Consider the following 72089-nt stretch of genomic DNA (forward strand, 5'->3'; position numbering starts at 1 on the left):
GTTAAGTTAGTAGCCTTATTAGTAAGTTCACAAATTCGCACATGTTCATATAACGTTAATCCTTGAGGACGATGCAGGTGAACAGGTTTGGCGCGAACTGGAGTTTTGGAGGGAGGAACTTTGGAAAAACCGTCATGGTAGCGAGGTAAGCCTCTTTTTACATATTGTTGCGTGATGATTTACAGATTAGATGAACTAACTTGTTCCGAAATTCATGTACGAGATACATGAATTGCATTTAGAAGTTTTGTGGCTTTATTATTTACACGTTTGTTTTGAGTTGAAGGGTTGTCTACAGGTGGTTTTTTTGTGTGGACACATTTACCAAACCTCTGTTTGCGAGCTGCTTTGCTTGCGCACATTCTATTGCCTGCGGTTGTATCTACTGACCTGCTGCCCGATAAATGAGCTTGCTTTGTTCATGAAGACCTCCCTCTGTGGGGTGACACTGGGAATATTAATGGGGATTCTCCGGGCATTTGTTGCTTCCTGCGTTAAGGATTCAGTTGTTTGGGGATTTGACCAAAGATGATGCATTACCGTTGGTGAAAGGCCTGCATGAATAGGTGTTTGCATAAAATAGGCCTACTCTTCTTAACAGACCTGAAAACAAATGGATATATCATAGTTGTTTTTGTTTAGATCTTAGCCCATCCCTGTCAAAAGCTGCGCATTATGTCCAACCTGAAGTTCATGGTTCAGACATAAACAGTGGCTCAAAATCACTGTACAAAATATAGTTTGTACAGTAGCACCATTGTATCTAAGGAGAGTCCCCACTATCTCTGTGGGGACTCTCCTTAGACATTTAGGTTTTTATACTGTACAAACTATATTCTTTCATCTAACACTAATCCTACCTCTAAGCCCTCCCATCACAGAAAATGTTATGCATTTTTACATTTTCAAAACACACACACACCCACACACACATTTTTAAATGATACGTTATTTTATTTTAATAAAATTATTTAATATAAGAAATTTGATTTCTTTATATCATCAGAAAGTAATATTAAAAATTCATTTGAGTTGGTGCAGTGACTCTTTAGGCAAAGTTCATATATTCTAACAATGCAGGAGATCTCTGTGTAATCCCTCTCTTTGCATTTCCTAAGTGGCTAAAGACCAAACTAGTTAAAAGTCACTTCCTCTGACCCAGCCCCCATCAGCTTAAGCATGGCTTCTCCCTTTTCAACAGCACACCACAATGCTGCTGCTGTTTACCAAGAGAGTAAACAAAGTAAGTCAGTGATGTCAGATTATGAAAAAGAATTGGGGTCAGAATAAAAGCGGCAGTCCGTATGCACAGTGTGGCCAGCTTCCAGAGTCCCCCCCCCCCCCCATTTAATCAATGACAGACGTGTTAGTGGTTTTGTGCCACTGTTTATATGTCTAAACCATGAACTTCAGGTTGGACATAATGCTTTAGCAGCTTTTGACAGGGATGGGCTAAGATCTCCTAAATGAAAACAGCTATGATTCTTAAGTTGGAAGGAAATGTCCTTAGCCCTTTTCAGCCATTGGTTTTTAATCAAAATTACCTTGTAATTGGTGTGTTTGATGAGATTAGTTTGAATAAAATCAACCCCCATTCCCGTCCTTAACAGGATTAAGTAGAATGAAAAGCAGCTTGGGAAAAGGGTTCATTCTAAAGTCCTGGGATGAGATATGGATGAAAATGCTATTTTAAATAAAAAAAAAGAAGTAAATGAGCAAAAAAAGTAGACTTGTTGGGAATGCAAATCACCCTCAATCCTATTTTATGCTAATAAAAGAATAGCAAAACATTTCAATGTATTCTTGTCTTGTTATAGGCAGGCTAAGAGCTTCTAAATCCCTACCATTTACCAAATTAAACTAATTTAAAGTGCTTCCAAAAGGCACATCTGTAGGCTGACGTGGGTCCAAGCCTTTGAGAGTGGGCTTTCTCTAGGCATTCTACGTCCCATTGATCCTTGAATAGTCATGCCTGTCAGGCAGCCATATCAACCATTATCATTCTAATTTTACTGCCTTTCTTGGTCCCTAATCTAATTTGCAATGATGCCTGAGCATTTCGCGAGGCCACAGCACTTTCTTCAGAATTTCAACAAGGGCATTAAAGCCCCTCAATTTACATTAATGAAGTGCACATTTAATTAAGGGGGAAAAGAGGGGGAATGGAGGGTTCTTGAAGATCAGCAGTGACTTGAGGGTGATCGGGTGTGCTGGGGTGGAAGATTATCTCAGAACCAGAAGGGTGTCCTGCTATTGGGTGTCTGCTTGCTGAGCCGCCAATGAGCTTGTTGGCAAACAGCCATTGCTGTCAAATCACAAGTGTTGCATTCTGAGGAATTCAGATGATCGGTGTTTAATGCTGTTGGTCAGTGTTGAGTGTTAGTGGGGTTATGTGTTACGTATAACTGTTTTTCTTTTACTTCTAGTAATTCAAATTTCTCTACTAGAAAGTAACCAGTTACTTTTTGAATTTATCAGGGCTCAACAATTTGGCTGTTTCTGCTGTAAAAATATTATACACCATATATGGTTAAAAATGTCAGTATGTTTTTGAAAGAAGTTTTTTATGCTCACAAAGACTGCATTTATTCTGTTTTCCATTTTAATATTCATGTGATGGCAAATCATTATTACACTGTCACATGATCCTTAAGAAATTATTCTAATATGCTTATTGAATGCTCAAGGAACATTTCATTTTAATTCTCAATGTTGAAAACAGTTGTCCTGTTTAATATTGTGGAAACTGTGAAATATAGTTTTTTTCCGTTTTTTTTTTTTTTTTGGATGAATAGAAAAATCAAAAGAACAGCATTTATTTGAAATAATTTGTAATATTATAAAGTCATGTTAGATCAGTTTAATGCACCCTTGCTAAAAAAAAAATGATTTCAAAAATCTGACCGACCACAATTTTTGAAAGGAATTAATATCATATAATCTGCTTAAATGCGTTTAACTTTCGGTTTAGCGCCATTTCAGGGATGCGTTGCTTGAATGTTGGGTTCATTAGCCTGTTATTCTTAAAGGGTTACTTCAGCGATTAGCATATGGCTTTGTATCAGTAGAAACCCTGGAGAATATTCAAATTATTGTGCTTTCCCCCCTCATATCTCCCTGAGACGAGAGATTTACGCATTTTATTTCTGGAAAAATTCCTCCTATGATGCAAAATGACGATTTTTGCATCATAGGAGGAATGTTTGCCCAGAGGCTAAAGACTACAGCCAGCAGAGGGAGCTATTTCCGCATGTTTTGAACCTGCGCATGGGGGATGGGAGATTACACTCAGCTGGCAGGGAAAGCTCAGCTTGCAGACAGGATCATTTAAACGGAGCTATGGTGAGCAATGTAAGTCTTTTAACTTCTCAAATTCATTTCTATGAAAGTTAAGCTTGCAAAGGCATGAACTGAAACGCGTGCCAGACTGAACTCCTGTGTGAATGTATGCCGCGAATGTAGTCGCGATTACCTCAGCTCTCATCACTCGTGCAGTTAGTGCTCGGGGCTGTGACACTCGCGCGGTGACTCACTCATTATATTGAACAGACACGTTCAGAAGTGTCTTCTCTAACTCAGTCACAGTAATGAAGTTGGTGGTGTTGGGAATGGCCTCACAGGGCAGCGAAGCATTCTGGGAATTGTAGTCTTTCATCACCATGGGACAAAAATACATTTTCTGTCTTTTCTCAGTCTAGAAGACACCAAATTCAAAAATAATTTCACATTTCTACTGCATTGATGACCCAGTTTAAATACAGATTCATCTTCCCAGCGCTGAAGTACCCCTTTAATGAAATACACAACAGCAAAACAGTGCAATGACAAACTCCCTTAAATAGGCACTTTTACATTTTGCTTTAAAACCAAATCTTCCGCAATCATCATGCCATTCAGCTCCTCGCTCTCGTGATGAATAAAATCTGACTCTTGCTGCTGGTCTGACTCCTGCTGCGAATCTCGTTCGGCTCACATTAAGCAGACATGTTCAGATTTTTTGTAGTGTCTGTTCTCTAACTGAACTAAATAATTGTATTACTGTAAAAAATATCAAAGTGCCTGAAATCGGCAACACCGGCTATCGCAGCAAGCTTAATTTCCACACAAATTACATTTTGAGAAATTACTGTAATTTTTTTTTTTTTGTGTGTGTGTGCACAGATCCAGAATAGAGACTATATTGGCTGAAATGAATAAATTAATAAAATAAATTACATTACTTTGATGTAATATTCAGCAGAAATTTTTAATAACAGCTTTAAATAAAATCACAAAAAACAGTTACTCAACAAAAGTTTGCAATGCATGCACATTATGAATAAACGTAAGATGTAGTTACATTTTCGTCATCTCTCGAAATGTTCTTATCTTGGCACCAGTTATTTTTTCAAGTGTGTTTTCTATTTATGAAATTTATTTACTGCTATTTTTGATTGACAAACCTCTATCTTCTCTATAACATAGTCACGTAGGCCTCCACTCTGCACATGACACAGAGCGATGCAACAACAAGAATGCTTCCATTGTAGTCTACAAAGCTGTCTACACTACAACCGGTGTGGCATAGGGGTGTAAAATTGTAGCATGCTAACATGTCCGAGGTAAAATATGCCATTTCAAAGCAAATGATTTTAAGAATTACTGTGGTTTTTGTCATTATCGCTGCATAAAGAAGACATTTTACAATTTTATCTTTAATCCAAAGAAAAGTCTTCTCAGTTTCTTCTCAGTTGTTCTCTTTCTTAACCACAGATATGTCTGAACTAGGTCTCTTCTCTTTTCACCGACTCTGTGTTAGGAGGTTTTGCAGGAATAGGGGAGGTTGGCCAACAGTGGTGACCCAGGACTCTCAGAAAGGGGAAGGCCAGACTCAGTTTGGGTGGCACAGACAAAACATGTTTTCAGAGAGTCTCGGTCTCTGTGGAGGGACAGCGAGAGGGGGCGGAGTGGGTCCCAGTGAAACAATCTCGCTACTTTAATGTGAAAAGGCAAAGTTATAAATTCATCTATTTGCTCTCTCCTGACCCTGCCTTTCACTCAATCCCCTGCTGGGATGGCTGAGTCAGACACAATGCATTAGCCTGTCACAATATTGAGAAAAATTGAAACCAGGAAGAAAGACCACCAGATGCTTTATTGTCTTTGCAGTTTCCACATAATTAGCTGGGAAGAAAAGTCACTGGTCTGGTTGCAGTGCTCTGAATGAACTTGAGGATGGCTACACAGCCCCGCTGTATGATCCTTTCTGCCCGGCCTCAGCGACAGAACGGCTTTCCCTTCCTCTCCTCCTCCCTCTCCTCAACACAGCAGCGCAAAGTTTAACTGTGCGTGACAGATGGCCGTGAAATTGGTTAACACACAGCACACCAGGCTGTCTTAAGACAATTCAGCTGCCCCACACTGACAAGCGGTGTAGCTGAACAGATTAGGAGAATCAATCCGTTAACACCTCGTGGCATTAAGTTGGGCTTGCTGCTCTAAAAATGCTCCTCAGGCAGTTTGTAAAAGTGCGTCATTTGTCATTATTTAAGATCCAATGTGGGCTACAATCAAAGAGGCATTAGACTGGCTTGATGATGCATAAGTGGTGCCTTTGATATGCCATAGAAAAGTCACTTAATTTTCGGTGTGTGCAGAAAAGGAGACAACATGGCAAAACTCTCAAATGGAACTGGTTAATAGTTAATTATGCATAGTCCGGTTAAATTAGTTACGCATGTCGTGGCTTAGCGGTTAAAAATCTGTGGTTTTTGGTTTAAGTCTTGCATGAGACCATTGTAAAATAATATTTTTAATATTTTATTTTTTCTGGTTACCATGCTTTTTTTCTTCTTTTTTTTTTTAAAGTTGTGCATAATAATTTCTTCTATATTTTTACATTTAGATGACCATTACCTTTTGCCATAACACTTACTTAAAAGTACACTCCACCGTTTTTACACTGTAAAAAATATTTAGAAAAAAAAGTTACCTGGTTGCCTTAACATTTTGAGTTCATTGAAATTAAAAATTTGAGTTAATACAATGAACATTTTTTGAGATTCGACAACCTTTATTAAAATATTATTAAAAGATTTTGTAAGCATATTGGGTAATTGTGTGTGTTTTATTTCTGATGACGCAGTTATGATGAACTGCATGATGAACAGTAGATTATGAGAAAACTCCGGCTCTGGCTGAGTTGTGATTATAAACGAAACACTATTGGCTATTTTAAAAGAGGGGAGGAGCTGTTCGATATATATATTCCTTTTCAGTGGAAATTTCATCAACACATTGAATAATGCTGCATGTTTCAAGGCACTTCAGTGGGCCTTTAAATGTAATCTTTAGTAAATCTGAAAATCCATTTTTCATTGTACAATTATAATGGTGTGATGCCTAAATTCACTTGAAGCATTCAAAAGGTTTTAATTTTTTATATATGTATCTATAAAATAAGATGCATTTTAATATCAGATATTTATTTGTTATCAGACATAAAGATGAACATATTTTTCTTTTTATTGATATCGATATTGGTGCATCCCTAAATATTTTGCTATACAGCTTGGAATTCAAAAGAGAAATACAAAAAATACAGACTAAAGAAATTTGCTCACTCCATCTTTGATGTACATTTTCACTGTGTCCTTCCTCTGACGGTCGCTTGCAATTCGTTTGAAATTAGACTCTTGTTTCGCTTATAAGCTTCACCACCCCTTGGTCCTACACAAAAGCACAGAGCTGGGAGGCAAAGGAAGTGAAGAGAAAAAGGCCACCTTCAGTCTATGTGTGCATGAATCGTAGAGATCCATTAAATCTATTTCACCAGCTTTCCTTGGTACTCCATACACAAGCACCCAGCCTAAATTCCCCCCATAGTGACTCAGTGAAAGGGAGCAGGGATGAATAGCACACTTTATTGGAGCATGCCATGAGTGGTCAAACAGCAGTGGCGGGCCCATTCTTCGCCCCTTCAGCCCATTATTAAAAAGGGCTTTACGGAGGCTTGTAAAAGTGTTCTCTCCTCAGGGGGCCTGCATAATAAAAATCGAAGTCAAATTAAAGCCCCGCGGAGCAAAGAACTGTGGGTGGGCTTCCTCCAAGAAGCTGCGGTGATGTCCCATTCCCACCACTTGTGGCACGACCCCAGTCAGGCTACTTTTATGTGACTGACAGCTTCATGAAGGACAAGAACACAGACTCGTACATGGCATGAAATCGGCCACAAAAGCAGAGTGAACGGATGAACAATTCCCAAGCAGGATGTGATCACAGAATAACTGGGCGGCAGCGAAAAACATATGTCATCTCTACCTGGAAGGGACCCATTTAGGACTCTCTTACAAGGCTATGCAAGAGAGAGAGGGAGAGAGAGAGGGGCAGAGAGAGAATGCTGAATGAGTTGGTGGCCGGAGGAGGAGCCAATCTGTCTGAGGGATAGGGGGTGAACTTTTTAAACAGGGCGCAAATGCCTGGTTTTGAGGCAAAGTCAATGAATAAATCAGGGCCCGGTAACAGTACTGGCATAATGGGTTGTGGAGGTTTTGAATATGTTAAAAAGCCTTTTCACAGGAGAATGTAGGACTGGTCCTTTGCAGCTGTAACACTTTACGGACAATGACCACTCAACAGATGGGAGTCATGTGGAAAAAAGAGCTCAGTGTTCCTTAGCTAAGGAGAATTCCGCCCCCAAATCCCTTCAACCATCCCACCGATTTGGCTGTCTGCCCCCGCAGGTGTCCTGTGGCACAATAAATATAAAGTAAAATGAGCAAGTTGGTTTAGTCAAGTTCGTTTGATTGCTATAGTGGAGTCATTTTTTCCATTTTTATTTTATTTTAACAATTAAATAAGGCTGCACAATATATCTGTACATTATCTTTTCTTTTTAAATGATTATTTCTAGTTTAATATTGCATATGTAATTGTGTACTGCTACTTTTAATTACCTTTGCGTCATATAATTAAATAACCTGGTAAAAAAATCTTTAGTAGATCTCAAAATGAATATAGGCAGTAAAGTAATATTCTTATTATATTTAACTATACTCACTATTTATTATATTAATATAATTTAAAACATATAATACAATTAAACATCAAATTTTAATATAATTGATCCATTTAACAGCGATAACATGAAAATAATTATGGACAGAATTTCAATATCATGCATCCCTAAAAATTTACGCGGTGCAAAGGAATGTTATTACATTTTATTGGGCAGCTTTGTAAAAAAATTGCTGAATTATTGCTGAAAAAAATTGCTGAAACTGCACTGCTGTTCAGTGTGTGTGATCTATCCCATGATCTGTGTATAATTCACATATGTGTGCAGTACTTTCAGTGATTTTTGAACAGAGAATTGAGCCTGTTCACTTGCTGCCTATTGAGATTCCTCAAATGCTTTTCTGGCTTGAGAGACGGTAGGACTTTGTGCAGACTATTCATTCAGAAATTACTTTTTCATCTGTGTAATCTCTCACCGAGGAATTATCCTTCAGATATGCATAAGTGTGAAATCTGTACTGTCGATGGCACGTAAAGGCTGATCTCAGGTGTTGAGACTTAGAGGGGCTTATATTGCAGTAATTTAGTTATTGCTCCTCCTGAGCTAGATTTAATTTCTCACAAGCGTTCCCTTGCTCTCCTGAATCCATATTTGCTTTTAAATGCTATTTGCTTACAGAATATTAATGTGAACGGGAATATTAATGTGTATTTTCACCTTCCAAATCAAAAAATCCTTATATATTTCCTTATAATTTGCAGTCTTATCATAACTAATGGTTTAAGAACTGGGTCCATCAAGTGCAATTTATGCATCCATCCTGAGCACATTCCTGCTTTCTTTCTAAATTGATTAACCCAATCTATCAGCCCGCCATTCCTCTGTAATTATAGACGCAGATCTAGATCTATAGATCTGTAATTTCTTCATAAAAATGGTAAATAGCGTTTACCGCCAGTTCAACAGTCTGTCTCCCGCCGCTATGAAATGTGAGATCTTAAGAGCTGTCATTAAACAAATCTTTTTCATGCTCATATAGGGTGGGATCATTTTTGTCTCTGTCTCACAGCTATATAAATGGAGAATTGCTATAGCTGTTGGGTAAAGAAGTTAGCGCAAAAAAACCCCACACAAACATACATTCAGTGAAGGGGCTGTATTTTTCGTATGTCAAGGGGCTTGTTTTTTAAATGTTATACATTTTTATATTAAACCATATTTAATTGTTCAAAACTATGGTTTGATATTTTTTACATTACATTTTTTATTCATTTTGTGTTTCTTAGTTGTTTAACTATTTCAAAGCCGAATAACAATGTGGGTTAGCATGCCTCGCCACTGGGTCATTGTGGGTTTTTTTTTATTAAATGAACTGAATCTTAAAGGAATGTTTTGTAGCCATAATGTTGTAACATGTGCCTAAAAATAAACTTACTCTTATATTGATTACTCTCAATATCAACTGAAGTAAAAAATGTTGCTCAGGTAATTTGCAATTTTATCATAAGAGAAACGTAGACCCAGCATGATTCATCTTTACAGTGCATATTTCTAGCAATATAACTTTTTAAGTCTTCTGTCTCTACCGATATCTGCCAAATTTGCATTTATAAGGCTGTGGAGGACGTTCAAGTTAATCACTTTGCATTTGGCCAGGTGGCATTCTGCCTTAATCACACTGAAATAGGTAATGATATTTTCCTCCCCACTCAAATAAGGGTGCCACTGCCCAAGGTTGAAATTAGGGTCCTTGTTCTTAGAGGACGAATCGAGTTCTTTTTAGTGCGTGATTGTCTTTGGTCTGAATTATTTTAAACCAAATTACTGTGCATGTATACTTGGATGATATGGGAGCTTTTTTGGAATCCCATTAAAAGCAGCTTCATTACCGCAAAACTCTCTGTAATGATATGCAAAATGGTTCACAGCGTTACAGGTTTGGTTATTATATGCATTAAATGTGGCTTTTTGATTGCAGTGGTGAATTGGATTAAGGGATCCTGGTTCCTAAACAATGCATGATGAGAGTAAATGGCTTAAGCACATGCAACTCTTCCTCATGGTTTGCATTCTTCTGCGCAAGGAGAATTGAAAGACAATTAAAACCGTATTATGTGAAGAGAACACTTCAAGTGGAACCATGTGAGATCACAGATGCCATGATGTCTTGTCACATTTAAAGCATCCATATTATAACAAAAATAGCTTTTTTCCTATTCACTGTTTGTAATATAACATTTGATTGCTAAGTGTCTAAAATCCTGACCTACATTTTTTTATAAACCATTCAAAATCGCAAATTAAATTGACAAGCTCTAAAGAAAAGCATTTTCATTGAAAAAAAAGAAAAAAAAAAAAAATTCGGAATCTGTCTGTATTTGTATTGTGTTTATTTTTCATACAGTTAAAATTTAAGTCTGTACTTCATAAGTACTTATAATAAAAAAAGTTATTTTTAGATAAACACAATTTTATCATTCCTTTTATCGATTTGTAGAGATTACCTGGACAATATAGCCTACATTAAGTGGGAGTGGGAGTTTATAACATTTAGAATCCACTTGGCTCAAAAATCTTGAAACGGAGTAATTTTTTTCACATGGCCTCATTGATAAAATCAAGATTTTCACAGCATACTGTATCCTTTATTGGGGCAAAGGCATTTGTACAGTATTTAATATACCTAAGCATTACTTTCCAAACCTGAGCTATTAAAAGCAGCTCTTCTTTAAAAACCTTATCCTTTGCCCTCCTCCAATTTGGCTGAGATATAGTTATTATCCAATCTCCACACACTTGATTAAAGAGCAGGCCTGCATGACTGTCACCCTACCCGACGTGACATCTCTCTTCCGGGCCACCGTCTGACTCGCGGCCCCTCTCCCGCCCGTACGCCGCTCAGATCATGTGACGGGGATTATTAATGGCCACCGTCTTTCTGCCACTTGACACAGTGCTCCAGCTGTCAGTGGGCTCGTGGGCCGTATGATTCTGGCGCTGGTGCGGTGCCAGTCCTGGGTCTGACCCATCCGTCACTGTCAGCGGCAGTTGGGTGATGAATGGACCGGGGAGGCACGGCGAGAGGATCCATACTCACCCATGTCTCGCTTGCTCCTCTGTAAGACGTCCTCATGCCAGCTGAGGCCTGCATGGCCTTGCACTTCCTAACCCAACCCTGATTACTTAAACCAGCTGGTTGTCTTTCACAGAGTTTGGTTTATCCTTGCTGCACTTTAATTGTCACATCTCTGCCTTTCATTTTTTATTCACCCTATTGGCATAATATAATTTATTTGATGATATGTCATACCTTTTTTAATTTCCTCAGTTATTATTAATACACCTTTTTTCTGTGAAAAAAAACACACACTCCGAAGGTGCCTTGAATCTAACCACTTACCTTTTTCCTAACTATTTGAGTTCTATATTTACCTTCCTTTTACAAAAGCTCCCTGTGATTGTAATTGTATTAGTAATTATTTATTTAACTCAGTTATAAGGAGCTAACTGCACCCTCAGTGACAGCTTTCGTTGCTAAAAGGCAATTCATTCCCGAGATTAAGAAATCTAATTAGGGGCAAATGCTTAGAGAAATCCTTTCTGGTGATAATCTTATTTGCCAGCATTAACATCCCAGCTGTGGCTGATGTTTGCCCTTTTTGACAAAATGTTTGTACTCGGTTTTGTGGTAATAGGAAGTGCACACAGTTCTCTCAAGCGTTTGAATGCATCACCTGCTAGTCATTCACCCTTAAACATCTGTTCATCCTTTTGCATTTTCAGGCTTTGGACAAGTTTGGATACTAAGGTATCTTATTTTTATTCAGAACCAGTTTCATTTTGGAATGATTTTTGCTTGTTAACAGTTCTTGCTCAATGTGGACAATGTTTTTAAATCTATGTATAGCAGCCAGTGTTGTCAGACTGAACGGATGACTCAGAATTGGTTCTATTTTAGCAAATAAAAAGTATGTTGTACAAAGTTGTTAATGTATAGTTAAGATAAATTATTTGATCACAGCTCTAAAAAGTTATAATGAAAACTCTTTGTGAGATTTAATGTTTAAATCATTGTTTTTTTGGCCCTGATATTTATTCGTTAAAAGATGCAGTTTCTCATGTTTACAAAACCCAGCTTAGTTTGAACTACTTATTCATCGTTGGATTTCTAGCAGAAGGTCCTGTATGACTTTTACACGTGTATTTAAAAGCTTATATCGGGTGAAATGAAGTACTGACATTTGTGTTTTGTACATCTAATGATGAATCGTTTTATGACAATCGCTTGGAAAATCTCATAAACGCACACTGTACACACATTGCACATGAATCCCTGTTTTGGAAACGCATCTGTGGCACATGTGTACAGTATTCACGTGATTAGCTCAGTGACACAGATATGCTCTTCACACACTAACAGCTTTTAAATGGAAGTCATCCATAAGAAACCAGGGGCCATTGGGGAGGGCCAGCAGAGGGCTCTGATTAATTCAAATGTGTCCGGCGTGGAGGGGCAGATTGGAAAGTTCCCCAGTGTGCCAAAGGGGGCCGGGCCAATGTGGTCAGCCGGAACGGCCGGCACAGCTTCCCCGGGACCCCCCGTTTCCTCTCCATCACTGTCAATAAGGCAAACTGCGGCCCCTTACATCATTTAATTTACTATTTCAATGATTACATACCTCATTGCCTTGCCATTGTTTCGCTGATTGATTTAATTAAGTTTGGATTAATCACAGCAGGTGATATTTAATGTTTCGGAAGAGTGTGGAGAGTGAGAGGCCCGAGATGGAGAAAATCACTCTATGACTCTTCACTGAACAGGAGGTCACGAGAAGATTAATATGCCGTATAGACAGGGGTTAAAAAATAAATTTCACTCGTGTTCTGGCTCTTTGGTTTTCTCTGCTCTCTTCATTTTTCCCCATCTTGGGCCATTGGCCTCCCCACCCCATTCTTTACCTTTTGTTGATTAGTTCTCGCAGGATGTGAAGCGACGGTACGCAGAGGTCAGATGAATTATGACGGCAGCCTTTCAAAGGTGACCCCAAGCGCTCTTCTTGTGATCTACATGTGAAGCGCTTTTCTCTCCGATCACCAACCTGATGTCTGTCCGTTCTCTGCTGCTTCTGTCTTGATGCCTGTATGATAATGTCTACATCACACGGGTTGAGTCAGATGTGTTAACGTGAAATTATTTCTGCGTTTGATATGTGACAGTATAGAAATTATGTTGAGCTGACAGTGGAAGAGCTGCTCTGTAGAATGGGAAAAAAATGGCATATAATCATAGAACCGTACTGAACAGCTAGATGTTAATGCACCTTAATATCGCAATTGCTTTACAAATTTGTTCATCTCTGTTTTGTGTTCCCAGCTGTGAGACACCAGATCATCACCTATGGTGGTTTATCACATTAAACCATTGCAGTTTTTGGATTGATTCTTGTATTCTGCACACACACAGAAAGATTGCATAGGGCATTCACTTATTATTTTAAGTGCCCCTATTATGCTATTTTAAAGGATCCTGATGGTTACATGCATTAACGATCATTTTCATTTTCCCATATACATTGCACATCACCATATTTTTCAATGATTCTCAAATGACTCGTCGAATGATTCAGTCTCTAAATCCCTCCTTTCCACGAGCTGCTCAGCTCTGATTGGTCAGGTGGCCCAGTTTGTTGTGATTGGTCTTAGGGCTGGGTGATGAAACGATAACGATAATTATCACGATATAATTTTCCTCGATAATAACAGTTCGATAAATTCTCGATATAATGCTTACGCGCTATATGTCATGCTGCGCATGCGCATTGCAGACCGGGCTTCTGGGTGCTGCACGTGCTGTTGTTTACAGTCTGTGGCTGACAGGCTTGGAGGATCGGAGTGAAGTGGAGCGATAAAAATTAGCAATAGTGAAGAAAATGCAGGGCTCACGACCAGCTCGGAGGACACAGATATCGTTGACAAGTTAGTTCGCTCAACTTCAGTGGTTTGGAGATATTTTGGCGATCCCATCCGACATAAAACAGAGCGTCGTGCGTGGGCTGCTTATCATAGGTTCACGTTCACCACACGGAATTTATTATCGTGCTTCTTCAAAGTTCTTCCATATAACATTAAGCCCAACACAGCGGTAAATCTATAAACTACTTTCACGCACAGCAGGCTTATTACCTTGTTAGTTGTAGTGGGTGACTTGCAAGCTAACGCTACCAAACTATAATCACTAAAACATCGGACATGTACATTGCTATCATAATTGTTTGTCTTTGGTGATGTATTAATGACTCGGCATCGCCTGTATCAAAAGAGAAATAATTTCATCCGATGTTTAAATTGAATAAAATAGACTAGACAGAGATCTGGAGATCTGCAAATACTGAACTTTGCTCTCTCTCCCTCATCTCCCAACCGTCGGTGAGGTGTGTGTGTGTCAGTGAGTGAGTGAGTGAGTGAGTGAGTGAGTGAGTGAGTGAGTGAGTGAGTGAGAGAGTGAGAGAGTGAGAGAGTGAGTGAGTGAGAGAGTGAGTGAGTGAGTGAGTGAGTGAGTGAGTGAGTGAGTGAGTGAGAGAGTGAGTGAGTGAGAGAGTGAGAGAGTGAGAGAGTGAGAGAGTGAGAGAGAAATGCACAGTGGTTACAATTCACTGTGATGCAAGAGAGGGGGTTCTCGGAATGTTTCTTAACTTAAAATGCTTTTCTTTTCTTTTTGCCTGTTTGCATTTTTAGTGTTTTATTACTTACACAATTAAGTGGTGATATTATTGATATACAGTGTAGAGTAAAAAATATGCTTACCACAATTAATATTTTAATAAATAAATCTACCTCAGTTTTAATAAATTGTTCACCTGTTAGGAAGTGTTTGTCATGTTTTGACAATAAAGGATAATTTAAAACCACAGTTAACTGTCTGTTTTCTACATCTTTCACTCAGGAGCAAAAATAGGCCTTTAAATTTTAAAGAAATAAAAATGTTGCATTTATCATGATATTGATATCGACTGATATGGAAAATTATATTTTCCATATCATTTTTTTGGGCCATATCGCCCAGCCCTAATTGGTCTACTGTGTACAGCACGTGTTTCGGAAGCTAAATGGCCATCACCATAACTTAATTTCAGTCCAGGAGAATTCCTCAGTCGTTAGCGATTGTACTTACCCGATCTCATGACAATTCATATGTATTTTATGAGGTGGCTCATTCGTATGGATTTTTATGACCTCACTCATAAGAATTCATACGATTTTAAATCATATACGTATTTGACGAGTTGGTCTGGTCAATTTGTATGATTTCGTATGAATGACCTTCCTCTAACCCTGCCCCTAAAACCTACCCATCACTGCAGAATAAAAAAATTGTTCAAATTCATACGAGTAGGTTGTACGAATTGTTACAAATTAGCCACCTCGAATAATTACGTACGAATTGATTATGAGAGCATTGGTTGTACACACTGTAAAGACTGTAATGATGACATCGATTTATCAATCCAAGCGTGAGTCCGATAATTAAACATTGGAAGAACTATAGATATTCAACCTGAACCTCCATCGCAAGGACAATGTGAGACGGATGTTTCTTATTAATACACTCTAAAAAATGCTGGGTTAAAAACAACCCAAGTTGGGTTGAAAATGCACCGACCCAACAATTGAGTTGTTTTAACCCAATGGTTGAGTTGTTTTAATCCAGTGGTTGAGTTGTTTTAACCCAGTGGTTGGGTTAAATGTTGCTTAAGACAACCCAATAGCTGGGTAAGAACAACTCAACCATTGGGTTAAAACAACCCAATTGTTGGGTCGGTGCATTTTCAACCCAACTTGGGTTGTTTTTAACCCAGCATTTTTTAGAGTGTACACTACTCAGTTTGTGGAACATTATGAGATGTTGCAACTGTAGTTCCTCACCATCAGTACATGTCCATCAACAAATCAATGGGTATATTTCTAATTTGTTGTGGAGCACATGTGGGAACTGTATAATAAATTACAGATGCCTGTGCAATGCCACGGTGATGTTAACACAGCACCTGTTACCACAGAGCGAGGGCAAACCTATCCAGTGTAGAACAATAGGAGGAGTAGCACAATAAGGGCCAGAGGTAAATTAAAATGTTTGCAATGATCCTTTGATGAGACCACATGGCACAGCTAAATGGAGCAGTCTCTCCCTTATCAGGGCCTAAATCAGCCTCTTCATGAGGCCCAGAGGCCCAGAGCGCACGCCGGACGTCAGACAATGGCTCTTGAGGTGTTGCTGAGGGAATCCCTCGACTCGTGCCACATATGTCCCCAGCTGCGTTGCCCTCTCATCAAGAAAGTCATCTTTGGCGTGCCGCTTATTGTGGCTTTACAAGAGAAAGCTTTGAATGTAATTATTTGTCCAGGGTTCTGGTATCATTAACATTGTAATAGGGCATCTGTCAGTGTTATACCCTGCTGCTCTAGTTAAACTTGAGCCTCGTGCTTTTCCATCTACGCGTGATTCAGTCCATTAATTAACCTGCGCCTCCGACTGACCCCGGACTCCCATTACGCGTCGCGACACGCGGCATGTGTGACACTCACGCCACTCATTAACTCCTAATTTAACCGTTATAATTTTCATCTTCCCTTGTTTACCACAAACAGGCATAAACATGATTCAGTGAAAGCGATACTGTGCTATTATTTATCAAAAGAGTCTAATGAGCCATGCAAATGATGTGTGTTATTTACATTACAGCAGCTACCTGTCATTCTTATGAGGACTTTCAATTAAAAACGTTTGTTTATGTGTTCATTAGAGATACTATTTCCTGTAACATATTAGTAGAACAGCTGCATTTGTAAATATGATAATAGGTGTGCGGTATACAAACAAACTGCCTCACTGGGAATATTCGACTGGTTGGGATTGTTGTTGACGGCTTCATGACTGACGAGGTCTGCATTTGACATTCGTTGTTCAGCTGTGAAATATGGTTTTTCAGTTGATTATATGTCCATATAAATAATAGGTGAGGCCAGAATGATCATTAAATCATTACTAGGGTCCAAAATGTTCATTAAATCATTCCTAGGGTCTTTGTTTGTGTCCAGATGAACACACTTCTATGGGCCATCTGTTACTTGCATCCTATCTATTTTCTCCTCAGACTGCTGAAACTGCTGAACCATGCACGGCTTGGCCCCATCTCCTCATCACCATAGAGTCATTACAAATTTAATGTTCTCCAGACCATGCTGTGCTGTTAATAGTTTACTAAACGTACAGTTGTGATTGCTGCAAGATGTGCAGTGTTGTCATCCGAGGAAATGGGTTCAAAGAAACAATTCAGTATTTACTGTAATGGAAAGGATCCCTACTTATTTACCAATGGGTCATTCCATGAAATGGGTGTCTCTTCTGATTAGGTGAACTTTACTGTACATTATTTTTAAATTTTAAATTTAACGACAGATATGTTAATTGCACCGTGCTTTATACATTAATACACTGTAAAAAATTTCTAGTGCTTTCAACAAATTATTATTTAGTAACTAGTTCCACAGATATTTTACGTTCACTCTATTTCGTTCTAGAAATTGTTACCTGAATTAATATTTTTTAATTGGCTCAAACATTAAAATGTACGTTTGCTCAATTCTTTTTAAAGTTAATTGAATTAATAATTTTTAGTTGGCTCAAACTTGACTTCAACTTTAAAATGTACTTTTACTCAACCTGTTTTTATAATTAATTCAACTAAAATGTTTTAATTAGGGGTTTCATTTTTAAATGGTTTTAATTGTTACAAAAATTGCAGTGGTGGAACTAGTTACAACATGTAATAGTGAGGATAAAAACAAATTAAAGCACATTGTATCATCTGCATTTATAACATTTGGCATACAAACAATACATTTTCATAAGAATTAATTTCAAATTTCTTTAAATAATAAAAAAATGACCAAAGCCCGTGTCACTTTTCTATAATGTCTTTAATGCACCTTTAGTTTTGAAAATACACACAGTCAAAGTAGATTCAGTGGAGCATTCTTGCTACTTGTCAGTGTTTCAGCTGGAAAAGGGATAGTTCACCAAAAATGAAAATTCTGTCCTCATTTATTCGCCCTCATGTTGTTCAAATCCTGTATAATTTTCTTTGTTCTGCTGAACATAAAATAAGATATTTGGAAGAATGTTTGTAACAAAGCAGATGGAGCAACCATTTACTACCATAGTATTTTTCCCCCTACTATGGTAGTGATTGGTTGCTCCATCTGCTTGGTTACAAACATTCTTCCAAATATCTTATTTTGTGTTCAGCAGAACAAAGAAACTCATACAGGTTTAGAACAACATGAGGGTAAATGACAGAATTTTCATTTTTGGGTTAACTATCCCTTTAAGAAGAACTGACTGGCTTGGATGAGAAACTTTGCAACGAGTCAGCATCAATGGATATCTTGGTCACACCCTGTTGGAGAAAGAAAGAGAAAAATTAATAATAAATAAAAAATAAAATTATATTCTTTATACATTTTATCAATATTAAGAATTTACTTCCATGTGTGACTAAACTAAAGTTCAGAATTCGTCCCACTTGTGAGGACGATGAAATGAGCGCCATTTTATCATAGTATTCATGGTTATGTTGTTCCCTTAATTTACGGGACAATTTCAAAAGTTGGAACGCGAAAAAAATCACATTCAAACCACGTAACCCTAAATAGCATACATTGTTTGGCCTACATTAAGTTACACGTTTGACATGTTTCAGTAAATTTGCACGTATAAAAATCACCACAGCACCTTGGCCTAACGTTATAGCTAATGAGAGAAAGTTTGTCTGACACAAAATAGCACACAACACGCTGAGATTAAATCTAAAATACATTATATAGTATTATAGTTTAAAACAAAATCATGTATTATTACTTAAACATGGTTAAAGACCACATTAACGTAACGTAAATCATTTATTCGATGAGGAGTGAACTTGACGTAGACAAGGCCTAAATAATCCCTATTTCCCTTGGATATATTTACTTCTTACTTCACTTCTAACGTTAAATATCCACACAAGCCTAATAATTTCGACATATTTGTCTGCAGTTTAATCATTAACACTTACCTGACGCGTGAACTGCATCCTCAAAATTGCTGCTGCTGCCTCTCGGTGAACCTCGCGAAGTCCTCTGATCTGTATCCTTCCGCAGATCAAAGTACTCCAGAGATGCTTCCGCGAAATCAAACGAGCAATACAGATCCTTTCGCGTAGTCAAACAAGCCTTGTACGTAGGCTATTCATTAAAATTAGGCAGATTAAATGTCACAATTAACTACATAAGTTCATGAATTATATATGTATATTAAATATGTAATATGTAAGTGTTGTAGGATCCATCTTCTCATTATAATGCAGATAGGGCCTACCATAATAAACAAAACATCGAAAATACTATATAATATCTAATTTCACAAATATTGTTCTGATATAGGCTATTTTATCAAATGTTTCTAACAGCCCATTTCAACAGCACAAACAAAAATCTATTTACCATAGTAAAATATTGTGTTGGCCATAGCCTATACTTTTATAAAATGTTGACTGGATTCGCGGTTTTTAGTCCAGTCAACATTTGCAATTCTAAATGTTAACTGGATTTGAAAATATCAATTCATTTAATGTTTTTCAAATATATTTCTGCAGACTTAATATAATTAGTCTTCTTAACTAAGCACAAGTAAGAAAATTAGTTCAACACATATTTTTTTGCTCTTCCAACATTTTATTAATTGGAGTTTTTAGAGTGTATACAAGCACCTCTGATAGGGTATTGCATTCACATGCTCAACAGATATGATTGTGATTGCTAAAATGCTGAACGCTTGTAAAAACGTGCTGTAAATATAAACCTTTGAAGCCCTAGAGTTTTAGTGACCATTTACTTCCACTATATGGGTAAACAAAAATGGATGAACTATCCCTTTAAAGGTGCACTGTGGGAATTTTAGATGCTTCTAGTGGTGAGGTTGTGAATTGCACCCACCGATCACCCCTCAATTTCAAAGCACATAGAGAAGCTACGGTGGCCTACAGGACAAAGATGTCATGGTCTGAAACAGCAGAGAGTAGCTATAGCGCTCTGTAGAGCAGCTTGTCCATTTAGGGCTACTGAAGGATGGCGGTGCAAAATGACGATTTCACCATTAAGGGACCCGTGGTGTATGTAGATAGAAATGGCTCATTTTAAGGTAATAAAAAAACATAAACATATTTCAGTTAAATAATTTACACTGAAAATGACAACTGCATTATATAAAGTACTGTTTGTTTTAAATATTTTTCTGAATATACAAATAAGAAATATTGGAAAGAATGTTTAAACATGAATTTAAACTGCCAGTAGGTAGCAGCAGGTAAGTCTTAATGAGTGAGTCATTGAGTTGATTCGTTGAAATGATTCATTCAAGAATGAGGCAGTCGTTTACAAATAAGTCTTTGAACCTTTGATTAAACCGATTCTTTCAAAATGCTGAATCATTCAGGAACACATTGTTGCTGTAATATGCGTTATGGTTCTGCTGTGATCTTTGTTTGGAACTATTTTCGCTGCTGAAATAGAACAAAAACAGTCAATAGTTATTTTTTGTTATTGACGAATTTTCGGTCTGGCAACTAAAATTCTCTTTCAATTGCCCCTTCAAAAAATCCACTTGTCCCAGACAAGCGAACAAGCGTTAATGTTGAGCCCTAAATTATATTTCATTTCTGTCAATAGTATCTCATAAATATTACACATTTAAGATGATCCATACTGACAAACAATGATAAGAAGAAAATTAGGGAAAATTTCAAATCACCAAAACAAACGCCCTTACCCCCAAAAAAGGTCTTGGTCCTATTTTGATAGCTCCGCCCCACACATACGTAACCCAGGCAACGACTATGGCAGAATCTGTGTGTAACTAATCCAGATCGAATATTCAATAAAAAAGTCACCCCTTCCGTCATAAAAACACAAACCGTTCTCATGAACAACTCGATAGAACACGAGCGAACAGTCCAGCTAACGACATATTACAATTATGACAAGATTAGTATTATAACGATCACAAAACACAAACAGTTCTCATGAACAACTCGATAACGTTAGTATACAAGCTCGATAGTCCAGCTAACAACGTGTTACAATTATGACCGGATGGGTTATATAGATGAAAAGTGGAAACAAACATATATTAGGAGTAAAGTATCTTATTAGCTCTTTCTTGGCTAATGTCCTTCCTGTGAGACTCGTCTGTTTTGAATAATGACGTGCACTGAGCCTCTCTTCTCACCATAGACACGCCCCTTACCTGCTGATTGGCTACAAGTTTATTCCACTCCGCCGGAGTCCTTTTTCTAAAACGGTTTTGAAATAACACTTACCTCACCTTTAACTTTTTGACAAATTTATGAAGTTTATTTTTTAGGTTTATGATTTAGTTATAAAATAATGAATTAATGAAAATAAATTAAATACACATAGTGTCTTTTTTTACCACTTTATCTCTTTTTTTCTCTTCAACATCATCATCATCATCATAACTCTTTATTTTATTATTATTATTAGAACAATTTGTATAATAAAATATAATAAAAGTTAGCATCATATATTCATTGTTATAGTTTTAGAGGTGTGAGGGACACAAAATGTCCATTATTTCTTTATTAGGTATTTCTTTTTATTCTTGTGGGTTCTACCACTTTTTTCCCCCAGGAAAACATTTGTGGCTGCATTTAGGAAAAGTCTCTGATGTCAGTGGGATTAAAGAGGAGAGATGTCAATGAGATATGTGAAATGTGCCTACAGGCAAGATAAAGGTCAAGTGAAAAAAAAATGAAAAAAAGTTATATATATGTTTTACATTGCACCCCAAATAGAGAGACTGGAAACAAATTCCTTAGTTTAATCTCAAAATAATGATTATGCACCTCTGTGTGAATAACTTTGAATGTGGAATAGAGGAGGAGGATGCATTTCGGGATTCATTTAGACCATGGGCAGGCGGCAGTGCTCCACAGCTCCAAGACAGCAGAAAACAGAGCATTTACACAACACAGCTTGAGAGATTAGAATATATGTGTGCATTTATATTGCCTCCTTTGGTGTCTCCTAAATTATTCATGTCATCCAGATCAATTCGATAAAAATGTGTTCTGTGACGGAGGTCGCGCATCTAACAGGGGTTTTTCCTCTACCTTCATTTCACTGTAATACAGATCTCTCCGATCAGCGGCAGACGCGCGCCAGAGCTGTTTCTAAATGACCTGTGCTTCTGTTGACATCGATATACGGCTATACTGCACACATCTTTGTTTCGCAAACACACAAGGTGACGGTTGTTGAGTAGAGAAGGACCCTAAACGGTTTTGATAACATTTGATAGACATGAATGAGAGCAGTGCAGAGGACTTGTTTGCAAAGAGATGATGTCTAATGGGGTGAATCGTTTAAACGGGGTGTAATGTGAGTCGACGGCAATTGGAACCTGTGAGTTAGAAAAATGTTACTGATATAATAAAAGTTTAATGCTTCAAGATTGAGCATGAGGCATCCGGTGTCATTTTAATAGACATGGAAGTTTAAAAAGAAAAAAATTATATAGGCCTACTATAAATGTTTGTTTTACTTCAAAATGATTAGATTGTGTTGGCAATTTATTGGGTTTGACTGAATGTATTTATATGTGGTGGAATTGATTAAGACTTTAAAGGCAAAGATCGAGCACATAAATCCCAGGCAGTGTGCCATCGTTTCTTATCTTCAGTACCACATAAATATAGCTGTTGACGTTCCCAGGTAGATCAAGATGTTTCTGTAGGGGAATAAACTCTGCTGCTGACACCTTGATTTTTAACATGTGAGCAAATAACTGGGAACTATGAATTTCTGAAGAGCAAATAGATTAGATCATTACGGCGTTAGCGGGTGGGAGGCAAATATGTTTTCCAACTTGCCGGTTCAGCTTCCCGTGCGCGTCATTCACGTCATCCAGCCCTGTGCCCCAGAGCTTAATAGATCTCTGTGAATCTACTCCTGGTGTCAGAGTGGGCTTCTGTCATCTCTTTTTGTCCTCTTCGTCCCCACTGGATTGATCTCCCTATGGACTGAGCCGGCCCCCTCCCTGTTGGACAAGTGTCCTGCAGATCTCCAGCAACGTCTGTAGTCTTCATTACTCCTGACCCCAGTTTGGTCATCAGTCACTTAGTAAAACAAGCCCAGAATTGGTCCTGACTGTGCTCCTTCGGCTCTGTGTGTGATGCGTTTCAGATCCAATTATCTGGCCCATGAGCATGACAGACACCTGAAGGGAGAAACTCAGCATGTCAGTCTCACCTGTCCACTGACTGAGTTGCCCTGTCTCTATTTCTTTCTTTCTCTCCTGTGGGACCAAAAGCCTTTTCCTACACAATTACAGGTGTCATTTTGTCCTAAAAGTAGCTTGAAATGGATTCAATTGTAGTCAGTAGAAGCACTGACATTTAAAGACTAAAAGTGTGAATTTACTTAAATCTTTTTAGTCTAAAAAGGACCACTTAGGAGTAGGACTGCACTGTACGAAATTATTAATATTAATAATAATCATCATGTTTTTTAGTTATTATTTATTTTAAAGACATAATAGCCTATGTAAGATTTTGGGATAAAAAAATTAAGTTGAGAAACTGTTTGGGTATATTCATAAACAGAAAATGAATCAATGTTATATAGCTCAACACAGTTAGTCTTATTGTTTAAATGTCTTTTTATTTTTTTTTATTTTTACTAAGTACCACATTTTACCATGCCTAATACCGATCTAGCTCATGGGTCTTCAATCGGAGGCCTGCAGCGGTACAGCCGGGGGTTCGCCAATTAATGTTTGATCACAAATCATAAATATGGAGAAAAAATATCACAAAGCCAGATTCAAATATAAGCACCCTGAAACTAAAGCAGAGCACCATCCGTTGATACTGTAACAGTGTGAAATTATTGGTGAAACAGATTTGGCGAACACTTTTGTTGTGAAACACGTTTAAGTTTTGCGCTCCTGAGAACGTGAAATGTTTTGCAGGAGTAAGAAATGTAGCCAATCACAGACATGCTTGATGATCTCTGGAAAGCAATGGCCAATCAGAGGTGTTTAAGTTAGAATCCACTCACAGTTTTTATTCAGTGCTGCGTTCTGCTCGCTATTATTAATTTTCTTTTTAACAGACAGGATTACTGGTTTTGATGGAACGCTGTGAGATGAGTAGCTTAAATGTGATCGCAAAGTGAGCGCTCTTTAGCTATAATCTATTGAATAAAAGTATTGCTTTTTGTCTTATAGACGAAAATGTGTGATTATACGAGATTCACTCACTCTCGAAATTGCAATTGTCAGTGATAACTGGCACGGGACAAAATTATGGCATGTCAAAATAGATACACGATGTAATTAATTAATAATTAATATTAATTATTAAATAATTTAATTAATTACATAATTACATAATTAAAGATATGTCAGTGCAAGTTGGTTACAGTTAAAACAGCTGATATGCATTTTAGTGTGGGACTAGGCTTAAGCTTTGTCTGTGAAACCGAGGGACGGTCCAATATTGTCAATTCAATACACGTAGATCCAAATATCCAAATTTTATTCTATTTTATTTATTATACATATATTTGTATTCTACTTTAGGGCAAATGTTTGTATGAATATTTTGTAGCTTGTAATTTTAATTAACATAATTCAATCATATAAATAATTATATTTTGATGTTTAACTGACTGTACATGCATATTCCTGATGTAAAAAGACTCTCAAGATAGAGTGAAGGAGGACATATCCAAACCAGAATTGTCCATCCTCACATATTCTTACATATCTTTCAAATATTTGATTCTCAGTTCATTAAGGCATTTAGTCAACCTGAGACAATTGACCTTTAAGATTTTTTTTTCTGTCCTGTTCATGAGAAAGGATTTTATCTCTCTCCATCCGAATGATAAGACCTCTCAGTGATGAATCCACAATTATCGATGGTTTCATATAAGCAGTGAACTTCTCCAATCGCCCTACATGGTAATTGTAACAGAAGTCATATGCATAAAATTAATTATACCAAACCATAAGGGCCATAAATCAGTTCACTATCAATTCCAGGGAAAATGTTTCAAGCACACATTCTTTTACATATTTCAAGGTAAAAGAGGGAGGATTTTACCCTCTATTAAATGATCTTTAGCAGTGTCCAATTAATCTGTCTGTCCATCCTTTAAAGCTGAAGTGTTTCATTTTTGTTTCAATGTTAAAGTACTTTCTCCTAACAAATATAAGTTATCCATTTGTAAGTTGTCCAAAAACACTTTTTTTTTTTTTAAATGAATGACACAGTAACTTAGGGTGCGTTCACACTTGTCATGTTTGGTTCGATTAAAACGAACCCTGGTGCGATTGCTCGGTTAGTGCGATTCATTTGAACATATGTGAACGCTGCCATCCGAACCCTGGTGCGCACAAAACAAGCGGACCGAGACCGCTAAAAAGATGGGTCTCGGTCCACTTCCAAACGAACTCTGGTGCGGTTCGATTGATATATGAACGCAACACGGACCAAAGACATGTAAACGGACCAAAAACCGGACGTAATGTCACAAGATGCGACGCATAATGCAGCTGATTTGACGACGCGGAAAGAACGGTGTATCCAAATTGAGTAACTTTAACGTTAGAGGGCAAACGTGGAGCAACGAGGAAGTGTCTAATCAATATTTGGTCAGACGAGCATGTTTTGAAAATGCTAGAAAAAACACACAAAAAGCATACTGGCTCTTCTCATCAAAGTTACCGTGTTGCCCATTATTAGCAGGTACAGACGACAGAACGGCCGTCTCTTTTCTGCACAACGGAGGAAATACTGATGCTGTTTGGAATGTTTTGAACATTTTATGAGCTCTTCATGAGTTCTCAGCGGGTAAAAATAATGCCACATGTACACGCATAAAATGATCGCGTTTAATCCAGCACACAGCGTTGTTTTGAATGTTTTGAGCATTTCATGAGCTCTTCATGAGTTCTCTGGTAAAAAAAATAATGCCACATGTACACGCATAAAATGATCGCGTTTAATCCAGCACACAGCGTTGTTTTGGATGTTTTGAGCATTTCATGAGCTCTTCATGAGTTCTCTGGTAAAAAATAATGCCACATGTACACGCATAAAATGATCGCGTTTAATCCAGCACACAGCGTTGTTTTGGATGTTTTGAGCATTTCATGAGCTCTTCATGAGTTCTCTGGTAAAAAATAATGCCACATGTACACGCATAAAATGATCGCGTTTAATCCAGCACACAGCGTTGTTTTGGATGTTTTGAGCATTTCATGAGCTCTTCATGAGTTCTCTGGTAAAAAAAAATAATGCCACATGTACACGCATAAAATGATCGCGTTTAATCCAGCACACAGCGTTGTTTTGGATGTTTTGAGCATTTCATGAGCTCTTCATGAGTTCTCTGGTAAAAAATAATGCCACATGTACACGCATAAAATGATCGCGTTTAATCCAGCACACAGCGTTGTTTTGAATGTTTTGAACATTTCATGAGCTCTTCATGAGTTATCTGGTAAAAAATAATGCCATATGTACACGCATAAAATGCCTGTGCGTGTAATCCGCACACAGCATTGTTTTGAATGTTCGGTAAACGAGCTCCTACGTCATATAAGCCGACCAATCAGGTTGTGACCGTCTCCCTGTGCCTTTGGTTCGGTAACTTTAGGTTCACTGTTAAAAATGCCTGTGTGAACGCTAAGCGGACCAGGACTATTATGTTTTGTTTTTGTTTTTTGGTCCGGACCAAACGAACCAAACTAACCGAACTAAGTGTGAACGCACCCTTAATCAATGGGAGGGGACTTTTTTAACCAATGGAGGATGGGTGGAGTGTTCAGGTAACCTGTTTAAAAACAATTAGTATTTTTGCAATTCTGTCTGGTGATGCTAATGAAGAGACTAAAACTAAACCATTTTCTGAAATTATACTATCATTATCAAAATTACACTGATTAGCCTATTACTATAAATATTTTGTGCCTAAACATGCGCTTGTAAAAGAAAAAAAATGGTATTATGAGCAGTGAATCTGATGGTGGCAAAGGCGGTCTGGAAAATCATAGGTGTTCAGAGAGGAGTGAAAGATAAAGAAAGAGAGAATTGCAGATAAAAGAGAGACACTCACAATAACTATTGCACACTTACAGCTCATTCGTTCTCCATTAGATTTTTATTTGATGTATTTATTTTAATGAGACTTTGCAATACAGTTCATTTCAGGTGCTAGCTAGCTGTCTGCAAGTCCAATTACTGGAAAGTCATTTATTCTGTCAGACTAAAAGGAATCTAATTGCCTAAACTGAATGCCTAATGAGCACTTAGGCAATTAATTCCCCAGCTGCTGAAATCTGTATATTGTAACCTAATTGAGTCATTTCACTTTAGCACTTCTTTTTACAAATGATATCAAAGAGTGTAATTTTACATTGAGAGGCAGTGGATCATATTTTGTCTGGTTTTATGGGGCTCCCAATGAAAGAGTGCATTTCTCTTATGCTAAAAAAAAATACATAAACAAATGTGCTTTGGATATTAAACCTAAATCTGCCTTTTGTACGGGCATAAACACCATATCTTCGTAATTTACACATTATGATGTTATTTACCACAAATTCCAAATCGCTTTTTTTTGCCTTATAACTAAAACTAACATATTACAATAATATTAGTTCAAGTGGGCTATTCCAAGCTCTTGAGCCTTATCAACTAACACAAACTGAAGAGTTTATAGTTGTGAGTGTTTGGTATTTTAATGAAGTGTCAGGATGTTGAATCATTCCTTGTATTTCATTGGCTCCTCCACTAAACAGCTGCACTCTCTGTTTTGATAAGATGACATAGTAGAGGAAGCCCAAGACTGTGGGAGTTTCCATCGTGACACAGAACTGAGCATTAACTCTCGACTTTTCAATGGACAAAAAAATTATACAATAGGCCTTTTAAAATAATAATGATTCTCTAAAATAACTTATTCTCATCGTTGCATTTATTTAATTAAAATACAGTAAAACCCAATAATATTGTGTAATATGAAATGTAATAATAATTTTCTATTTGAATATTTTTTTTAAATTCAATTTTCAGGATCCTTACTCCATTCTTCGGTGTCACATGATCGTTCGGAAATCATTCTAATATGCTGATTCCGTGCTCAAGAAGCATATCAATGTCGAAAAAAGTTTACAATTTATTTGTAACGCTTTACAATTAGGTCTCATTTGTTAAAGGCCCACTGAAGTGCTTTGAAACGCGCCGCATTATTCAATGTGTTGACGTGCTTTCCCCTGAAACGGCTCCAGCTGTCAGCAGCTCCTCCCCTTTTTTGAAACGGCCAATAGCGTTTCATTGACTAGAGCGCAAGAACAGACCTTCTATGTTTGGTAAAGCCAGCAGTTTCCTCTAACAGTTTATCATCATAATCTCCTCCATATCGCTTTGAAATGCAGCATTCAGTGCAGAATTCAAATGGGTCGATATGTTTGTTGTCTGCGCGGACTCGTGCATATGATCCGAGCTGCACTCTCGTGTCTGAAGTCTAAATTTAGAACAGAGCCGTTGGGGTGTGTGCGCTGCTGCGGTGTGTAAAACTAACCTGAAAACAGACTTCATTCGCCTCAAATGAAAGCATATTTACACTGAATCGTTTCCTATCACATATATAGTGTGCTATGTGCCTTTTACCATGTAGAAATTAGTAAATGTGTGTTAACTTAACGATTTCAGCTTCAGCAGTGTAGGGGGCGGGCTTTAGATTCTAGAGCACATTCTGATTGGACAGAAGATTTGAAGAGAAAGTGAAGTCTGCGATGATGTCACCAAAATCTGAGATTCGTTTTAGCGGAAGTGGGAGACTGTAAATTTTGAATGCTTATATCTCCTAAATGCAAATTTTGTCAAAGTTTTGGAACACACCAGCTTATTCATAACTTTAATGCTAACACAGTCATACTAAAAGCTAAAAAAAAAATGTTTTTAACATTAGTTAGTCAACATTAGCTAACAATAAGCAATATATTATCACAACACTTATCAACCTGTTAATGTTAGTTAATACAAATGTTTATGCTCATAGTTCAGACACAACTTTTGATTTTAATAAAGTATTAGAATTATTGAGTATTAGAATATTGAATTTAACATTAAGATTAATAAATGTTGTAGAAGTATTGTTCATTGTTATTTCATGTTAACAAATGCCTTATTTAAAGAGTTAGTGTTTTATCAATGTCTTTACTGTCACTTTTTGATTATTTTATTACATCCTTGCTCCTGGAATAAAAGTATTAATAAATAAAAATAAAAAGTGTTGAGATGAGATTCAACTAATTCAAAAGTCAGTTTAATATAATTTAAGTTGGAGTGACTTAAACAGTCAATTTAATAGGTAACTTTTTAAATGATTGAATTACCGCTAAATTATAGAAAGATACAGATAACTAACACTAAATAAATAAGAAAGTATGTAAGAAATAAAGAGCTTCTATGCACAACAATAGAAACGTTTTCCTCCTTCCGTTTAAGATTTTGTCTGGGTTCCTTTTTCATGGTAATTTTTATAGGCCCACTTTAGCAAAATGCTCTGCCAACTTCCCTCTGCATGCAAACAGCAAAGCCCTCTCAAGACATTTAAAGCTGGATAAACTCCTGTAAAGGCTTTAATTATCTTAATGCAGCAATTTCACAGATTATTTAAAATGCTGTCATTTACTTTAGCTTTTCACAAGGGGGTGGGCTAAGGGGGTCAATAAAACAACGACCGACAGAGGCTCATATCGGAGATACGTGATGACACAACTGTTGTGTTAAACTCCATGGATCAGCTGTATCGCTCTGTGGGCATCTAAGGGACCTCTTCCCGGTGAGGAAAGTAATTGATTTCAATTCAAATGGCTTTCCTATGAGGATTTATACGCTGGATGGTTTTATGAGGGTTGCAGAGGAAAACTGAATAATGGGCTCTTTTATTGTTGCATTTAACATGTATGTTAAAGCCACGATTAATCAAATGTGGCAGCCATGTAATTTATCATTTAATTTTGTCACATGCTGTGCATGTGTCAGTGCTTAGGCCGGTGCTTAATACTTTTTATTGTGTCCATGCATTGAAAGGACTAAAAATCCACAGAATGAACGATAATGATATTTGGTTTAACTTGGGTGTCCACTCATCCTTAAAAAAATTAATTTGAGCCTAAAATGTTTGATAATCCTTATAATATCATGTTTTACATGACCCTTCGACTAATACATAAACATGGCTTAGGCACAATTTTTAATATGGTCCAGTCCACGCTTTGAATTTTCATGAGGATTTTGATCATTTATGTCCGTAATGCTTGTTCATGCATGGTTGAACTTTACGCACACAGCTTATCCAGTGTAAGTTCAGGGATTCCTGCTTGTAATAATAGCCTGAAAAGCGAATATTTCTGATAAGAAATTATCAGCATTGCAAGTCATTAATCAGACCAAACCAGTAAGTCAAAAGGAACCTCATATGTTTGACCATCATGTCTTAGTTGGCAGTGAGCTCTAAACAGTATGATATCTTGCAATCCTAAAGGCAAGCACAGGGGCAATATACCAGACAATTGAATCCATTATAGCACTCAGAATTACAAATTATCATTGCTCTCTTCTCAGCTGAAATCATTTACAAGCCAATGGCCAGGCACAGAGTCAATCCACACGCAGCATTCCAAACTGTGCAAGCTGAGGGATGTCGCCCGGGAGAATAAAGAGAGCGAGAGAGAACACTGACCACTGAGTGAGCAGAATGACCAAAGCCTTACAGGAAATTATACGACTGCAATGAGAAGGCACAACAATTTGTGCCATTTTGTGTGGCGGACAGAGAAAGAGATGGTGGATCTCTTGAAATGTCTGCACTGTAAGGCTAATTTACTTAATGAATGCTTCCCTCTCTTTTGTCTCTGAGACAACCCCCTCTATGTGCCCTCCCTGCAAACAGAGGACCACCCAAGAGGCCCTCAGAGGCAGGTACAGTGGCATTGTCTGGGGTTCAGAAGTTCACGCTATCTGGGAGCTGCTTGACTGGACTCTAGGACAATCATTGTTGTCTAGCTTAGAATAATAAGAGAGGCACTTGTGACCCACTATCAGAAGTATTAACATATTCCATTAAGTCAGCTCATCCTTCCTCCAGTTGAATAAAAATTGACTTCTGAACCTCCGCCAGAGTTTGGTGAGAGGTGTTTTATTTGGACAACTCTTACGGTTAAAAGCCGTAGCGTGAGGTTCTTAGAACAGGGCTTTCAGAATCTTTTTACAGAACTCAGCCAATTTTCAGTCCGGGAGGAGAGAGAGCTTGAGTATATTGAGGCATCGTTTTTCTTTTCTGTGCAGTGCCAATGTATGTACACTCTTTGAAATGGCAAATAGCTTGATTTAAAATAATATATATTTACATTTTTATCATTTAGTGTCTGTTTTTTTTTTTTTTTTTACTTGACAAAAAAGTAAAATGAACCCGAAACATCAGGCTTTATTTTATTGTCATTATGTAATGTTTTTCCATAATTTTTTTGTTATTGAAAAAATAAATAATAGATGAGAAAAAAAGAACACATAGGTTTATAAAAATATTAAATGAATCATGCAACAAATTTCACATTAATTTTAAAATGTTTTTATCAGTAAATGTTTTCATAAAAAGCATTAAAAAAATTAAGATGATGGGAGAGAAAATTAGATCATATATATATATATATATATATATATATATATATATATATATATATATATATATATATATATATATATATATATATATATAATATACACACATATACACTGATGTTTTAGGTTAATTAATTTAATTGTATTTTTCCAAAAATACATATAGAGGGAAAAAACGGAAACATTCTTTTATTTTGTCTTTTACACTCAACAGCCTGCAGGAAAAGCTGGCACACGTGTATATCTTATTTATAAATCACATCTCTTGAGCTATTACAAATTATTTTGGTCAAAGTATGATTTGCCTGAGTGGACCTCCACATGATCCAGCCCTGACTCTTGTTAAAGCCACCGTTTAGATACTATAATTTCATGACTGGTTAACATTCATTACCACAGGATTTCTTTTTCATTGCTGGGTGAAGGGGAGGGGGAGGGCAGAGGGGCGGAGAGAAAAAAAGGGCAGTTTAATGTGTCCTATTCATTACACTGTCTTAATTCAGCCAAAGAAATAACATACAATATCTGTGGCCACCAGACACCCAGACTTCATTTAAAAGGCTGTATCGATAGACCTGCTGCACTCTGGTTTCTCTGTAAGCCTTAGCAGATTGCTGTTCTGTGTGTGCATGTTGGTTTATGTCTGCATGTATTTGAGCGTCCACACTTTAATTTTATTATAAAATCCGAGATGTGTCTGTGTGAGTGGGCGTGCTGCAGTCAGAGGGGTGTGGAGGGGGCTCGGGGACATCTGCTCTTCCTTTGGCGTGGCAGCGAACACAAAGGCCATCAAAGTGACAGAGGTTAAGTCAACCCATGGCATGGCAGCTGCTCACCCTCCCCATACATATCACCCTCTTGCCCATTCATACAACCCCTCCCTTAGAAACTCCCTCCACGTCCCCCTGATATCATTAGCCTAAACATTCAACTAATTATACAAAGTCTCATTTTGGTCAGACACTTAAAATCTTATAAGTCACCTTGTGCTTTAATGAATTTATTAAATTTTCTGAAACAGGATTTACATACAGTGCCAGGCGGCTGATGAGTGTAAGGCAGAAGAGGAAAATCAATTAAGACTTAAACTGTTTGCCATTTATTCAACCAGGGAGGGGGACAAGCACTGCATGCATGGAAGTTAAATCAATTGCATGAGGTTTTTCAAAGGGGAGGGTAAAAAGAATTTAAATGAAGGTTAATAGCCCCCCACAAAATGTGTGCAACACAACTGTCTTTTAGCAAACGCAGGTTGTTTAACTGAGAGGCTTGTATGCTTTTCAGAGTGAAATATGCAGTGGAAATGTGAATTTCAAAACACATTTGTTACAGATTCAAAATAATAGTCTAGCTGGATTGTCTGCGTTTAAGAAGTTTAAGAAGTCTGAGTTTTTGAAAATGTGTGACCACAAATTACACAAGCGTGGCCAAAATTGATAAATAACTAAAATAAATAACATAAATCTGATAACACATGGCATTTTGTTGCAGCATGATAATGTATTTGTTATTATTAAGTAATTAACAGTAATTAACTGTTCAGTAATTCAGTAATGAACATTACATAATTTGTTATGTAATGTTATTATATTATTATTATTATTCGTAGTAGTAGTAGTAGTAGTAGTAGTAGTAGTAGTATCATAGTTCAAACGCTTTACTTAAGTTGGTGTTTTATGATGTCCTTTTAAAATAATAAAAGTACATTTTTACACAAATGTCTTATTTTATTTTTACAAATGTAAAAAGCAGTGCATACTAGATTAATATTTACATGCTAACAAATATATATTTTTTCATTTCTTTATTTTAATTATAAATATATATATATATATATATATATATATATATATATATATATATATATATATATATATATATATATAAAGAAATATTTTTGCTGTTTTATTTTTTAAAATCTATTCAATATTGGTTTTGAACACATATTTTCACAGAGCTGATGTCCTTATGAGCCAGCATAGGGGCATGTGTTTATTTTTGGTCAGTCAATAAATAACATTTGAGATAATTTGCTATAGTGGTTTTGTAATGGCATTCCGAATTTCACATCTGAAAGCTGTGCATTTGTCTTGATATTGTGCCAAATTACAGAATATAGACCCAGTGCAAGTCTCATCTTGTGGAGATTAAGAGATTCAGTTCCTTATACTGCCATCTATAGTTAACTGAGGGAAGTACAAGCTTTTTTCCCCTGACATTATGCTTTTACACTTCCTGTCTGAGATGGTGGTATGCAGTGTGTAGTGTACTGAATGATCATTTGTTTAGTCACTAATGCACATTTACAATGAAATAACTTGAAATTCTTCAAATAATAAAAACGTGCTTGCAACTACTTTATTTAGAAAAAAAAGTTAAATGAAAAGTGTTTATATATATAATATATTATACAAATATTAGCTATAATACATTGTACATTGTATTATTTAATATTATTATATAGGAACTTAATTATATTGTTTATTTATTTTATATATCTAGCCCAATAAGCATGCTGGAATAATGTCTGTCCAAATATCACTTCAACAGTTGTGGTTTTCTTGTTAAACCTGTGTATGGCAGATGTTGTCATTTAACCTCCTCAGTTGTGTGCTTTTCATTTAAAATGTCATAAGTTTATGCCATGTGACAGCAGACTAAATTGTATGATTTAAGGTTTGATCCGTGTAAATCAATTGAGCCTGTGAGGGCAGGTCAGGCGATTAGCCAGTGTTGTCTTTGAAAGTAAATTCCTTACAGAGCAGTTCAGACTGTTTCTGTGGAGAGCTGAGTCACTCAAGGAATTAACATATTGACTGTTGCATGTCATTGTGCAAGCATCGTGAGAGACAAAGCATAATACAGATCATTATTATTATTATTATTATTATTATTATTATTATTATTATTATTATTATTATGTTTCATGTCTAGATTGTTGGTATCTTCTGGTACTGCTGCAAGATTGATATTCTGGAGTATTTATTTATTTATTTACATTAATTATCTGTGGTCATTTTAACTGTTATTGAGAGCAACTATATATTTATTAGATCTACCATACACTTGCACCAGACATTACATAACAAGTGAGGCAAATCCATCCTCTCCAGGCTGGGCATTTAGAGAGATATTTTCTCCCAGGCACACCTTCGCAACCACGGCTGACAAAAGACATAACACAAAGACAGATAAGCTGTGTAATCTTAGCCAGCAGACCTATCACACACACCACAGAGAAAATCATAAATTTGTTCCGTCTCTCTCTGTCTGGTTTCAGTGACATATGTGGAGCAGAACTTGGTAATAAAAAGTGAGGAAGGTCCAATTAAGGCTTTAGACAACAAACACAGAAGCCCCCCTATGAGGTTCAGTTCTGAAGGAGACGAAATTGTCATACTGAGTATTCAAATAGACTTCCCAAGCCCCTCCGTTTGAAAACTCACTTTGATGTAAATTTGTGGATGGATGTTCATCACTTGAGCATCGTCTAAAGCAAACAACAGAGGACATTTTCGTCTCCGAGCAAACATCACAGAGCCTTTTATGTCCTCAAATAGGGCAGTTAATTTATCTACAGATGTCAAAAGAGGGTCATTTTTGAATCCCAAGACGCACGTGACAACAACAAAAAAAATGATTTGAAAATATATTTGAACACAAGCATAACATTGTAAGCAAGATATTTATACATGCCCCAGAGAGAACTGTGTAGCTGTCCAAAAATAGCACTGGACAATAATCGTCCCCTTGCCAGCAATGTGTTCATTTTGTACATTTGTTTATTATGTATTCGGGACGAAATGTGCCATGTTGATTATTGTGGAAGTACGACGAGCGTCTAAGAGCATGTTTACTCAGCGTGGCCATTGAAGATCATGGACTTTGATGAGGATGATAATTTCTCAGGGGGGGTGTACTTCTCCGGGAATCATAAAAACACTCAATGGGAACACTTTCAAACGGAGGTCAGGCCTGCAATAATATTTTCCCTGCACGATGACGGTTCTTTCCTGCACAGAGCGGCCATCTGCGAGATGTGATTCCAAAGCTGAGTAAACTTTTTCGTAGAGGAGGTTGGAAAAAAACAAAAGACATAACAAAAGGGCACGATCTCCGTCGGAGTGTGTGTTTGAATGTGCGTGTGTGCTTGAGAGAGAGAGCTTTGGCTATGGACAAGACCCCCTTGACGGTGTTGCGGCAGTGACATGGCATTGCTTATCTGTAGAGGCTCATCCAGGGGCTTAGATCACGGTTAGGCCCGGGCATTTGTTCTGCCGCCACCTCTTACTCCACCCCCACCCCCCCATGTCCTTTCTCATTATTTGCGCTCCTTGACTTTCTAGCTTTCGGTGGGATGAATCCCTATGTGGAGCTTAGCACATCCCAGGAGGAGAACTGCTCCACGAGGGGACACGTGAGGCACACATCAGAGTGACAAGACGAACACGCTCTCGCTCTCTCCTAACCGGCCCCTTGAGATAAACCATCTCTGTCATCAGCGGGGACAGCTGTGAGTTAAATCCAATTATGGATGCAATTAGTAGCATGATCATTATGTCATACAACACCTTTGAGGAATGTCACAGATTCATTTTGGTTGCGTGGAATCGCATCAGTTCACACATGGACTAGACTCTGGTGAGCCTGAAGTATGTAATGCCATTTGTATGATGATTTAGCAGAAATGGCTCTGTAGTGCTATCAAAATATTGTTTGTTTTTTATTATTTAGAGTATTCCGACCAGCTTTAGATAGCAACACTGGATCAACCAGTTGCACAAGTTTGGGGCGGGGCTATCTGTTTATGTAACCAATTGCGGATGGGATGTGTGTTTGTGAAACCTGTTGAAAATGGTCATTATTTATGCAATTTCATTTAGTGACACACAATATATCAGAACCATAGGCTTGCTAGGCTATAAATTATACTTGCTACAAGAGAATTTTAGATTATGAATTTTAAATTATGAATAAAATTTCCTTGATAGCAACAGTTAACCTCGGCATAAAGAAGCCAAATGTTTTTTTTTTCCTTTTCTAAAACAATACAGTCTTTATTTGTACTATTTTTTTTGTTTTGTTTCAGTTTTAATTAAAATTAATGAAAAATAAAATTCAAAGTTTGAAATCAACCGGCCCTGTATTACTGTACAGGTGATTTAGCAAAGAAAATTACACCATACCAGTACCGATACCGCACCAATATAAGTCTAATATATTGATTATTGGCCACTTAAATTTTATTAAATATTTAATATTTTCTCTGCAGTGCACAACCATTTCCATTTTTTACCTTTGAAATCATCTGATGCTCATGAAAAGTAAATATTTGAAAATTATAATATTTATATTCTTAACACTGGTAAATGTAATCTTGCAAATCTCAAAATGATTATATCCATTTTTTCTTATTTTACTTATTTGTTTTATTAAAAAATATATTTTCCTGAAATTTTAGTTATTTTGTGTAGGGATGCACCGATCATGATTTTACGCGGCCGATTCCGATACCGATTTTTTTCAAGCAAACTGGCCGATTCCCCGATTTCCGATTTTATTTTAAGCAACAAACAATCAAGAAAGAAAGTCTGCATGAACAAGATGTTTATTTGGTATTTAATAGGACAAATTGGCTTTTGGCCAATGAAAACAAGTTTGCAATCTGAAATTAATGGGAAATTAAATTAGGTTGAACCTATGAAAAAATTGACATTACCTATTAACTTTAACAACTGCATATTTTGCAATCCAAACAACACAATCAACACACATTCAACAATCCAAACAAAGACTTTACTTAAGTCAGCATTTGTTTTTAAATTCAGTGTAAAGAAAAAAAAAGTCTCTACCAGTTAAATTAAAATAAACAATTAAATTAAATAATTAAAAAAGTATATAAATACATTGTTCCAAAAATGTTAAATCAAATAATGTTTAGTGCAATGAAAAAACAAAGAAAACAAAGATGCTATATCAGGTGTTTTTTTTAAACCAAATTAAGTCAATGTAATTAAGGTAAAATAAACAATAAAATACAAATGATCATCCTTAAAGGTAAGACTGATCTAAAACACTTTTGTCCAAATTTGTTTAAAATTTCTTTATATGTCAATACATAATTAAAATGTAAGTACTCTGAAAAGGAGAGTATAAAAATCGAGTTACTCTAGACTTTTTAATCTGCAATAAACATTTTTGTTCGGGGTGAAACAAATGATTGGCTTGGGCGACTGTCACTCTCTCTCGCTACCATGGCGACCACCGCTTTCCCTACAGGATCTTCCCACATTCATTCATTCAACTTTATTCTCCACCTTAGTGGAAATTTGTCTTCGACTTCTCCGAACAGAAATACATCAATGACACCACATTTTAAACTTACATTAAAATACACACAGTTAAGAGTACAATACTACCACCATCAACATACAACAACAGAAAATGGAACAACATGTACAACAACATGCGCACGCTCGTTTGATTTGAGCAGTTCAAGAGGCAAGAAACCTAGGCAAAATAATGGCAGAGAAAGAGCATTCAAAATTCACAGTGCAGGGTTTTGCAGGCAGCGAAGGCAAACAATGCAAAAAAGGAAGACAGTACTAGAAAAGACAATGCACAGAAAGTCTTTGGATAAACAAAGAAATTAAACGAGAGTAAATGTCTGCGTGGCTTTTCAACGATGGTGAGAACTGAGGGACCTGAAAAACGACTCATTGCTGGCTGTATTTCTGCTGGACAGGTAATCTTTCATTTTGATTATACATTTTTTTGGTTTATGTTTTCATGAAGCATGTATCAAGAGCACATGTAGCTGCCTAATATAGCTAAAATAACATTACTTAGCATAAAGTTACAATGTTATACACTTAGCCATTAGTAGAGATGATAAATACTCAATCTGCTTAGCTCAAGTTGATCGCTGTCGTGTTGAATTGCGCAAAATTTAACTTTAGATAACAAAATGCATGTGTAAAAGCTAGTACACCGCATCCAGGAACTTTTTTTAGAACTAAGTTAGCTTTAGCTACTACTAGGGCTGGGCGATATGGAGCAAAAAATATATCTCGATATATTTTGCTATATCTCGATATACGATATATATCTCGATATCTTTACAGGAAAAATAACCCCCTAAAAACTACAGCAAAAACAAATATGCCAAATACCACAAATTCTTTTCTTTTTTTATTGAAGTGCAAAGAGGTAGTCAGTTCATGTAGGAACAAAGTCCTTTTGCGACATTTAAAAAAAAAAAAACTCCCTGATTACATAAATAATAATAATTTAACTGTAAAAGAAAATAAATAATATTGCCTTCTTTTCATTTATTTCATGCTTTCAAAAGATGAATCAAAGACTCCCTTATTTACACTTAACAGTAAAACAGTAAGCATTTTGCAGAAAGATGGGGGCATGACTGAGATATAAATAAACTGATTTTGTCATAACACCATTTCCTGTTAAATTTTGATCAAAATTCAAACTCATCATGCGGATCATGTAGGCTACACATGAGCTGAATTTAACTTCTTTTCCAGTTACAGAACGAAATATGAATGTCAGAAGGTAGGCTATATGATAATATGATACAGTACAACTGACAGAAGAGCACTGTGTCTCAGGACACCCGGGATGTCGCGTTTTTCCCTCTTGGTTAAAACGTGAATAGACCTGTTCATCATAATCCCGTGATAAAGCTGACAAAATAATCATAGTAATGATATTGCAATACTTTTTAAATGTTTTCAAATGATATGCGATCATTTTGACATTTTAACCGAAAACTATGCGATCAGTTAGACACAAATCATAAACTGGCATGATTGTGACTGAGAGTGCGTCTCGCACCAGTGTCAATCACCTGACTGTGGGTGAAACGTGCGATTTGGACTATGATGAACATTAATATTTCTTTATAAATTTAAGCAAGCAGTTGTGTTAGAAGGAAAACGTGATCTCTTAACTGAGTCCTGAACAACGCGCGCGCTTGTCAACATGATAACTAATCCTCACCTGGTTGCGGACTCCGCCGTGTGCACTGAGACGACACGCGAGGGGAGGGGGAACAAAAGCAATGAGGCGGGAGGCGCGCGAGCGGGAGCGAGCAGCCGAGCACAGCACAGGGAAGCAAAGTGGCGGAATCAGAATTTAATATAAACAATATATCGATATATACGATATGTCCAAATCCATATCGAGTTGAAAAAATATCTCGATATATTTTAAATATCGAGATATCGCCCACCCCTAGCTACTACTAATCAACAATGCTTTCATCATGGAAACTCTTACATGCAAAACACAGTATATGTTATGAATCTTACACGAAATTCATCTTCATTACAGAATAACTGATGTTATTGGGAACACATGATGCTACCCGTTTTCTTTGCCTTATAAATATAACTAGCTCTTTACCGAATCAAACAAAAATATATTTTAAACTTTACCAGTACCGGTATTCTAGCTTGATAGTGAGTACTAAAAGACAAAACAATCGTATTTGTTTATATTCATACTGATAAAGTTCGATTTTTTTATTACATGTGATTCTGACATGATGTGACTACATGCACACCGCTCTTCTCAGGTAAATAATGCTTCCAGCTGAGTGGCCGGTGTAGCGCGTTCATGTATTTTGGGGGCGTGGCTTTGGAAAGAGCCCAGAAGGGAGAAGGTGGAGTGAATGGAAATAATGCGCTGTCTTTAAAACAGTCGTGAGAGGTCTACAGACACTGAATTTTTATCCTTTCTTTTTCAGAGTACTTACATTTTAATTATGTATTGATATATAAAGAAAGTTTAAACAAATTTGGAAAAAAACGTTTTTTAACCAATTCCTACCTACCCTACCTTTAACTGATAGTATTTCACTTCAAAAGTGCATGGATGTTCTTCTTTACAAACAGAAGCATTTTGGCTTTCTCACAAGTTCGTCTGTTTCGTTTCTCGTCCAACTTGTGAGAAGCTGAGCTGAACAAGCGCTCACTATAAGCGTGTGCATGGCGCAGAGAGGTAAGCTCACGCAACTTCAGCGAGTGCAGGAAAGCGGCTCTTATTTGTATGCCATTACACCAACGGCTGTTCGCTTCTCGGTATCCGTGCTTTAGACAAGTAGCTCTGCATTTCCAGTCCTGCTCGCATATTGCAAAATACTTCCACACAAGTGAGATTTTTGCTAATGATGCAATATAAGCGTATGTGGATTGGGTGCACTTCCGGAAAAATCGGCGGAAAAAAACCCAAAAACGATTTTTGACCGGTCAACCGGTGCATCCCTAATTTTGTGTATTATTTTTTATTTATTCATACTATACTGCATATCAAATTTTAGTACCGGAAATTATGGAATGTATCTGTAGAAATAAAACACGTTTTTATAACAACTTTATCATGTTGCTAGCCAGTAGGGGTGTAATTCATTGATTCATTGACATGGCATTGATTCAACAAGGTGCTGAAAGCATTCTTTAGAAATGTTGGCCCATATTAATAGGATAGCATCTTGCAGTTGATGGAGATTTGCGGGATGCACATCTAGGGCAGGAAGCTCCCGTTCCACCACATCCCAAAGATGCTCTATTGAGTTGAGATCTGGTGACTGTGGGGGGCCATTTAGTACAGTCAACTCATTGCATGTTCGAGCTTTGTGACATGGTGCATTATCCTTTTATTTAGCACTTTGAGATTTTGTTTAATATAAAGTGCATTATAAATAAAATGTATTATTGCTTATAATAATATAAAATGCTTTGCTGCATACCTCGGTTGTAATCAGTGGTTATTTCAATCAAAGTTGCTCTTCTATCAGCTTGGATCAGTTGTCCCATTCTCCTCTGAACTCTAGAATCAGCAAGGCATTTTCGCCGACAGGACTGCCGCATACTGGATGTTTTTTTTCCTTTTCACACCATTCTATGTAAACTCTAGAAATGAAACTCTAGGCGTGAAAATCCCAGTAACTGAGCAGACTGTGAAATACTCAGACCGGCCCGTCTGGCACCAACAACCATGCCACGTTTAAAATTGCTGAAATCAACTTTCTTTCCCATTCTGACATTTAGTTTAGAGTTTAGGAGATTGTCTTAATCAGGAACACACCCCTAAATACATTGACGCAACTGCCATTTGATTGGTTGATTAGATAATTGCATTAATGAGAAATTGAACAGGTGTTCCTAATAATCCTTAATGTCGAATATCATGTATAATTCAATGGGGGAATATTTGTGGATCCTGATAATGCCAAATGTCTTGTTACTAGTAATATGTGGCCTACATTTATTTTAAATATAACAGTACATTACATTAACAGTACATTATTTTAAATCAACAGTAAATAATATTGTACCGTGAGTTCATTATCGTGATATGTATCGAATCATGACATGGTTTCATTACACCCCTACTGGTCAGTAATATAAACCTTCCTTGTCACTTCAGTGAAATTTTAGAATCAAAATAGCCATGATGCACAACCCAGTAGCATTTCAATTTGACGTCCATTAAAACTCAACTTATCTGGTGTTTTAAATGATAACTGCTAAAGTATGTTGTGTGCAGAACCAGCCGTTGAACCTCCTCTGGTATGAATCCCCCATAACAGAGGCCTAAATGGCTTGAGGAAGGAGGGAATTTCTCCAGAGAAATGTGATTTTTCCAGAGCAGTCCACTGAGATGGAAGATGTGGGTGGATGGCTGGCCAGCAGTATGACTGTTTGATGTGGGAGGTCTTAACTTCACCCCGCTGGGTCGGACCCCGAGACTTCTCATTAACCGTGTCATCAAAGGCCTCCGGCCCAAGTAATCATAACATTAGCGTTGACATTACCACACAGCTACAAGCTTCTTTCGAGCGCTCCACAAACATGCCTGCGCCGGCTGAGTCATTCCTCCGCAGCGAGGGATCTTGGGCTGAAGCAAACTGTGCTAGCCTGTACCCTGCACGCTTCATCGAGAATACAAACACTTACATGACTGTGGACAAGCACGTAGCACCGCTTTCTCAAAGCGCTAAGGTAGGAGAGTACCTCTCTTTGCACTGCCCTTAATTAAAGCAACAGTCATTGCGAAAAGGCCCTCGGCGGGATCAGCTGTCAGGACTGCTCGGACAGCTCTGGGCTCCTCACCTACACCGTACCCCATCCATTACTCGTTTCTCCCCTCCACCAGTCCCATCACATATGTTCCCATCTCCCGTCCAGAGGTCGATGGGGTTCTTGTGTTCGTACCTTGCTTTTAAGTCATCAGACACCCCCATGGGGCACATGAGGAAGATATATCTCTGTCACCGTCCCTGGATCGCGCCAAGGAAGGACGTGAGTGCACCCATCAGTTCGGCACAAACCATGTCCCACCTTCTCTTTTGGGGTAGGGAAACCAATTAGAGAGTGTATTTGCCATTAAACGACACATCTGTGACAAACCCGGCCACAGGGTCTCAGGTTTATTATGTCATCACCCCGTGCGGCAGCCATTATTATAAATAAGTGTCAGTGTCTTGAGGTCACGGATGGAAATGGGATGTAGTTTTGGTCTGATTATGCCAATGGCCCTCTAAGTGCTTCATTATGATCGTTCCTCTTAGATTCATATTTAATTCCAACCTAGAGTTTATCCGTTTAATGGGAAGCATTAAACGTGCCCTGCGAAGATCACAGAGAGACGGAGAGAACAAGAAAAGGTTATGGCCAACTCGGCTCACGCTGCTCAGAAAGTCTTTACACATGTTTTCTTCGGTCCCGGAAGACGTCGACTGGAGTTTGATTTGAAAGACAAACCCCTGCTCTCAACAGGCTCGTCATTGTTCCCTTTGAAAAAGCGGTTCTCCGCTTGCAACTATCAAACGACTTTTTAAAAGGTAATTAAACAGCAGGTCTCCTCCGCCGAGGGGCCGATGAGTTTCACTTCATTAGCATCACTGTGTATATTAACTCTTTGTGCTGCACAATTATGGACTGCCATATATGACGGTCTATGGCTGCTCTGTGGGGGAAATGAAGATGTGTGGGGGAAAATGGTAATCTGTTAAACACCTCGCTTATGTGTTATTCATGGTCTGATTAATGATTCTTTTTAAATACAACAATAATCTCTGAGGGCCACTGTAAATAAATACACATGTTTGATATGAAAACAACACCTTTGGAGCAGTACAGAGGAAATTATTGTGAAAATAGTTTTCATGATTCACAAATGATGCATGTCAGTAATTGCAGTCTTGGGTCGTTTAATCTGAAAGGCTATACAGTGACCCCTAAAAAGTATTTTGGATACTTAAAGCCCATTCACACCAAGAATAACTATAAAAATAGCTATAAAAATAACTATAAAGGTAAAAGGACTATAGTATTTTAAAGAATAGCAGAGTTCACACCACAGCCATAACAATAACGGCACAGAGAAACAATATCATTCAAATCACCTTCAGAACAATTGAATCAAGCTTATGAACGATAAAAACACTGACAGCCAATCATAATCCATTCTACACTGTAAACCTGAGTAAGCTGACAAAACTGAAAAAGTTAGGCAATTGATTACATGCATATTTTTAAGTTAAGAAATTGAAGTTTAATGCTACACTGTGTAACTTTTTTAGTTTATTCTATAGGTAAAAACACTTAGTTCTTTCAAAAATATATGTGCTCATTAATGTATATTTACTTCTTTCAAGTAATAAAGTATTCTCGTAAGTTTATAAGATGCCATTGAAAATACATACAGGTGAGGGGTTCGAATGCTGGTCGCCATGTTGCCCCTCCATCTTTCCACAGAAAGTACATTAGCCAAAGAGGAACATACCTGTAAATTCAAGCTTCGCCTTTCGCATTTTAACACTCGATGGCACCATGTCGAATGTGAAGAGGGGGATTGCCATGTTAATCTTGGACTAAATCGGTTACCGTAGGAGTTAAAACAAAATCAGAATTGAGAGGAACAGAAACTATTATTCACTGGATGGTCATATACCTATTCACCGCTAAATGAGGGAAAATATCACACAGTGTAGCTTTAAGTAAGCAGAACTTGTAGATTTTTATTTTGTACTCAGTTTAATTTCTCTTAACTTCAAATATTTGAGTAAGTTAATTCATACATTTAAATATTTTAATTAATATTGTTACTAGTGGAAACATGGCTAGCTTTCTTGCTAATTGATTTCACAATGCTTTGGTAGCATTAGCACAGCATAGCACTTGCTAAATGAGCAATTATAATTATATTTACAATTATAATACATTTAACATATATCTGCTCCACTCGTCGTGAAACTAAAAACAATGAAACAAATTGTGCCGAAATTGAGTTTTGAGATCTCAAAAGAAAATCAAAGTTCTACATTAATTTGATTGAACCAATTTGTTTAATTTGAGTTGTCTATACTCAAACCAATTAATTTCGAGCATTAGGGTATGTGTTCTGTAACAAGTTTGAGCATTTAAAGTACCAGACAAGCAAGTACACACAATGATAAACACAACATTTTTACACACTAATATATACAGGTCCTTCTCAAAAAATTAGCATATTGTGATAAAGTTCATTATTTTCCATAATGTAATGATAAAAATTTAACTTTCATATATTTTAGATTCATTGCACACCAACTGAAATATTTCAGGTCTTTTATTGTTTTAATACTGATGAGTTTGGCATAAAGCCAATGAAAACCCAAAATTCTCAAAAAATTTGCATATCATGAAAAGGTTCTCTAAACGAGCTATTAACCTAATCATCTGAATCAACTAATTAACTCTAAACACCTGCAAAAGATTCCTGAGGCTTTTAAAATCTCCCAGCCTGGTTCATTACTCAAAACCGCAATCATGGGTAAGACTGCCGAGCCGACCCTGTCCAGAAGGCCATCATTGACACCCTCAAGCGAGAGGGTAAGACACTAGAAGACATTTCTGAATGAACAGGCTGTTCCCAGAGAGCTATATCAAGGCACCTCAGTGGGAAGTCTGTGGGAAGGAAAAAGTGTGGCAAAAAACGCTGCACAATGAGAAGAGGTGACCGGACCCTGAGGAAGATTGTGGAGAAGGAACGATTCCAGACCTTGGGGGACCTGCGGAAGCAGTGGACTGAGTCTGGAGTAGAAACAACCAGAGTCACCGTGCACAGGCGTGTGCAGGAAATGGGCTACAGGTGCCACATTCCCCAGGTCAAGACACTTTGGGCTACAGAGAAGCAGCACTGGACTGTTGCTCAAATTTTGCATGTCTTTCGGAAATCAAGGTGCCAGACTCTGGAGGAAGACTGGGGAGAAGGAAATGCCAAAATGTCTGAAGTCCAGTGTCAAGTACCCACAGTCAGTGATGGTCTGGGGTGCCATGTCAGCTGCTGGTGTTGGTCCACTGTGTTTTATCAAGGGCAGGGTCAATGCAGCTAGCTATCAGGAGATTTTGGAGCACTTCATGCTTCCATCTGCTGAAAAGCTTTATGGAGATGAAGATTTCGTTTTTCAGCACAACCTGGCACCTGCTCACAGTGCCAAAACCACTGGTAAATGGTTTACTGACCATGGTATTACTGTGCTCAATTGGCCTGCCAACTCTCCTGACCTGAACCCCATAGAGAATCTGTGGGATATTGTGAAGAGAAAGTTGAGAGACGCAAGACCCAACACTCTGGATGAGCTTAAGGCCGCTATCGAAGCATCCTGGGCCTCCATAACACCTCAGCAGTGCCACAGGCTGATCGCCTCCATGCCACGCCGCATTGAAGCAGTCATTTCTACAAAAGGATTCCCGACAAAGTATTGAGTGCATAACTGAACATAATTATTTGAAGGTTGACTTTTTTTGTATTAAAAACACTTTTCTTTATTGGTCGGGTGAAATGCTATTTTTTTTAGGTTTTCATGAGCTATATGCCATAATTATCAGTATTAAAACAATAAAAGACCATTGCACACCAACTGAAAAGATATTTCAGTTGGTGTGCAATGAATCTAAAATATATGAAAGTTTAATTTTTATCATTACATTATGGAAAATAATGAACTTTATCACAATATGCAAAAAATTTGAGAAGGACCTCTGTGTGTGTGTGTGTGTGTGTGTGTGTGTGTGTGTGTGTGTGTGTGTGTCTGTATATATATATATATATATATATATATATATATATATATATATATATATATATATTGTAACACGGGTGATCCACTGAAGGTGAGGTTAAGAACCCAAGTGCAGTTTATTAACATAAATACAAACATAAACAAAAGACTTGGCAAAACAAAATAAAACTTGACTTGACTTGACTTAGACTTGACATAAACTTGACTATACGAAACACTCACCAACCGTAGGTTACAACATCAACAACTGACAAAGACTATGGCAAACATGAGGGCTTAAATACACAAGAGCTAGTGACAAAACGAGGGACACCTGTGAACAATGATTAACCTATAAACCAATGAAAACAAGACACAGGAACACGAGGCAGGAACACATGAGGGCATGGAATCACATGACAAAAGATCACATGACAAAACCAGGAAGTGCATGACAACATGACAGTGAACATGAAGACCTAAAACATGAAACATGAACCTACACCAAAACACCTTGTGACAGATCCCCCCCTCTATGGGCGGCCCCTGACGCCCATACATAAACCAAACAATCAACAAAGTCTTGGGGGGCGGACTTGGGGGAGGGATGGTGGGCCAGGCCCGTGCCAAGGCACCGGACCAGGACCCTGGCATAGCTGGGACGGGCCTGGGAGCGTGGGCGGACCCGGACCGTGAGGCGTGGGCGGACCCGGACCGTGAGGCGTGGACAGGCTTGGACCCTCGGGCGTGGACAGGCTTGGACCCTCGGGCGTGGACGGACATGGCGGTAGAGACAGTTCAAGGGGCCATGGCGGTAGAGGCAGTTCAAGGGGCCATGGCGGTTCAGGCAGTTCAAGGGGCCATGGCGGTTCAGGCAGTTCAAGGGGCCATGGCGGTTCAGGCAGTTCAAGGGGCCATGGCGGTTCGGGCAGTTCAAGGGGCCATGGCGGTTCGGGCAGTTCAAGGGGCCATGGCGGTTCGGGCAGTTCAAGGGGCCATGGCGGTAGAGGCAGTTCAGGGGGCCATGGCGGTTCAGGCAGTTCAAGGGGCCCAGGTGGCGTGGCCTTGATGTGCCCCTTGCCCCCCCCCCCCCCCCCCCCCCCCCAAAATTTTCTTGGGGGAAGCTACGGGTTCGTGGGCTGAAGCCTGGACTGGGGCTGGAGCCAGAGCGGGCTCAAGGGCTGGAGCCTGGACTGGAGCTGGAGCCGGAGCGGGCTCATGGGCTGGAGCCTGGACTGGGGCTGGAGCCGGAGTGGGCTCATGGGCTGGAGCCTGTACTGGGGCTGGAGCCGGAGCGGGCTCATGGGCTGAAGCCTGGACTTGGGCTGGAGCCGGAGCGGGCTCATGGGCTGGAGCCTGGACGTGGGCTGGAGTCTGGACATGGCCTGGAGCCTGGACGTGGCTGGAGCCTGGACGTGGCCTGGAGCCTGGACGTGGCCTGGAGCATGGACGTGGCCTGGAGCATGGACGTGGCCTGGAGCATGGACGTGGCCTGGAGCATGGACTGCTGTGGGACTAGGGGGCTCTTCCTCCACAGTCCCCACAGTAAATGAGGAGCCACTAACCAGGAGGGCATGGTCAATGTATCCCTCCAGGGATAAGTGGATTTTCCCTCCTGGGAGATGGGAGCGCAGAGGTTCATTCAACTTAAATCTAAAAATGTCTTTCAGCGCCACATCATTAAAATCCACCGCATGAGAGAGTCCACAAAACTCCACCACATAGTCCTCGAGGCAACGGTGGCCCTGGCGAAGACGCAACAGGCAAACTGCTGGGTTCACTAGAAGACACTACAATTTAAAACTGAACGTGTCTGTTCAATATAATGAGTGAGTCACCGCGCGAGTATCACAGCACTGAGCACTAACTGCAGGAGTGAGATAAATGAGCTGATGAGCTCTCGTGATGAGAGCTGAGGTAATCGCGACTACACTCGCGGCATATATTCACAACGCGAGTTCAGTCTGGCGCGTTTCAGTTCATGCCTTTGCAAGCTTAACTTTCATAGAAATTAATCTGAGAAGTTAAAAGGCTTACATCGCTCACCGTAGCTCCGTTTAAATGAGTGCCTGCAGCCTCGAGCTGAGCTCTGAGTGTGATATCCATCCCCCATGAGCGGGTTCAAAACATGTGGAACTGGCTCCCCCTGCTGGCTGTAGTCTTTAGCCTTTGGTCAAACATTCCTCCTATGATGCAAATATCGTCAATTTGCATCATAGGAGGAATTTTTTCAGAAATAAAATGCATAAATCTCTTGTCTCAGGGGGATATGAGGGGGGAAAGCACAATGATCTGAATATACTTCAGGGTTTCTACTGATACAAAGCCATATGCTAATCGCTGAAGTAACCCTAATAGTTTCATTCTTGGTGTGAACAAGCCACAGTTAAATATACAGCCGGTAAGATTTTTTTTGTTTTGGAAATAAGTATCTTATGTTCAACAAGGCTGCATTTATTCAAATTACATTAAAATAGTAATATTGTGAAATATAATTTGATATGTTTTAAAATGTAATTTATTCCTGTGGTGGCAAAGCAGAATTTTAGCAGCCATTACTCACCCATTAGAAAGTGTCACATTCAGAAGTCATTCTGATTTGATGCTCAAGAAATGTTTCTTACTGTCAATGTGGAAAGGTTTTTTAAGGATTCTTTGAGTAGGAAATTCCAAAGAACAGACAGATTTTATTTGAAATAGATTTTTTTGTAACATTATGAATGTATTTACTCTCAATATATATAAAGTCATGTGAAACATTTCACAAAAATAAGTTTGATAGGTTACAAAGAATGTGAATAAATGTAAACAATTTAAAGTCACTCCCCAGCATATCCCAATGCTTTGTTTTGTGTGTTTTAGGCCATGCCCTGTATTAGTATGTACCATGTGTCGAGGAGAGTGTATAGGCTGGCTGACCTCAGTGCCGATCTACATACAGCTTAGAAAGCAAAGCAGCTCCCTCCATCAGCATGCAGTGACAGCCTCCTCTGTTTAATGCACTCCCTCAGTTTATAAATGCCCAAAGTGTGATAAACATTTCTGCTGGGCCGATGCTCAGGTCAGGTGCTTGAAGGTGTAGGTGATGTGGCCTCTATATAACAACTGGAAAGAAATGTGCAGCCATTTGGTCTTTAGAAAGTTAAAGAGCCAAACTGTGGAAAAGACAATTATGCCAAGCTGAGGAAGTACACTTTGCAGTTTGATATTGCTAAAACAAATAATTTGTAGAAATCCTACATAGCTAATTTTTCATGTGTTGCCATTGTTTCACAATTCCAGACCTATACTGAAGTGCAAATAAGCCGAAAGAAGTAAAACGAGATGAGGAAATGGTGAAAAGAGTGATGCATTATGGGATATCTACATTGTAAAGGTCTTGACAGTTGACAGATGAGCTTTCATTTGAGTAAAACCAACCGCAGAGGCCAAGTCACCAGCTCCCTGGAAACTAAAAGACAGGATAGAGACATCTTCATAGCAACTATGATGGTTCAGTTGTAGCTTGCATTCAAATTCAGCTTGATTGATGTTTCTAATGAATCTGCATTAAATATATCCATGTCAGGCTCCCATGATGTAATGTACTGGTTTTGATGACATAATGAATTAATGTCAGTTTTTTTTGTTTTTTTGTTGCTAGTTTAAAAACAGAAAGTGCAGATGAATAGATGGCAGTAATAGTATACCACCTTGACGAGAAGCAACTTCATTATTTCCTTGTTGGAATTTTTGCTTTCTCCATCAGACAGTTTATTACATTGAAGAATTAACTTACTGTCTTATTCTGACTTTGATGTAAGCTGTGAAATGTGGTGAGATATTGACAGTTTAAACGTTCTGACTATTTGCTTTTAATATAAAGTCTGTCTTTTATGACCACAGGTGCTGCGAGATTAATTGAGTCGTGGATGTCTGGCTTTCAAAGTCTGTAGTACAGAGGAGGGATCCTGGATCAGCCAAAGCAAAGAGACACTCTCATTAATATATGATTAATAGTAGCTGGCAAGGTGATTAATTAGTGTTTGTGACAGTAAACGTTTACCAGGCCTTTATGTTTACCCCTGGAATGTCAATTTGTCTCTTCTGAACGCGTTTCCCCTCCCAGCAACTCTTGTGAAAGAGCACACAACTTTGCATATTCTAGTCTTGTCCCATTTCATTCTTCCTCTGCCCAGAACAGCAGCCCGGGAATTAAACGCCTCAAACATGATTGATTACTTTTCTTTTTTATTTGCAAGCTGAAAATCCAAAGTAGTTGTTTTCTTTCTTTTTCGTTTCTTTTTTTCCTTCAGTCCACCTCTTGTTTTTATTTCTCTCTCGTTCGTTGTACTTGTTCGTCCTGGTCTTTTTGGTGACCCAGGCTCATTGATACAGGAATGTCTACCGGCTCTTGCCTTGCAGTAGGATTGATTTGAGTCACTGCAGGAAGAAGTTTGTGTGTTTTTCCCACAGGGGCCCTTGTCCTGACTTTGCCCTAGACTCACAAATACACGTGTATGTGTGTGTGACGGCTTACTTGGCTATAGTTTAGGGACAAATTTGTTGCCAAAAGTGTGTAAAAGAGGACACAAACTTCTTTTAGGGATATCCTCAATTGAAAAAGTTATGTTAGAGCTCCAGACAAAAAGAGAAACTGAAAAGAGAGCCTTTGGCTCCTAAAATGAAACTTACACTACTGTTCAAAGATTTTTTTAATGAGTAAAGTAGTCTGCTAAAATATTAGTCATATTTATAATTATATTTTAAAATAATGTTTTGTATTTGAAAATATAAACAAAAAAAATTAAATTAAATTAATTTTATTATATATATATATATATATATATATATATATATATATATATATATATATATATATAATATATTATATTATATTATATTTCCGTTGAATACAAGAATCATTTTCCAGTATTTTGTTTTCTTATTTATTTATAAAAATGTGTTCATTTTGATGCAGTCACTGATCCTGATTGTGTTTGTGCCATATATGTTTGTAATAATATTTCTGCCTTTTTTGGAAAGAAAAAAGGCAGAAATTTTATAATTTTATAAAAAGGACATTTTATAAGTAATAATATTTTTTGTAAAATATATATATATTTTTTGTAAAATAGGCTAATTTAGAATAGGCTACCATTATTAATGTATATATACTCTTTTGTAAATATGTATATTTATTTACACTCTTATTATATATTAAAAAAATATGTAAATAAACTAATGTACTGTAAGTCTCACAAGCCTAAAGTATACATCAATTTCCTGCTAATATTTCCTGGTTAATTCCGAATCAAACACAGCTGAAAAATGACTTGTGGTTCAGTGAAGAAGTCAGTTGTGAAGCCAGTAATGGCTCTGAACGATTCACTGACTGAGTGAGCCTGATTCACCCCATTTAACTTACGTTTGAGGCTGTTTCATGAATATTTTTTGACTGACTCATTAAAAGGAAGAAGTTTATAAGAGTCATTCGTTCATGAATCAGACATCACGGGTTGTGCTGTTTTTTTTCTCTTTTTTTCAGCTGCGTGCTGTAAACACTTGCTAGTTATTAAAGTACAAACTAAGGGTGGGGGGAGGTTTTTTTTTTCTTCTGGGCAAATCCAATCAAATAATCTCTTGGAATATTAAGAGACATTACAAAGTAAGTGTGATTTGGGTCATTTCATACCATTTAGATTATCACTGATTTGATTAGTTCTATATGACATGCCTTTACATCGACGAGCAAGAGACCCACAAAACATTTTATTGGCCTAAAGAGACCTCAAATTGTTATAAAACACACATTTGATACCAGCACAGTAAACCATTTAATACATTCACTTCAGTGAGCCATTTACCACTGCTATTAAACAGCTCTGTCAGTCTGAGATGGCATTCTCTGTTTGGACATATGGCCATGAATAGTTACGGTTTTGCATTGCGACCGTGCTCACAGATGGGCTTGCGGTTTCACGATGCTCGCCACTTTCTCTGATCCAGCATTCTTCATAAAATGACTCTGAACTGCAGTTCTCTGTTGAACAATAAAGACAACAGCATAAATTTGTTTGTTTATAGCTGTACATTGCAAATTAAGACTCGCCATTAATTGAGAAAGTGGCATCTGTTCACTTTATTCTGACAAAAGCTGGCAGGTTCTTAAATCTTATTTTGTATTGGGTTTCATCTTTTATTCTGTTCCTCTACTGTCACTGATTTGAAGCATCACTGTGCACGACTGTCATTTTGCAGGTCACTTCTCACTCTTTTTGATATCATACCATCTTTTTATGTCTTGATGCACTCAGAGCCTTTATTCCATCGTGGTAAGCGCACGTCAAGTATAAGAAAAAGACAAATTCATCAGAATATATGGCTTTTAATGTAAAAGCCAATCATCCTTCCCATCGTTTTTATTGAGTTTGCAGATCGGATTGACGCGGGCTGGGATCAGGGGGCTAAGAGGATGGCCACCAGTACAGGACGTTTGGCTCCTGCCCACTTATACAATAAAAAGCCTTTTCTGGGAAATTGTTCAAAAAACGACAAGACTTTTCATCGTGGCTGCAGGGCAGAGTAACTTTTCTTAGATTATTTTCATTGTTGATAATCTCTTTAACTATAGGGGTGAGTCGCCACATCTGAACCTCTTTATCCGGGACTGCGGCAATTGCGCTATGGTGTGGACGTTAATCCCATAATTCTTTAGGAGGGCAGTGCTATTTTCCCCTCCACATGCCTATGTATGTCTCTGCAGAAAGAAAGATTGAGGAAAGTAGATTGAGAGTGGCTCCATTTCATTTCAGTACCCTGTATCTTGCCCTTTCTGTAGGATACATCCACATTCTAGGCATCCTGTGTTCAACATAATGGTAATGATATATTTTTTTTAATAATTGTATGTTTACACTTTTTTTAAGAAATAATGGACTGAAATTAGGATTTTTGATCCTGCATCCCAAAAAGTCCCAATATAAAAAGAAGTTTTAAAGTGACCATATTATGTTTTTTTGAATATTCATGCTGTGTCTAATGTAGCTTTTTGTGAATGTAAACATTCTGCAAAGTTGTAAAGTCAAGTGCACGATAAATAAAGTTATTGTCTTCCAAAAGACAAAAAATGACTCTAAACCACCTAAACGAGTCACTTGTATTTTGGATCCTACTGTGTGACGATTCTACAATCAGGAGCAGAGTGACTGCATCAAATAGGAAAACATTTTTAAAAGATTAGACCTGCCTAATAGTCGATTAACCGGTAGTCGACTAGAAGAGGCTTTTGAATTAGTCGGTTAGTCAAAAAAACACTCCACCGGAAGTGGTGAAAACACGCAGCCTGTGACGGACAGATCCTTAACGGCAGGAAATCCACAAACATTCGCCTGTCATTCATCAACCTCCTCAAATATGGCTTGTTACTTGAAACGTAAGTAGTAGCAACTTTACAAGACTGCTTGCACTAATATTAACCTAGATACCTGGATAAATGTGCTATTATTAGGCGCATGTGTTTGTGAGGGGAGCGTGTTTACTGCATGACATACAGGTGGCTGTTCAATCACTTGCATTAAACTTTAAATACCTAATTTTTGGTAATAGAGACAGTTAGGCCATGCCAACACCCGGGCAAAAACAGTCCAATGCTTTAGCTTGTTTGCTGTACACCTTGTCATGTATCGACTTTCAGACATTCTTCTGTTTTTTTTTGTTATAAGTCAGAAAAGACAAGGAGGTCTCTTCATGCAATACAAAATCAATGGAGACTGTTGGTTTGTTTTCCCACCTGGTGGGCGTGGTTTTCACGTGTGTTTATGACGTGTGTTTATGACGTGTGTCGCTCTGTCTCTATACAGAAAAGAGTAATGCAAACTGTAAAAGGTCTACTTTTATATTTGTAAACTCAAAATAAAATCAAAACCTTGAGCTTTTGTAAAATATTGAAAACAATCAGGATGCACTTTTAATCTATGGAAAGCTTGCAATGTCTGAAAATAAACTAATTCAAGTGAAAAACAAATATTGTGAGAGTAATCTGTATGAAGTGTCATCTCCGCAGTGGACGCATCTATATGCACATGTCAGCATCGTCGACTTAATCTCTGCAGCTGAAAGCACAGAAAACATTATCAACAAAGTGTTTAAATCTTTAAACAGTCTCTTTTTTTCTCTCAACAAAATCATTATGTTTGCCGGTGCACTGTGGCAAGCTTATTAGGCTATGTATTAAATATAGGCAGTTAATTGCTCATTATTTTGATGTATGGCTGTAAATGCGTGATTAGTCGACTAATCGCTTAAATGAACGATTACCAGCCGACTAGAAAAATCTTTAGTCGAGGGCAGCCCTAGAAAATACATTTGCAATATGCCTGCCTATGTTGTATGTTTTCCGCCCATGAACAACTTGCAGTCATCAGTAAAATTACGTGTTTGAAGATGGGTCTTCTCAAATCTTAAGTTAAACACTTGCGCTTGAAAGATGGGTCAGTGCCCAGTTTTTTGGGACCAACTTATTCCTCAGAATCACAGCCTGTAAGTAGGATTAGATATTTTCTACCGAGTTGTTCCTTTCATTTTTGGCTCAGGTAGTAGTATCCATGTTTTTGCCCTCAGTTCTGATTTGCCTCTCTGTCTGTCCGTGCTTCGTGAAGTGCTTGATTTCACCTCTGAAGAGTCCATCATCTGTTCAGTTTCTTAATAAGGGGTTCCTCACCAGGAGCTGAAAAGAGAAGGATTTAGCTTCAGGTGTGACACTCCATTATTACTGTTTTACTGAAATACTTCTGCTAAGCAGCTGTGGGCCACTGTTACCTAAAACTGTGTCTGTTAATGGAGATTGTCTGTCATTCTTACTCTTTGAATAAGATGAAGGATGGAGCAAGGTTTTTTTATTTTTATTTTTTACAAACTTTATTCCATCAGTCATTCATGTTAGTGCTGGGCTAACATATGCATCACTATTGATACAGTTCCCACATGTGCTCCACAATAAATTATAAAATATACACACTGATTTGTTGATGGACGTGGACTTGTTAATGCTGATGGTGAGGAATTACAGTTGCAACATCTTATAATGTTCCTCAAACTGAGTAGCGTATCACTAAGAACCGTCCTGCTTAAGTAGCGTATCACTGAGAACCGTCCTGCTTAATTCGTCCTTGCGATGGAGGTTCAGGTTGAAAACTAGTTATTCCAATGTTTCATTATCTGACTCGTGCTCTGATTAATATTGTAAAATCAACATCATTGTTACTGCTACTTTAAAGTGTGTACAATCACTGAGAACTGAGGAAGCCACCTGAGCTGAAATTCACTAATGGCCGTTTTGCTTCTGAAACGCGTCGTACATGGTAGACCAATCACAACAGACTGGACCATCAGCTGAGTAGCTCAGACTGAATCCCCGACGAGTCGTTTGAGGATCTTTGAAAAATGTGGTATATTATGAGAGAATTTGTTTTCTGACCTTTGATGCGTGTAAACATGTAGATAAATTAAGACCTCCAGAACTAAATGCCTTTAAAAAGCATACTGGGCCCTTTAAAGCATTTGATATTGAATAAGTCTGATTTATAATGGGGCTAGATTAATTTCAAAGTTAGCTATAGTGATAGAATACTAATGACAGGGTGACTGGGGACTTAGATGTATAGATCCATGAGCTCACTGCTTTCATTACCTGCTGTATTCTGTGCATTTATGTGTATTAAACTAGATCATTAGCCAAGTCATTGAATATTTGCATCCAAAGTTGCAAATTGAACTTATGCATAAAATTGGAATATCACATCATAAAGCATTTGTGAATAATGGTGCATTCTCACCATGTCTTAATCACCATAATTACGAGATTCCATCTTGTAAAAAGCGTTCACGATCTTTTAGATCCCGCAATTCTAAAATTCCAAATTCTGACCATGTGACGGCTTTACCAACTGACCGCTGCAGATTAATTTTGGCTTTGATAATGTTGCCATAGAAACACAATTCTAAGCAGAACGTCACATTTTGTCATCTCATAATTAAGGTAATTACGATATAGCGTGAACCCAGCATAAAGCAGTGTTTCCATCCCACGTATTCAGAAAATCAAACAGTCTGTTCCTGGGAAATTGTTGCAAATTTGGCAAGTTGCTGCATTCCCAACTTCCCCATGGCTCTTTTTTCATACATCATAAAATTACTTGCACCACTAATGCTGTACACTGGGAGGATATTATACCAAAATCATTTTGATGACTGACCAGAATGACCAAACCAACATTTGAGATTCTGCAATGAAATTGGTTCACTGGTTAGTCTAGATATCCAATCACATCCTCTGCTGAGGCAGTCACATTTTTTTTATTGTGCATTGAGGGACTTATTCAGTAAACGTGTTTCCATCGTGGTTTATGCGCATGTCTTCTTATTGGATACAAAATGGTCCGTTTTTATGTGCATTTTTAGAATTTATGCTATTCTTGGTGTTTCCATCCAGCATTTTTTTAAGCGACATGCCAAAATTCTCATAAATGAATAGGTGGATGGAAACATGCCTTAGCTAGTGTCAATTTGACAATTTTCAAGTTTTGTGCTTTGGTTTATTGTGACTAATTTAATTAGATAAAAATGTATTGATTTATTTTATCCACAATAAATAATATTATAAACATAATTAAATAAAGAGTCTGAAGGGGCTAAGAAACGCTCAAGAAGCTTCACTGCTTTGCTGGTTGTTTTCCCTAAAACAAAACTATAACTTCTTTTGTGATAGATTTCTTTTAAAAATGAAACAAGAATAGAAGCTGTGTTTTTAATAACACACTTAGTTGACATCAGAGCGACGTAATACCAGTGAAAATTAAAACTCTTCTGTCACTTGCTCACTTTTATTAGGAATCCTAAGATTGCTTTGTTCTTGGGCTGACATCATATTTGAGGCTTGGTTTATTTTTGCGTTGAATGGGGTTGTTCGCAACAGTCCATGCAAATCAAAAGCCTTGATTTATGCACCTTTCTAGTGGCGGATGGAACATTAAATTTAATTTTGCTGTTGCAGCCGGGTTCCACCTTGCGCAGGCTTGACACGGTGAACTGGGCCCGCCGGAGCACGGGAATTCATTACTTCTTCCACAATATGCGAAAGCCACATTTGAATGAAACATTTGTCTCTTGTCAGAACAGTGTAAGATCTACTCTCTCTATACAGATATATTAAAAATAGGAGGGGAGGAAGGCCTCGCACTTGACTGTAACAAAGCTAGAAGTCGCATGGCCTTGGCACATTAGAATAAGGCTTGTTGGATGTGGGCTGGGAAACAATCTGTTTCTTGCCATGATATTCCATTACTGTTTTGTAAAAAAAAAAAAACAAGCAAAGTAATGAGATTTGTTTTCCTCTCCTGCTTTTGTATTTTAGAGACCTGGAGGCACGTTGAAATACAAATACATTAAATACAAGACAGTAGCTCCCATAGATCATACTCTTTATTTATTTGTATTTTCTTCACCCAAATTAACATTAAGTTACATACAGTTAGATATTACTAAGACATACAGTAATGGTGCAAGACCTATATATAATGTCAACTACTCAAGCTTAAATCTTTTTTTTTTTTTTGTAAAAACATTTGTTGAGGGTGAGTTGTAAGAGATAGATATGTGGACTACATGATGAGAAAATGCCAATAATAGATACGTCTGTAAACACTCTGTGACAATAATTACAGAATTATGACTTTTCACAGACTTTTTAGTAGCAGCATAAATGCAGTCCAATAACTGGCTATAAATGTATATTAAATAACAATATTAAACTATTATATCTTCACTGGTCTCATGGGTCAATTCGATTACGATTATCATGTAAACAATTTTACTTGCATTGTTATCATGATGCATTACGTGTTGCATCCTCAGTTTTCAATATTGCACTGCTACATTTTCGTCAATGAATCCAAGCAGTCAGATATATGAACTCCTTTTTTATTTTATCTGCTCCAAGACATTACACTTCCTGAATGTAGCTTAAACTTAAGTCTGAACACAGGAGCATTTATAACTAATAAACACTAAATACTTCAACGCATGAAACTGTCAAGTAGTGTTCTTAAGTTACAATAATGCTCACACACATGCTTACAGGCTATTAATATTATAATAGTGGGGTGCTTTTTTTTCTTCTCGGTTTTGTGTTTTGCCTTTCTCAACCATTTTAGGTTATAATGCAACAAGCATGTATCCGACAAATGATGTCCGAGAAACCTTAATAGGGTAGAAGGCTATGCTCTATTGTAGTCTATTACTGCATCGATGCAGAATTGTCCATGTCCACATCACAATGCATTGTAGAAATTACTATAATGTATAGCACACTGTAGATTATTATGAGATGGGAGGTAAAAATGTCAATGTTTTTGCGTTCACTTGCAAAACATTTGCACCTCCTCGCAAAAATTTGGCGTTCACCCAAAAAACTTGCAGAACTTTTTGTGTTCTTTGTGAGCAAGCATTCAAAAGCAAGAATTCAAAAGCATTGACATCATTTTTTTTTTCTTCGGGGTTCCGTACACTGCCGCTGTATTGCCAAAAACTCTTCTAGAGTATATTGGCTTCTGCATCGGTGGAAAAATGCACGTGAGAACCATTAAAAGAACCAACCGTTGTTCTGTGCGACTCTAGATTACATCCACATGCTGTTGACTTTAAAACAGCAAGGTTGATTACATGACCAGTGTAGTATGGCAGGGTGCCACCCTTTGATAAAGTGAATCCTTCATGCATGCACAGTGATGGCTGTTGACTTCAAGGGCATGCTGAATATTCCAATTGACTACCCACCCTCGACTAACCCTGACGATTGTTCCAAATGACCCCGTATGGCAACACCCTGAATGGCCAGGTAATTCAGATTTTGGTCAGATGTATTACTGATGGTGTTTGTTTTTGTGGCTGTAGTATGCTACTCTAACCCACAAAATGTCATATGAGAGAACGCTTATAAACTTTTTGGATATATAGTATATATAATCCTTAACAATTGACTGTTGTAGTTTTCTGTAATGTAAAAATATAATGTAGAAAACTGCTAATTGTCTTTAGTGATTTGCAGAGATCAGCATTGAAACTTCCAAAAGAGCATTATCATCTGATTTTTGTTATGGATAATCCTCTTGCTTTTAGAGGCATTGAGGATCATTGGGGCAGGTCTATCTCCTCCATCTTGCCTGCTGTGGCATTCCGATGACTCTGGATCCCATGGGCCCTTTCAGAGCCAAAGTGTGCAGCCGATGTAAGGATGCAAATGACTTTCCAAGGTCCTTGTGATTGCTCATTAACTTTCAGCAGGCATAAGTCCTTACTTTATTATTGACTGCACAGAACACACAATACACTGACCTCTGCCACGCGCAACTAAATCTCTTCCTGCCAATCCATTGCACTGATTTCTGCAACCAACCAGAAAAATGCAGCCAGCAGTTTAGTCACCTTTAGTGTTAATGTGGCTGCCTCCCAGGCGTTTTATTTAATTTATTTATTTTACACAAAAATCTGCACTTCTACTTTTTAAACAATTTTAATACCATTTTAAATGACAGACTGGCATAGAAACAATTTTCACTCTGAAATTGCTAATACATTTTACAAACAATTACAAAGATTAAACTTAAATAGTATTTACTTATAAAATAGTCCAATATTGTGTTCGAAAAATAATTTCTAACAGTGGCATCTTAGATGACCTCATAATGATGGAATATTATTGCATTGTATCAGATATTCGACAACTGTTTTAAACTATTTTAAAGCTTTTTTTGGTTAAAAAATATCCTAAATAAATTTGAGCAAGTAGGCCTTCATAGCCATTTTTTAAAACGATCTCCTTACCGTTGCCGATCCACAATGGTAAGCTTCATCTTTGCTTCATTACGTCATTACACCACGTCTGTATACATAAAGGAGTCCCAGCTAGTAGGCTATCGGATGTGAGGATGCTGCAGGTGGCGGATCATTTATAGGCTTTTTCTTACAGCAGCTGGAATAATTTAATTTATCATTTTGATGGCGGATTGTAATTTTTTTTTTTTTATTGTAATTTGATGGCGGATTGTCCACATGACAATCATCAGTGACAACTAAATACACAGTAATGCAATGTTGATGTTGTTAACAATAAAAATTTGAGAACAAAGTCACACCGGTGTGGTGACTGACAGCAAGCCACACATACTCATGCCATGCCGATGCACAACCTACGTAAAGATGATAATTCCTCAGATAACTGCAATTGCAGGTTTCAAACAGAGATGGTACAAAGAGGCAAAACTTATAGACTGCAGCTTCAAATGGATTTTTTTTAATGTACAGGTGCTGGTCATATAATTAGTATATCATCAAAACCTTGATTTATTTCACCAATTCCATTCAAAAAGTGAAACTTGTATATTATATTTATTCATTACACACAGACTGATATATTTCAAATGTTTATTTCTTTTAATTATGATGATTATAACTGACAACTAAGGAAAAACGATGTTGAGCTTCATCCTTATGTCATTGCGTGACAAAACACACCTCTACAGAACATGTAATTCAGTAACCCTGCCCACCGACTCATGGAGCTGTTCGGATCACTAGCCAGCTGCAATAAACATGTGGAAGAAGAAAGCAAGATATTGTGGAAGTAGTTGCTGCATAAGCTTCCTTCGGATCATAATAGTAGGAATGTGTGATATTTCATCTATTTTAAATGAAGTTTCAGCTCACGTGGAGAAGACGTTTGTTTGCTTAATTTCTCTACGGAATTGTTTGTAAACAAGCCTCAAAGTGCTGGATTGGCAGACACAATGTTGTGCCTTCAAAATTGGATCCGACAGGAATGGTGCAACGAACTTATGTGAGTATATGTAGTAATAGTAGTCCGGTGGCTGTGTGTTTTCCAGATGGGCTACCAAAACGTACTCTCGTCGGCAGAAATTCTTTCTTGATTTGGTCGCACACGTGTGGTTTGCGCTTATATCGACCTATCCTGTGGGCCATTTAATACAGAAATACTATACCAATCAATCGCGGGTGGATGAGAAATAAATCATTGTGTTTGCTTGATAAAGACGTTTACAAGCCCTGTGGTCGAGAGAATCTTTGCAGTTGCTGCTTTCAAAATAATCTTTCCCTCATGTGAACTGACAGGGGCATAGATATGACAGCGGAGCTGAAGCTCATTAAATATGCAAATCTTATCCAATCCTAGCCGTGGGCATTGACTTCCAATTCTCTATTACAGCACGGCCATCAAAACCCAGCGTTCAGAAGACAGCCTCAAAACCAGTGTAGAAAATTACCTATTAGTTATGATGATTTTGAATGTAAAAACCACACAAACATCATTAGTTGAACTCAGACAACAGTATAAAACAAGGAAAAAAAAGCCAGTTCATGACACCTTTAAGACCAATACAAAGAAAGGATTTTTAGAAATCTTGGCCAACTGAAAAGTATGAACATGAAAAGTATGAGCATATACAGCACTCAGTACTTAGTTGGGGCTCTTTATGCCTGAATTACTGCAGTCGATCCCTCTGTGGCACTTCTCAGGTGTTATGAGAGCCCAGGTTGAAATCTGCATCTCCATAAAGTTGGTCAGCAGAAGGAAGCATGAAGTGCTCTAACACTTCCTGGTATAGGGCTGCGTTGACCCTGGACCTCAGAAAACACAGTGGACCAACACCAGCAGATAACCAATACCCCAAACCATCACTGACTGTGGAAACTTTACACTGGATCTCAAGCAACGGGGATTGTGTGCATCTCCTCTCTTCCTCCAGACACTGGGACCCTGATTTCCAAAGGAAATGCAAAATTTACTTTCATCAGAGAACATAACTTTGGACCACTCAGCAGCAGTCCAGTCCTTTTTGTCTTTACCACGGGCGAGACGCTTCTGACACTGTCTGTTGTTCAAGAGTGGCTTGACACAAGGAATGAGACAGCTGAAACCCCTGTCTTGCATACGTCTGTGCGTAGTGGTTCTTGAGCACTGACTCCAGCTGCAGTCCACTCTTTGTGAATCTTCCCCACATTTTTGAATGAGTTTTGTTTCACAATAATCTCCAGGATGCTATTATCCCTATTACTTGTACACTTTTTCTACCACATCTTTTCCTTCCCTTCGTCTCTCTGTTAATGTGTTTGGACACAGATCTCTGTGAACAGCCAGCCTCTTTTTGCAATGACCTTTTGTGTCTTGTCCTCTGTCAAGTCAGCAGTCTTCCCCATGTATGTGTACAGAACTAGACTGAGAGACCATTTAAAGGCCTTTTCTTGTGTTTTGAGTTAACTAGCTGATAAGAGTGTGGCACCAGGTGTCTTCAGTATTGAACCTTTTTTGGTTCAATTTGTGATTTTCCTTTGTTGTCAGTTATAATCATCAAAATTAAAAGAAATAAACATTTGAAATATATCAGTCTGTGTTTAATGAATGAATATAATATATAAGTCTCACTTTTTTAAATAAATTAGTAAAATAAATAAACGTTTTGATGATTGTATGAGCAGAACCTGTACATAGATGTTTTTAAAATATGATAATCCTAATGTAAAATATTGTTTTGTTGATTATTTGTGCTATAAAAAATAGGTATTGACCTGACTAGTACAAATTGTAACCATAATGCAATTTATCTCAGCATGTTTTTGCTTGCTTGCTTGCTTTATTTTATTTATTTTTTGCAAGCAATGTATTAATTCCTAAAAAAAAATCCTTATTCCATAGATGTTTACTTGTGATTTTTTTCCAGCCAAATGAATGGAAATGCTAATAGAAAATTCCTCCATGTTATCATAATGATTGAAAATGAATAAATAAACCGTATTTCTCTACTAATCCTGAATGTCATGCCACTAGACCAATAGGAAAAATGTTTTAAATTCTTCTGCTGTTTGGCCTCCTCTACCTACAACCTCAAATATTTACTGAAAGCAGGCGGAAATTCAGCAAGGCTTTATAAATCTCCCGGCTCAGCGGGGCTCTGGATCTCCGTGAGCACTTCGCTTATGCAGATTAGAGGCGGTGAATCAACATATTAAAAGCACCTGACATTTGTCCTGATATATTGAATCGTTAGCGCGACAGAATCACTTAAGCTGGATCTACTAACATCAAGTTTCCTCTGGTTATTGACCTCTGCACAGCAGCCCTGACAAGTGGAGCTGCAGCAAAGTTCATTAATAATGTGAAATAAATCAATTGTGCAGGAAATAGAGGAATCCCTGTAGCAGGGTCATTTTGTCCCATCTTTTGATCATGTGTATTGGTGCGCTATGACATCTTACCGCTTGCGTTAAATATTCGATGTGCAAAGTATTCATAAAGACATTTATGGGACATGAGTGTGCAGATTACGTTCAGGTCCCTTTCACTTCTGAACCATGTGCACATCAGGTAAAAATCTCCCTAAATCTCCATTAAACTTAATTTTTCTTAGAATATGAATAAAAAGTGAGTTATTAACTAAAACACATCACCAGGCTTAAAACAGGGCTGAGATCTGCCCAATCCATCACACAGGTCATTCCTCGGTTTTTAACTGAATTTTGAAATGGCTTAAAGTGAGTAACTTTTGTGGCGTACGTCTAAAATGTCTGTGAAATAGATAGATACTGAGGGTAATATTTTGTGTTTGCTTAGAGTTACTGGCATTCACCCACAGAACTGGTTTTCTTAGGGACGGAGTATGAACAAACACTCCCACAAAATGAAGATGAATATGCCACGTTTGCCTGGTAAGCGGCCAAAAAGCAGCCAAAACCTCTGTTCATTCATCAGTCATTTTCCAACTGCATCACAGGATAATTGCAGTAATGATTGTCGACGTGGATCATCAGAATAACCAGTCATGTTATATGAATTGTAGCACCACTCAAATAATCCAGAAATCCAAACAGTGCAGTAAACATTAAAATGCCATATTTACTGCGCTAGTTGAGATGGATATGATCCTATTGTCCTCCATTAAGCAAATGCAATTTTTAATGACTAATGCCTAAATTGTGATGCTTGACAAAGTCCATTGTGTTTTTGGTTATACAGTTAGCAGAATAATCCTAATGGGCAGAATCAGACCATTTATCATGAAGAAAACTAAATTTTGAGTTCTATCGATTGTGCCAAACGCGCCATTTTAAACAATTTGTGTCTCTTCCCTTATGTTTATTATTTTTCACCCAGAAGAAAAATATTGCATTTGTTCTCCGAATATTAAGAGCATTTGATGTTTATTTGTCATTTTTAGTATATCGTATAATTGTAACATACTACAATCTATTTAGTTTGTTCTTATATTCTTCTGATTGTTTTTATAGTAAAAAATATATTTAAATAGATAGAAAGATCATTCTAAAACCTACTTCCATCTTCCTTTCTGCCTAATTAGTGGTTTTTGTCACAGCAAAAGTGCCACACTCATTTTTGCAGCTTGTCTGTCTCCCACTTTCATTTCTTCATCATTCTTCACTCCATCGATTCCTTTTCTTCATCAAGTGGCTGCAAGGCAGTGTGAGCTCTCTTGGCAGCAGGCAGACCAGAAGCAGACGGAACTGCAGTGTCAGCTAGTCAAGACGTCCTTCGCCACTCCCTGTCACCGGAGGAATGAAGGACGAAGCCGCTGACAGAAAAAAGAACATGGTGAAGGGGAGGGGAAGGGAAGGGAAAGGAACACTTAATTTGTCATTCCCACTTGAAAACAGTAGCTAATCCCTCTATGGTCAGAGAATGAGATTAGGATTAGGACTCAATCAGATTTTACAGTGATGTTTTTTTATTGTCATCAACAGAAACTTTAAGAGATATTGTTTTGTTTAAAACGAGACTGGATTTTAAATGCATTTAGGGCATCTTAAAGTAGACTGGAATTGTTGGGACTGACTATAATGCTTCTGATCGAACAGAGAAATGTTTCCAGAACCGAGATACAATGCACTGATAATATGCTTTTGTTAGTGCAGAAATGTCAAAAGAGAATTTTAGTTTTATTTTTTAGATGGCTGCACAACTACTAAGAGGATCTTCATATACACGTTGTGTGTGTGTGTGTGTGTGTGTGTGTGTGTGTGTGTGTGTGTGTGTGTGTGTGTGTGTGTGTAACGGAGGCTAGCTAGTAGTTGCTGTTTCGAGTAAATCTCAAGAGACGTTCTAGCTACTGGCACTTGAAGTAGTAGCCTTTAGTCTCCTTGTTAGAGCATCTTACTCTCATGCCGGTGGACCTGGGTTTCGAGTCTCGCATAGAGTGGGAGTATACATATACACTGATCAGACATAACATTATGACTTGTGTTGGTCCCACTTTGGCTGCAAAAACCGTTAAGGCATGGACCCTAAAGGTGTGCTGTGTATCTGTGTGTGTTCTGCACTAATTCTGACACCTTTCTATTTTAAACTTCTTGAGCAATTTAAGCTACAGTAGCTCGTCTGTTTGATCGGACCACATGGGTCAGCCTTCGCTCCCCAAGTGAATCAGTGAGCCTTGGTCGCCCATGACTCTGTTGCCAGTTCACCACTGTTCCTTCCTTGTTCCACTTGCAGACAGGAACACCCCACAAGAGCTGCAGTTTTGGCGATGCTCTGTCCCAGTCGTCTAGCCTTCAAAATTTGGTCCTTGTCAAACTTGCTCAAATCCTTACACTTACCCATTTTTCCTGCTTCTCACACATCAACTTTGAGGACAAAAGGTTCACTTTTATTATAATGGTTTTATGTGAGGATTGTTTTAAGTTTAAGTTAAAAGTTGTTATATTTTTGAAGCCTAATACATTTTCAAATTTGATAGCTTTCAATAACACTGCAATTTTGAGTGTCTATAATTAATGTTTAAAATTCGGGGAAAGAAATTATTTTAATGAGAAATAATTTTCAACAGCTGTCTTTATTTTTCCTATATTAATTTGGAGGTTAACTGTGAAATGATTACATTATAAAATATATTAAAAACTTGTGTTTTTAATCACAGAAAAAAGTTATTAATCTAATTTATTTAATCGATTGAAAGCATTCAATTGATCTCAGTGTCTAATGTCTGCAGTTTACAATAATTTTTGTCATGATTATTAGTGATTTCATTGTTCCAGAGAAGGAGGAGGACATGGATAATGGCTATCTTTGTGAACTGCTGACTCAGCCCTTTCTCGATTCTCAGTCCATTTTGTTTTGATTGACCTATGGGCAAACATATTTTGCTCCATTTAGAGGATTTATTTAATGGCAGAAAACTTACTAACATTGTTTTCATGCGTTTGACCCCCATTTTCAGAGCTGCAATTTTAAAAGTGCAATCCATTGTAGTACAATGGAAAATAATGCACTGTAATATCCAAGAAAAGATATGACCGAGACAGCAGAAGAAGTCACTAGCTAATGACTTTACATCACTATTTTAGATCTATGGCTGCAACCCGTTTACCTGGGAATTAAACTAACACATCAGCACTGTGCTGTTATCCAGTATAGGCCTGAAATATCCACTGTCAGTTGTTTAAGAGGAAGAACAATAACAAAAAACCATTCTGATAACCACTTAATTACAGCCGCCAGGCTGAACTGATGATGTTAGGGGGCCGTTTCAGTCAGTCAGCACTGCCAGGTAGGCATCAGCGCAGTGTCCTAACAATTCACAGAGACAAACACTGTGATAGCTACAGGGAGTTTGGCCTATTCCCTCTGGAGAGATTCCACACCATCTCGCCCGACTGTCCTCGGGCGTTGCGCAAAAGCTTGACTTGATTAGGAAGAAGGAATCTTAATAACCAAAAAATAGTGGCGCCACAAGTAATCTTGGTGCCTATGTACTCAAAGCAGCTTGTGCGGCGAGTACTAAAGAGACAGGAGCATTCAGACAACCCAAATACTCTACCAGCGTGCTATGAGAAGCGAGTTGAATTGTAACTCAAGTAATCTTGTTTAATTGTATGTTGAGACAACTAAAAGCATTAGATGTATATGACAATGAAAGCCTTTGTAAATGAATACTCCACTTTGACTTCACAATTTTTTTATATTGCTGTTGTCAAAGCTGTAGATGTTTTCCCACTGCATCTGTGCACAATACGGCAGCATTAATTAATTTTAATTATTGCTGCAGGGGTGGTCATTGTGTCTGATTGAATGGTAGCATTTACGGTCAATTTAGCAGCGTCCTTATCAGTGAGCATTGGCCTCATTTGTAAAGGCCTAATTAGCTGTGAAATACATGACAAGTCAATTGTGGTAAAGGAGGACACAGAATAAAGCAGTGATCAGGCAGATGTCTGCTTGCAGGAGATACACTTTAAGGGCTGTCCTATCAAAAGCAACATTACAATGTAGCGAGATAGTGTTGTATTGGTTACCTCACCTATGACCCTTTTTGACACTAAAAATATATGAAATTAGTTCAATTAAAGGTGCACTATGCAGTATTTTTGCAGTAAAATATCCAAAAACCACTAGGCCATGTGTTATATATTATGTTCAGTTGAGTACTCACAATATCCCAAATGTTTCCAACTATTTGTAAATTGTGAGAAAATTGCTATTTTAACCAAGGAGCCGGGACGTCTGAGCATAGCGTCTGAGGGAGTCGCCTGTCAATAGCGTAATAACGGCGTTACCCTCTGTTTACAGTTTTATTTGGCAGAAGCGCCGAGCAAACACACGTCATAACATTATTTTCAACACTCAAATGTATCTAATATTTAGATGAATTCAGTGAATTCAGGTTGATTGGGACATTCATATATATATATGTGTAACGTGAAAAATGCATTCTTTTTATTAAGTTACAACATAAAAACACATCACAAAGAGCATAAACAAGGGTAGGCTATGCAACAGATGGTTTATTGGAATTATGAGTAAAAATGGTAAAAATTAAACAACTTACTTTCATTCACTTTACTTCTTTACAATCTCCGGTCATAGATAGAAGTTGCTTAAATGAAGAAATATTTCCAACATTGATTATTTAACTGGGTTGAACATGTTAAATGAGTCATATCATCCAGGTGCTAAGATCGTAGCGTGCAATGCAAAAGGCTTGCAGACGAAAATGAAAGATAATTTTTGATAGGTGTATTCTGATTATTCCTCTGGCAGTAAGTAATGTTAACTTGAGCAGCTCTTCATCACGGCTGATTCCCATCACTGGCAGTGCTGAGTGACAATGATCTCATTCAGATATTGCTGCACAATTAAAATTAAAGATGGCACAGAGCATATCGTGTAAGTGTAAATAACTAGTTTTAAATTATTGTCAAGGTGAAATACATTAAATGTTTTATCAGAATCAGATCAGATCACACGTTTACACTTTTCTTTTTAATGTGTTGTGGACAACATCCGGATACAGGTCGCATGTTAATGCCAAGTGTAAACGCAGCCTAATAAATAAAACAGCGCTACATTCAAAAAAATCTACAGAGTTGCATTATAACACGACTGTTAACACACTTAAATATATGATAAAACAGTGATGTGTTGCCCCACACAGGCATGAGCGGAAGAAGCCGAAGTGGTCGTCTGCGACATAATAAAAGTTCCGTGAAATCAAGCCGTCATCACGCTATGCCTTTGTTTTAAATAAGTGACCTCTAGTGGCAAAAAATGACATTGTGGCTTTAAATAAAATTTTAACAATACAATTAATTTAAAATTAAAGCTGGGGGAGAGGAAGGTCTGTCACTGCTTGGATGCAGCGAGGTGTCTATGGAAAGAAAACAGGCGAGCTCCAGGCTTTAGCAGGCCTCTGTTTACTCAAGCAGGTGCTATGAAATGCTCTGTGCTCTGCCCAACATCTGTTTGCCATATAAAACTCCAGGACTCTATCAACCATTTATGTACATAAATGACATAGAAATACAAACATTCAAATTTCACCTTGAACTGCAGCTATTTTAAGCATTACGACTCAATTACTGTTTATAGCAGCTAGAGAAAAGAATGTGGTTTTTGGGACAGTAGAACAGAGTGAAAATATGAGAATACAGTAAAAACAATATTTAGTGAACTTAAAAGCCCCTTATGACACTGAACTATGCACTGTGATAAACATTTTGTTTCGCTATAGAAAACGGCACTCACAGAAAAGATGGGATATGAATCAGTTACACTCACTGTGCTGAATCGAGAATAATTTGTATAAACGGCTTAAACTGTTGCATTTGGCAGGCCCACCCTGTGCCCTGGCAATAAAACATGGATAGCTGTGTCTCTCCTCAGTTTTGGTGGCAAACAGAAATTTATGAGGCATCTGATTCATCTCTCTGGCTCGCCCATCTGCCCAGTACAAGATATTGGCAAGGATTCCACAATGGCGCTAATAAAAAGCTAAAAAATAAATAAACTCAACAATAGCACAGATTGCAAATGTGCCAAAGAACAAGAAAGTGTTCAGCATTTTTAAAATGGCAGTTCTCTTGCACCATTGCACCAAATTGCAACATTATTAAAAATCTGGCCAGTACAGGTAAGCTGATAATTATTTTCATATTTTGTCCAATATGAATTATGACACGTGTATAATGATTTTTTTAATATAATATTGTATGTCATATATTATAAAATATAAATGTAATATTATAATGTTTTTTTTCTCTAAATAAAAATCTAATTAACAATAAAACTTTTTTTATTTATGCATCACAACATTACAATGTACAGCGAGGAAATATGCTAAAAGGGGTACTTAAGCCCTATGAATGTCTATTTAAACTGGGTCATTTATGTAGTAGAAATGTGAATTCATTTTTTAATTTGGTGCCTTCTAGACACAAGAAAAAAGTCAGAAAATGTATTTTTGTCTCATGTGGATAAAGACAACTCCCACAATGCACTTGCTTCGCTGCCCAACGAGGCCACTCCCAAAGCCAGAGCTACTGGTTATCACTTGCCCACCATGACAATGCGCCCACCGTCATTTTGATTTTCATAGTAATAAACACTACAATTAAAAACTGAATGAGTCAATAAAGTGTGAGTGAGCCAAACGAAAATCAGCACAAACACAGCAGGAGTCTGGCGCATTTTCAGATCATACCAGATCATTTCAGATATGGAAGCTTAACTATAACATGAAATTAATTTGAAAAGTGGAAACACTCACTTTGCTCTGTACCGCTCTGTTATGAATGCCCGAGCCATGCACATTTACATTTTGTACGTGGAAGGGTGGGTTGATAACATGCAGAACTAGCTCCTTCTACTGGCTGTAGTCTTTAGCTTCTAGACAAAAGTTTCTCAGATGACCCAAAAGGACGAAAATTCTCTCTTTTCAGGGGGATATGAGGGGGGGAAAGTATGATAATTCGAATATACTTCTGGGTTTCTACTGATACATAGCTTAATGCTAATCGCTGAAGTAACCCTTTAACTTTACATGTGTTTTCGAGGATTGATTGTTTAAAAAGGGGAAATTGTAGACCATACACAATTAAATATCCAATACCGGCCAATGTACATTAAAAGCGGATGACTGATATGGTACAGATATATTGTGCATTGCTAATCTTTAGAGGCTGTGTTCAGTGAAGTCTCAATCTTTTACTAGAATGTTACATTCTTTTGGACTGAGGATTATTGTCAAGTTGCTGATTTTTTGACGGAATCAAAGTGTCTGAGAGCAAAAGATATTTACTCTCATCAAAGAGCGGCAAGGCAAACATGACTAATGCTTTGGACACTTTGAAGGAAAGAGAAACAGGGAGCGGGCTTGAATATCTGGCTGGCTGGGCCCTGTGCGGGACGTCCTGCTGGGTACCCTGTTTTCTTTCTATACAACTGGCACTGCAGTGCATCCCTGAGCAGAGGCGGCCTGACCCCGGCTCACTGTGCTGGGTTTATTTGAGCTGCGTCGTGTGCGGCACGCAGGAATCTAACATGGCCACCCCTGCTCACGGTCAGCCCGAAACGCTCAGTTTAAGCTCCGCCGTGGGATCTTTGAGTGTTTGTTTGACGTTTGTCATGTGTTTGTGCATTTATGTAAATGGAAGACGTGAGGGGTTTGGATTTGGGTGTCTCTGAAAAGACGTGAAGAAAATGATGTGGGAAAGACAGAAAAATCAGCTTTATCACACCAGAAATGAATATATTAGTATAGAGTAAAGCACACTACCATTCAATAGTTTGGGGTCAGTAAGATTTTTATTTTATTATTTTGGAAGGAAACTAATACATTGAAAAAGTATGCATTAAATTGATCAAAAAGGA

This window comes from Pseudorasbora parva, chromosome 18, assembly GCF_024679245.1.
Source record: "Pseudorasbora parva isolate DD20220531a chromosome 18, ASM2467924v1, whole genome shotgun sequence".
NCBI classification, from domain to species: domain Eukaryota; kingdom Metazoa; phylum Chordata; class Actinopteri; order Cypriniformes; family Gobionidae; genus Pseudorasbora; species Pseudorasbora parva.